The following is a 72,089-nucleotide window of genomic DNA, read 5'->3' on the forward strand; positions in this document are numbered from 1 at the left end:
TAGTCTCGGGTTGATACTTGAATGCATGATTAGTGATGTTGGCTTGGTTGTATGTAGTCGGTTGAATATAAGCGAAACATCGTCTAATTGTCTATAAAGAAGTTACTAACATTAGAATGCATTTTGAATCTCTTCGTAGTTTAATCGTAGTTCTTGACGTCTTAATATAGGTTGAGATACTATTGGGCAGCATATACGTGTTGTGTTGCGAGTAAACGCTAAAGGTATGTAAAGCCTATCCCTTCTTTCTTTTGGCATGTCCTAGACTTAAGTGATAAATGATATGAACTTTGGGGTAACTCTATTCATAGACTTTGGATGTGATCTATAATTTTTATTTACTTCTTGATGTTAGAACCCTCGAGTGATTAAGTCTCCCTTTTCAGCTTTCTGTACGTTGGACACTAGTCGATATAGTAAATATTCTTAGGAACTTTATGATAACTTGTGTTGGACTCCTATAAGATGTTTCATACTTTATTGACATATGAATATGATTTCTAATGTCCTTTTGATATACTTTATGATAGCATTCGAGAGTTAGTTAAGATGCATTTTAGAGTAACGTTCGAATAGTATTTGATATAATTATTGTCCGATTTTTAAATGATAACTCGTATTGATTATTCTATTGAGTCTTGGAAAATGTTTTAATTGCATATGGTTGCTTACTCCACTCGTGCAAGTCTCAATATGTCTTTCACCGAGTCCGGAGCCGGGACACGTTTTCGTCCACAACCCCACCGCATTAAACAGTCCCTCACTAGAGGGTCGGGACACGTTATATATATATGTATATGATGATATGATGATACGGGGATGGCGGCGGGGATGGCATATGATGATTCTATTCACCGAGTCCCTCGCTAGAGGGGCGGGACACGTTATATATATGCATATGTATATGGATTTTATCCGGGATGATTATCTAATTATGTTACTAAGTCCCATAACGAATTGGGTATGATATTGACATGCATGATTTATGTTTCAAGGCAAGCCTTGTAGTTTTCTGATTATTGTACTAGTTTTCTATACTCCTTATTTCAGTATGATCCTGTTTACTGCATTTCATGCTTTACATGCTCAGTACATATTCCGTACCCCCTTTCTTCGGGGCGTGTTTCATGCCCGCGCATGATATGACGCTCGTTTTGGCGATCCGCCGGCTTAGGGATATCTATTCGCTTTCTTGGAGTGCTCCCTTGTCCGGAGCCTATATTTTTGGTACGAGATCCTCTTGTTGTATATATGTGCTTATCCGGGTACGGCGGGGTCTGTCCCGTCATATGATCTTGTTGTTACTCTTAGAGGTACGTAGACATATGTGTGGGTCCGTATATAGTTGTTGTTTAGTTGTGTATATATGACTTATGTTTTGGGATGTTCCATTTGTAATGGCGACCTTGCTTGTCATATATATATATATATATATATATATATGTTTATATATATATATATATATATGTATATATATATATATATATATATATATATATATAGTTGGGGCGTTCCCACATGTTATGATAGCCTTGTCGCTTAGGTACGATGTTATCACGTGGAAAGTCAGTAACCTCGGGAGACGTTGTTATTATGATATATATAGATATGCGACGTGCTTTTGAGACGATGTCATGCCTTTCTATATATAAGTCCTTATTTATGCTAGTTGTGGGCTGATTATAGTTAACAGGTGTATACGAGTGTCCAGCTCGGGCACTAGTCGCGGCCTACGGGATTGGGTCGTGACAAAAGTGGTATCAGAGCAGTTCATCCTCGAAGTGTCTATAGACCGTGTCTAGTAGAGTCTTGTTTATCGGTGTGTTGTGCACCACATCTATAAACAGGAAGCTACAGGACATTTAGGATGTTATCTTTCCTTCTTACTCTAGATCGTGCGATAGGTGTATTATCGGGATAATTCCTCCCTAACGGATTACTATGTTTACGGCGTGCCTCGAAAAGCGACGGCTGCCCGCGGAAGGGCAAGTCGGTAGGCTGGAGAGACCGGCCCGGACCGGAGAGTTACTAGGGCCGTGCCCGGCTGGGCTGGGGTTGTGCTCCACTCTCTGCACCGCCGCTACCCGAGGAGGAGCATAGCGGCGGCGGTGCCCCGGATCGAGGGGGCGGCTCCTGGTAGCTCCCGGGTCCCGGTGCCGAGCCTCCGGCTCCTCGGCCGGGGGCGGAGGATAGGGCTATGAGAGATGCGGTTCGGTTGCTAACCGGTTAGCGGCGGGGCCGGGCTCGCGAGGCAAGGACTAGGGGTTGGCCGGATAGATAGACATGACGGTCGAGAGCCGTGACTTTCTGAACTTGTAATCCTCCCCGGTTTTTTGGTCAAAGCTTGAGGATGACCCGCGAGAGTTCATTCGGCGGATGCGGCGTACGTTGCGGCTAATTAAGGCTTACGGGGCGGGTCGTTGAGTTAGCGTCGTATCGATTGCGGGATGTGATCGAATTGGTATGAGTCGTGAGAGTTGTCTGGCGAGGATGCTCCTCCGACGGTATGGGATGAGTTTGTGGAGTCTTTCTTGGCCACACGCCTCCGGAGATGCGGCGAGCTAGGGTTGATAGATTACGGTTGAGACGGAGGGCGGAGAGCGTTCGAGTATAGTCTAGAGTTTGACTCATTGGCTAGACATGCACCCACTATGTGGGCGATATGACCGATAGGATGGATCGATATGTGGTGGGGTTGGATCGTTATTTGGTTGATAGTGACGTGTGGTAATGGCCGGCCGACGGGGATGGATATTGCTCGGGTACGGGCGTGTGCGCGGGGGATGGAAGATCGACATAGAGGGCGTCGACCGATAGAGATCATGACGAGGGCCGACCCCACAGGGCTAGATCGGCTGGTTGATAGGGGAGTTTGGGCGGGCGACCTCGCATACCAGGTATCCTTCTCGCCAGCACGGAGTGCACCCACATTTCTTTGGTGGAGACTTGATAGCACGGTATTCGGTGAGCCGGTCGAGCTCCGTGGCTTCGCGTTCGCGAAAGGTTTGAGCCGGACGAGGCCATCTATGCCTCGGTGCCTCGGTGCGCGAGCGGCGCCATCCGGGGAATGCCGTCTCGCTACGGGTGCTTGTTTTGCTTGCGGCGTCAAGGCCATATCCGAGGAGTGTCCGTATGGGGGTGGTCCGAGTGGTGCGGCTCGGCCTCTTGGGTCGATTCTTTGGTTCATCTTCTTCTCGTAGCGCGCCTTATAGGGCGGTATCTGGCCGACACCAAAGAGGCCGTGGTAGGCGGTGTGCGGGGCCTCCGGTTTAGCGGTCCTTCGAACCGCATATATATGCTGGTGAGACGGGATCGAGGCGTCACCAAATGTGGTTATAGGTATATTATCGATCTTCTCTCGGGATGTATATGCATTGATAGATCCAGGCTCCACCTTATCATATATATCTCCCTTTGTTGCTAGTAGAATCGGGATGAAACCTAAGTCGATTGAACCATTTGAGGTAGCATAAGACTCCTCGTGCACAGAATAAAAGATAGACATAAAAGGGAGAAATGATAAAGGGATTCTAACGGAAGCACCCAAGATAGACGTAATTAATTGAGTACGAGTATGGAACGAAAGAGGAATATATAGTTATGAACTTAAAAGTGTAGTACGACGACATGGTGATAAGATAAGACCATTATTAAGACGAACTTGATATGTTTTCGAGTAAGTTAGAAGCCAGTGTTGGGTACACAACAAGGGTGAAAAGACATAAGGCATAAGGGGCATGCGTGCACACGACTTCACCTAAAAAATAGTGGAATCCTTAAGGGACAAAGATGGTAGGCTGAGGAACAAATGGTGTATTATAAACTCATCAAAGGAAACATATGACATAGGTTGGGATAAAGATAATATTTCAAGAGAACTTTGGACACTTATCGTCGGAATATAAGTCTTTGTCTAGTGAGATTGGAACGACTACAAGTACTAATTAACTATTGATTGGAATGAGTGGAATGTGGCCTCGGATGAGTTGTTACGTTGGTCGCATTACTCGAGTACAGATTATCAGATGAAATTTTGTACTATAAATATAGAAAGGTTCTCGTCGCTTCGTGATGTTGTTAAGGTTTCGTACGTGGATAATCAAAGTCATACATCATAAGGAAAAGACATGGATAAGGTAAAATATACCAAGTGAATTGGAAAAAGGATCAAATGAATTTGAAATTTGAAATTGGAAATAGGGAAATAGAGCAGAATATAAACGGATAACGGTATAAGTACACCCTTAAGGGGGGAAGCAGGTGCGAGAAATGCAAGTGTAAGATGGAGATAATTGACACTGTAATATATTTGACATGGATGCTTAAACTTCAGTGAGGTCCCTTTGAGACAAGTTAGTAAGATCTAAAGCCAGCAATAAATAGATAGAAGCCAGGATGGTAATTGAGACAGTGTTGAGAATTATTTGTAAAGATTGCAACATAATGTGTGACAGGAAAGTTGAGAGCAAAATCTGAGCAAAGGGACAATAGAAGAATTTGAATTAAAGATAAAGAAATGACACGAGATAATGTGCCTAGAGTGTTGCAAGTTGGGTTAAGGGAATTATAGAATGGTTTAAGTGAGACGATCAGAACAAGTGCAGTTCTCGATGACGGTGAACTTACATGTCAAATCAAAAATATGTGAAATTATACCCATTTGATGACGGAGGTTAAAAGCACGGAAGCGGCTATGTAAAGTTATTATATGAGAGAACCATCGCTACTTGATAACTAACTCTAAGGATAGAGATTAAGAGCTAAAAAAGCGAGTGACAGTTAGAGTCTTTTAAAAAGTCAAGAAGTAATGTATGAGGCTAAAGATTCCGAATATGGACTTCGTTACAAACTTACCTCGCGCTCACGGAAAATAGGACTCTATACGGAGTTATGTGCAAACGGTCGACAAAATGCCCGTTTCTCTCGGTCGGACTACTTATTCGACTAAGGACTATGCAAGGTTATACATCGAGAGATAGTGACATTTTACGAGGTTCCCACGTCTATTATATCGGACAAAGAGCCAGGTTTACTGACTAACCTCGGAGATCATTCCGGAAGGGATTGGGGATATAAGTGAATCTTAGCACAACATTTCACCTTTAGACTGATGGGCAGGCCGAGCGTAATATTCGGACACTAGAAGATATGTTACGGGCCTGTATGATTGACTTTAGAGGTATCTAGGATGATCAGTTACCACTTATTGAGTCTGCCTATAACAATAGCCACAATCCTAGTACCCAGGTAGTACCGTATAAGGCTTTGCATGGCAAGAATTACAGGTCACCTATTGGCTGGTTTGATGTTGGTAAGACTAAGTTAATCGGCCCAGATATGATTCAGCAAACTGTTGATAAGGTAAAAGGTCATTCGGGAAAATTTGTAGCGACCCCGAGTCGACGAAGTCGTATGCGGATAATCGACGTCGACACTTAGAGTTCAGTTGGCGATTGGGTATTCTTGAAGGTGTCACCCATGAAGGGTGTAATGAGATTTGGTAAGAAGGGTAAACTTAGCCCGAGGTACATTGGGCCATATCAGTTGTCCGTAAGGTAGGCAAGGTTACTGAATTAGACCTACTGTCGATTTGGAACGGTATATCCGGTGTTTCATGTGTCTATGCTTTGCAAATGTATTGGTGATCCTTCTGGGTATTCCCTGTGGATGATGTCCGGGTCAATGAGGAGCTATCGTACGAAGAGAATTTTTATGGCTATCTTGGATCGTCGGGTGAGAAGGTTGCGTACTAAAGACGTGGCTTCCGTTAAGGTATTGTGGCGGAACAATAACGGGGGACGAGGTGACTTGGGAAGCTAGAAGAGGAGATGAAGAATAAGTATTCCTACTTGTTCCTATGTCTACGGGTAATTTAAACTCCCAAATTGGTTATCTTGATTGATAAATGAGCTGTGATGTGATAGCTATAAAAAGAGACTCCCCCCCCCCCGAAGTGCTTATAAGACCCTGTAAGACTAGTATAACATTCGAGGACGAATGTTCTAAAGGAGGGAAGGATGTTATATAACGTATTTTTGTACATTGGGATATTTTAAGCCAATCGTGACAAGTTAAGGACAAGACAATGTTGGGATACGAGGTAGAGACTTTTAACCTCCGATTTTGTTTAATGCACAAGTTGCTTATAAATTTTAATTGGCATGGAAATATTAATGGAGATTAGGGATTAATCAACTATCATTAGATTATTAAGTGGGGATTAGTGATTATTTTAATGTTAAATTAATCCTAATTAGGTGCTAATGGCCGTGGGGGTCCCACCCATGGCTTGGCCAAATTTGATTGGCTCAAGCCATGAGGGGATGTGTCCAACATATAGGAATGATATAAATAGCAATTGATGACAAGGAAAGTCATATTTCATCTTCACAACTTAGAAAGAAAACCTAGAGAGAGAGAAAAGCTCTCGGCCATGGCCAAAAAATAGAAACTTAAGCTTGTGAATTGATCAAATTTGATTTTCTCAAGCATTTCAACTCTTTGGAAGGTGTATAATAACGTGGTATTGATCGTAGGCAAAAGAACAAGTATTGATTCAAGGCACAAATTCTAGCAAAGTTGAGAAGTCAAGTGTTAAAGGAAAGGTTTAATCTTCTTTTGCATGTATTATGGATGGTTGTGCGTGTTGAAGTGTGTAGAATATGAATGAAATTCATTGAACTTTGTGTGTTGGTGTTGAAGCCGTGTGAGGGCTGTTTTATTGTGAAATGGTAAATTGATTTTGCTTGGTATTTTTGTTGTTGTTGTTATGGATTTTATGATGAAAATGAAAGTGTTTGATGGTTCAAATTGGAGTTGAAATGTTGGTGGAACATTGTAGAAGTTAGTATGTTGTTAATATAGTTTCTTGCATTTATGTGATAATATTGTAACGTGTGGTTGTTGGTATAGTTCATGAATTTAGAAGGAAAGAATGTGTTGTTGTTATTCTTGTTGAACTTGGAAGATTATATGTTGTATTGTGCGTTGGTTGGGCTGTTTTGGAGTGTTGTACGGGCTGTCCGGAGTGTCCTCGAGTCTTGTTTGAATAGTCTCGGGTTGATACTTGAATGTATGATTTGATGTTGGCTTGGTTTGTATGTAGTCGGTTTGAATATAAGCGAAACATCGTCTAATTGTCTAGAAAGAAGTTACTAACATTAGAATGCATTTTGAATCTCTTCGTAGTTTAATCGTAGTTCTTGACGTCTTAATATAGGTTGAGATACTATTGGGCAGCGTATACGTGTTGTGTTGCGAGTAAACGTTTAAGGTATGTAAAGCTTTATCCCTTCTTTCTTTTGGCATGTCCTAGACTTAAGTGATAAATGATATGAACTTTGGGGTAACTCTATTCATAGACTTTGGATGTGATCTATAATTCTTATTTACTTCTTGATGTTAGAACTCTCGAGTGATTGAGCCTCCCTTTTTAGCTTTCTGTACGTTGGACACTAGTCGATATACATCCGTTCTATTCTCAGAACTTTATGATAACTTATTGGACTCCTATAAGATGTTTCATACTTTATTGACATATGAATATGATTTCTAATGTCCTTTTGATATACTTTATGATAGCATTCGAGAGTTAGTTAAGATGCCCCGAGTAACGTTCGAATAGTATTTGATATAATTATTGTCCTGATTTTTAAATGATAACTCGTATTGATTATTCTATTGAGTCTTGGAAAATGTTTTAATTGCATATGGTTGCTCACTACTCCACTCGTGCAAGTCTCAATATGTTCTTCACTGAGTCCCGGGCCAGGACACGTTTTCGTCCACAACCGCGCTTTCGCATTAGTCACCGAGTCCCCAGAGAGGGCCGGACACGTTATATGTATATGATGATATGATGACACGATGATATGATGATACGGGGATGGCGGCAGATGGCGTATGACGATTCTATTCACCGAGTCTCTCATCAGAAGGCCGGGACACGTTATATATATGCATATATACAGGATGATTATCTAATTATATCACTAAGTCCTATAATGAGTTGGGTATGATATTGACACGCATGATTTATGTTTTAAGGCAAGCCTTGTGGTTTTACATTTATTGTACTAGTTTTACATACTCGCTTATTTCGGTATGATCCTGTTTACTATATTTAAATTTTACGTACTTGCTCAACGATATTCGCATCGACCTCCCCTTTCTTGGGGGGCCGCGTTTCGTCCGCAGTCAACGCTCGTTTTGGCGATCCGACTTAGGATATCTATTCGCTTTCTTGGAGTGCTCCCTTGTCCCAGGAGTATATTTTGGTACGGATCCTCTTGTTGTATATATGTGCTTATCCAGTGCACGGCGGGGCCCCGTAAAATCATATAATCTTGTTATTACTCTTGGGGTACGTAGACATATGTGTGGGTTCGTATATAGCTGCTGTTTAGTTGTGTATATATGACTTATGTTTTGGGACGTTCCCATTTGTAATGGCGTACTTGTCGGAACTGCGACATATGTATATATGTTTTGGGATCTTTTTTGTAGTGGCAGCCTTGTCGGCTTGCGTATATATAGTCAGCGTTCCCACATGTTATGATAGCCTTGTCGCTTAGGTACGATGTTATACATTTGGAAGTTCGTAACTCACTCGGGAGACAAAGTTGTTATGATATGTATAGATATGCGACAGTTTTGAGACGACGTCATGCCTTTCTATATATAAGTCCTTATTTATGCTAGTTGTGGGCTGATTATAGTTAACAGGTGTATACGAGTGTCCAGCTCGGGCACTAGTCGCGGCCTACGGGATTGGGTCGTGACATTTTAGTCCAGTTTTACATGACTGAAGTGCATTTAAGAGTTTGGTTTTTATCCATAAGTGACATGGTCCCCACAACCTCAGTAAAAAATGTTTGAAGTTTGGCATTGTCAAGACCATAACTCCAATGAAAGTGTCCGAAGTTAGCCCTGGCGAGCGAGGTAAAACTTCAGTAAAAATGCCCGAAGGTTGGTCTTGTCAAGTCCACTATTTTAGTTAAAAATGTTTGCAGTTAGCCTAATTTGAGCCATCATACCAAACTTCAAGCAAAAATGTCTAATATTTGCCGGCCACACTTTAAGCTAGCGTTTGGCTATAGATTCCCAAAAAATATTTGAAAAACTTGATTAGGTGAATTTTTTCATGTTTTGAAAATGTGTTTGGCCGTAGTTTTTCAAAACATATTTCACTTTTTGTTTTGGTAACCATGAAACATTACTTATACCCATAAATCCTATAAACTATTAAGAATTCCCAATCATACAAAGCATACATCTTGCTAATCCCAAATTATGCAAAACATGATATTTTAATTACGATTGCTAATAACACACTTATTGGCTACTACAATATAAAGATCCATCCGTGCAAGAAAAAAAAAAAGACAACGGTAGTAACTAGCTATTTTTTAATATAATATTCCCACATTGTACGAACAATCTTCACTTTATAAAAGAGACTGCTTTAATTGTGAAAACATGATAGATACGACTTTAATGGAGGAACATGGTAGATAGAATTAGTGAGATTTTTTATAAAATACAAAAGTTTGAGGTAGTTTTTAGAAGTTTTGAAAAGACCAAAACATAGATCTTGACCCAAAAATAGATTTGAGCCAGAATTTGGGAATTTGAAGATTTATTTTCAAAATCTATCAAAATTTTATTTGTTTTCAAAATCTATCAAAATTTTATGGCCAAACAAAAATCTTCAAAATATGCTCCCAAAATCTATGGTCAAACTGGAGCTAAGCAAATATGTCCGGAGTCAAGCAAGGGTTATCAAATTCCGTCGCATACGTCTGAAGTTGTTCCCAAGACGGATAAATTTGCAAAAAATTCTAAAAAAAAAAAAAAAAAAAAAAAAGCACAAGTTAATGGCAGCTCCAATAGCTGATATTTGTGCACTTCCCCCAATTAGAACTGCAACTGTAATTCACCGTTAGCCCAATATAAGCAAAATCCATCAATTGCAGCCCAAATCTCACTAGCTAAAACTGAAACATCAGCCCACATTCAACTTGAACTACAAAACAAAAAGAAAGCCCACATTATGCCAACTTCCAAAATCCAGACTTTTAACCTAATATCCCTTTATAAATACCTCATTTCCCTTTTCCATTCAGGATAGCCAGTTTTGCGCCTCCCAAAAGAAAAAAAACAACTGTTTGGTCTTGAAGGATTGTTGTACCCCATGTTATCTTAATTGTTGGCGTGTCAATATTGGGTAAGACATCTCTACCCAAAAATATATTCTGATTAAGTGATAAGATCATAGTTTTTGGTTTTTCTTTTACCTGATCCTGGCATACCAACAATTGAGATAACATCTAGGTTTGACAATCTTTTGATTATTTATTTTATATTTGCATACATGGGTTGTTGTTAGTCTATACTTGAACAAAAGTATTGTTGGGTAAGACATGATAGAGGGGATTGAGTATATTTTTTGGTTTTATACTTAGTTCAGGCATGCCAACTATTGAAATGGCGTCTAGGTTTGACGATACATTAAGTAGTTGATCTCCAGTATGAGCACTGTGGCAGGATCTGTCTTATCAATAGTAAGTCAAATACTTTCCTCCCCCCCCCCTCTTGCAGCCTGTCTGGATGGTTGTTAACTGTTGCCTCTTTTTTTTTTTTTTTTTAGAATTTTTTGCAAATTTATCTCTCTTGGGAACAGCTTCAGACGTATGCGACGGAATTTGATAACCCTTGTTTGACTCCAGACATATTTGCTTAGTTCCAGTTTGACCATAGATTTTGGGAGCATATTTTGAAGATCTTTGTTTGGCCATAAAATTTTGACAGATTTTGAAAATAAATCTTCAAATTCCCAAATTCTGGCTTAAATTTGTTTTTGGGTCAAGATCTATGTTTTGGTCTTTTCAAAACTTCTAATATATTTTATAAAAAATTGACCCAACTAATTCTATCTACCATGTTCCTCCATTAAAGGCGTATCTATCATGTTTTCACAATTAAAGCAGTGTTTTCACAATTAAAGCAGTCTCTTCTATAAAGCGAAGATTGTTCGTACAATGTGGGATAATTAGTTGATCTCCATTAAATGTGTGTTTGACTCGGCACGGAGTTTAAGAAAATTAGGAAGACTTGAGTATCTTATCTTTTTATTCTAAAGATGTGTGTAGTGATACCAAAATGTTCTTTGAATCTAGTGGTCGTAAATATGCCATGTGCGGTGTTGAGTGTAAGGAGCGACTAAATATAGCAAATGGCATTTTTTAAAATAGATTAAAAAGGAAAGTAAGACAGACAAATTGAAACAGCGCTAATATATCGTATTGCTATTTTGAATATAGTATTTGTTGTGATTGTTACTTAAATTTTATTGTATCGTATTAAATTCATTATTATGTCATTATGAAAAGTCCCATTTTATGTAAGGATTGATTTTGTGTGGTTGCATTGTTGCCTTATTTTTCTTTCTCATTTTGCTTTGTTTAATATTTATTTATCATATTTTATCCTTTACCCTACCTTTAATAATTCTACCCTTGTATGTTAATTTTCTCTATAATATATTGTGAGTTCAAATTGGTTGTGTAACATTTATAACTACGGAAAACGATACAATCAATCCAAATCAAAACAATATGAAATGATATGTAAGGACCATCCAAACAAGTTGTTAGTTTGGAATCTGAACCAGCAAGGGGTCATTTGGTAGGATGTATTAGAGAAAATAATACATTATCCGCTTTGTTATTATTAATCCCCTGTTTGGTAGTGTTTTTCAACCTACTTATAATTAATGGCTGTATTAATTATACACTCTATTCAGTACTGTTGTTATAGATAGCAGACCATTGCATTAGCTATACCATTACTATTCCTATTCGAATACATCCTATTCACTAACAATTCCTACTTTAGTACACCCCCTATTCAGTACTATTCTTATACAACCTACCAAGACCCCTTATGTAATATCAATGTTGTGTAGGACTTGTTACTAACTATTGTTGAGATTATATAGGAAGTTTGTGTTCTAGTATCTTTACTCTGAACAATAAAGATAGAACATGTCAAGTGCCTTGGCTAATGGGCTGGCCGGAGCTGGTGGAGGCTTAATTGCACAAATAATTACTTATCCCCTCCAAACGGTCAATACTCGGCAGCAAACTGAGAGGGTCGCGAGAAAGGGTTGCGATTCTCGTGGCAGTGCTCTGTTTCAAATCCTGCAGGTGGTTAGAAGTGAAGGGTTGTTGGGTCTTTATAGCGGCCTAAAGCCTTCACTTCTTGGAACTGCCATGTCGCAAGGTGTGTACTATTATTTTTACCAGGTTTTCAAGAACAGAGCTGAGGCTATAGCATTCGCAAATAAGAAAAGAGGCCGAGGGGACGGTTCTGTTGGGATGCTTTCTTGGCTTGTTGTGGCAGGTCTTGCTGGTTCACTAAATGTATTGCTGACAATTCCTATATGGGTTCTCGTTACTCGTATGCAAACTCATACACAAGCCGAAAAGAATGTCATGGAGGCAAAAAGGGAGACCCTATTAAAGAAAGCTTCTCAAAATGTATTGTCAGCTTCTGCCTTGGAAGCAAAACTAGCCGAGCTTGATTCAGTAAAACCTCTTCCCTACGGAACATTGCAAGCAGCACGAGAGGTTTATAATGAATCAGGAGTTAGAGGATTCTGGAAAGGAGTTATCCCATCATTAATCATGGTGTCTAATCCCTCGATTCAGTTCATGATTTATGAGAGCTTGTCAAAGCAGTTAAGGACTAAACGTACTGTAAAGAAAAATATAACTGCTTTGGAGGTTTTTGTAATTGGAGCCTTAGCTAAACTTGGAGCAACTGTTTGCACATATCCTTTGTTGGTTGTGAAGTCGAGGCTTCAAGCAAAGCAGGAGATCAGTGGAAATGTGTCATTAAGATATTCGGGTACATTTGATGCTATTATTAAGATGATTCGTTATGAAGGATTCGGAAGCTTCTATCAGGGAATGCGAACAAAGATTGTGCAGAGCGTCTTTGCAGCCTCCGTACTTTTCATGTTGAAGGAAGAGCTCGTCAAAGTCTATGCCATTTTGGCTAGCAGCAAAAGCAAGGCTAATGTATAGCTTGCAGTCATTAAGTGACTGTAAATCACTTTGCTGCATAATGGTTAATGACTGTACTGTATTCAAGTTATGTGGGTGAAATATCTAATATATTCTCTAGGAAAAAGCCACTGTTCAGATTAATATTCTCAATAAAGCACCTTGAAATGAAAAAGTAGCTCAGGTGAAGACTATTATTTGTTAAGTGGTAACTTTGGCCTTTTTGGTTATATTTTGACATAGTGCATGTGTTTGACTTAAAAATACCCTTTATCCATTCATTGGTCTAAAAATACTTCTAACTTGTATTTTTGGTTCAAGAATGCCCCTCAAATTAACACTTTATACCTTCCAATTTTAAAAAGCCATGTGGCTTATTGTGATCGGCTATATATATTATTTACTCCTAATTAATTTAAAAAGTAAAACTCATCCACTTTTAAACCCACACCCACTGACCCGACCCGTTTCTTTTAGATATGAATTTAAGTGATCCATGAGACACTTAATTGCCAAGTAAATACCTACATATTCATCAGAAGTGGCGCAAACATATACGTACGAAGGGATTATGCTGCTCTTTCCTGCCATCAACCAAAGGACGAAGATATCGCAGCATACAACTATTCCTTGTGGCCAACTTTTTAATTCGTCTGGGATAGTAATTAAATGTCGAATGAAATCAACTGGGTACTTGGCTGTTTGAATTACTTCTAAGTTTTCACCTCATCAGTCACAACCTTTGCCGCACCACCATAGGATTGATACTATACCGACTATTCAAGAATTAAGGACGAGAGCTGCAAAATGTCACAGATTGCTAACTAAGCAAAAGTAGTATTACAATTAATCCCAACAAACAACTAACCAAAAACAAACCAAATACAGTAACCAAGTAATCTGCTGCAAGGATAGCCTAGATCATATTATAAGTCAGTATCCTTATTGGAACTGTCCATCTGGAAAGGATCACATCTGGCCATCTGGGTATGATCTCTGTAAAGATGTCCACAGAGATTCTCGCATCCGATGTCTGTGGAGTTTGTAGCCTTCTCCAATTGCTTCCAATGGAATGTGGGTTTACCTTAAAAGAAGCGGGTCCGGTCAGCGGGTATGGGTTTAAAAGTGGGTTGGTTTCACTTTTCAAATTAATTAGGAGTAAATAATCTATGTAGCCAATCACAATAAGCCACATGACTCTTAAAATTGGAAGGTTTAGGGTGTTAGTTTGAGGAGTATTCTTGAGCCAAAAATATAGGTTAGGAGTATTTTAGACCAATCGGTGGATCGAGGGTATTTATGAGTCATTCCCATACATTAAAGGTATTTTTTGCCCTTTTTCCGTTATAAGAATTACATGGAGAAAAATGTCGGAAGAGAACACTGGATAGCTACTTAAAAGAATTTGGATGGAAGGTGAAGACAGAAAGGCAAGGAGCAGGGTTTGAGATCTTGTAATAAGAGCCTGTTTGGAAAGCCAGCTGGTAATTGGAATTGGTGTAATTACTACCTTAATAATTACATAGCCTAGTAATTACACAGTATTATAAATATAACGACCTGTTTGTTTGTCATAATGTAATTACAGTGTAATTACACATGTGCTGTTTGGTTGTACATGTGTAATTCCACAGTTAGTTTAATTTAAAAATAAATTTAATTATAAAAAATTTAAAATTAATATTTAAAAATATGTGCATATATAAATGATATTAAATTAGTTATTTAATAATATATTGTTTCTTGAAAATATGTTAATTAATAATCATATATTTGTAACTAATTTTGTAAAAAATAATTGATATATAATTTCAAATTAATAATATTTTAATTTTAATCGATTATAAAACTTAAAAGCATACCTTTTTTGTGAGAACATCATGGGATTGGATGTTTGACAAAAAAAATATATTTATAAATATAATGTCATAGCATTATTCAAATGTTTGACAATAATTCTATCAACTGTAAGTGAAATATAAACAACATGCAATGTGAAATAATAAGTCAATAGTACTAAAGCAAATATTTTTAAAATCGAAAATATAACCTAAATTCAAAATTCAAAGAATTTTTTTTTAACATAATACTCTTATGTCAAATTCCAACGTTACATAAGTAAGTTTCAACGTAACATAAGTAAATACTCCTATAATTCAAAAGAAAGGGAAAATATAAGTTTATAACCTCATTCACAACGAAATTCTACTTTAATAACGTCACTCATTATATGCCAAGTTTGTTAATGACTCATTTTTTCTAATGCTAAGAGATGTAGTTTCAAAAATTAGAATATTAACACAGTTATGCTAAATGAATAAAATAAAAAACTAAAAAAATACGAGCAATTACATGGAACCACAAGAAGTAAAGGTTGGGAATGAGAAGAAAGGAAGCGAAATATAAATACTATAAAAAAATTAAAAACAAATTAAAATTAAATAAAAAAAGAAATAAAAATAGAAATAAAAAAGAAATTAACAAATATCTGACATGACATAACTGAACTAGTCTATGAAATCTCTTATATGAGTCTGATCGCTAAATCAAGCACGGACAAGGCTCCGGCATACCTTAACGCATGGCGACATAAACATAAATAAAGGTAAAATCCCGAACGAGATGGGGCTCATCAAAAGTGCTAGCAATATCCTAACGAGCCGATCCGTCATCCTATAAATCAATATCTGCATCGTGAAATGCAGGCCCCTGGCAATAAAAGGGTACGTCAGTACATTTGAACTATACTGGTATATAAAGCAACCGAATGAAATAAACATGACACATGAAATAATAGAAGAGCTAAAACTGAAACTGAAACTGAAACCATAAGTTAAACATGAGTATCATCTGACATGAGTATATATAACATCAGTAAAATATTTTTAGTGGGAGAGCCTTAGTATAACCGACATGTAACCACCACGTGAGCACGTGGCGTCCGATCTCTGGCCGATCAGCTAAGCCATTTTGTACCTTGCCTGGGTACAAGACATGAACATGATATGAATGGATTCAATAACCTGCATTGGGTAAACATGAAGGAATCGTCCTAACTGGACGGAGCGATCCTTATCCTATGCCGGCATACGTAGTTTCAGGCTGTCTGAGCCTTTTTGGTAATCTATGCAACTCCCAAAACATGAACATGGATAAAAGTGGCTTAGAAGCCCATAAATTACATAGACATGGTTGTAAACATGATTCACGAGTGTAATATAACATGAATATAGATATATAGTATAACTTGTATGAAAACATGGAAGACATGTAGATTTTCATGAAAATAAGCATACTAGTTCATATCTTGCATTTAAGAACCCATGAAATGCAAAGCATGAGTGTTCATGGATTACAGACGGATTCCCAATAACCAAAAATGGAATATTAAGAATATAATCCAAACTAGTAACACAAACATGGGATAGCATGGTACATGTACTTAGGATTATCGTGAACATGGCTAGAAACCCTAGTTTTTGTGAAATTTTGTATAATCATGGAAGAACGTGACGTGGGGAAGAACAATGATGTTCCCACGTAGATAAAAAACCTACATACCTTAATAGCTCCACAACTTGTAGAAAAGGTCTGAACTTGACAAGAAATCCAAAAGCTTTAATCTTGAATCCTTGAGATGGGTTTTCTTGAAAACCCTAGGTTTAGGGACAATGAATTTCTACTTAGCATTCATGGATATATGTTAGAATTCACTTGAAAGGCTTGGAATACGCTTACTTTGGTGTATTAGAATAATGGGAGGAGAGAAACTTCGTCTTTAGGGCTTGAAACGATGAAAAATAGAATAAAGACTGAAAACGCGTATTTATACTGTTCCCTACATCGGAAATTGTACGGGCACAATATACGGCCCATACATTTATGTACGGTCCGTATAAACTGACTGTATTTCGAGTGGCAAATTCCAGTAGCTGAGATTTTTCCATGCTTCGATACGGACCAAAAGTACGGTTCATATTTATACGATTTAGGTACGACCCGTATAACTTACACGATTGCAGGTACGGCCCGTATAATTTTATTCTGTCCGTATAACTGGGTGTAGAACTGTTAATTCGCTGAACTGAAACGAATTTAATTCTAAGACTCCCCCGTCTAGTTTTATAAGTCCTGAATCATGAACCTAGCTTAATTTGAAGGTACGAGGTGTTACAACAACTTCTCCTCTAACAATGGTGTATTCTCACTTTTTCCTCTTGAAAGTATACTCAGTACCACTTATTCCTTCATCCACAAGAGGATATTATCATATATTGATGTGTATAATGATAATATATCACTTAGAGATCATGTGATTTTGATGGTGTATATTTGTAAGATTAGTCAGTGACAAGTAACTGTGGGTTGCTTATTGTATTTACTTTTACTATGGACTACTTTGTGTTACTTTATTTTCTATTTACTGCATCTTAATCACAAGTGATAAATGGAGATCTAGTGAATGAATGACTATAAGTTCTGGTTTAGTTTATACCGGCCAAAATCGTTTTTAATCAATCAGTATTAGTAGTAACAATTAGCATGAATTGATAAGTAAACTATATGTTTCGGAATAGTTTCTAAATATTTGCATGTCTACGATATTAAGATTGGTTTGGTAGTCATTCTCGAACACAGTGGTTTATCTGACGAGTAAATTGAATAACAAATGTTCTGATGCTACTCAGTAAAATCATGGCCTAACCTGCCTTTATAATGTTGGCCCTTGCCCTTTAAAAGAACAAAAAGAATTAAAATGCATAGGAGATTGGTTTTTCTCAACGTCGATTACTTTGCCCTATGCATAAGAGATTTTGCTTTTTGTTGTAGTTGAGATCCTTTTGTATATATGTTTCCCTTTGATTTTCGTAGTTATCACTTGATCCATATGGTTGCTTAGTTTTTAGTCCAAAGTATATTTCGATCCATATGGTTGCTTAGTTCTTAGTCCAAAGTATTGTAGAACTATTTGTTGTCAGTAGGAACACAACAATCATATATTTCAGAGATATTCCCTTTAGATTATTTCTACACCTATCTTCACATTAATTTCTTCTCTTCTCTATCACCTTTTTAAATCTTGTTTTGTAGTTCCATCTATCACCAAAACTACATAAATAAAGAAATCACAGTTGCTTCCTACAATACGTGTTTCAGGGAACTTGCATCTTGTGAAGTGATGTAAGTGACCCTCAATAGTTGCTGGAATAATGAAGCGATACTGCTGTTACAAATTCACAGTGAAAGAACTTCATTACTTATGCAGAATTGAAAGATTAGTTAATGCAAGTGACATATAGATAATCAAGTAGTAATAGAGAATAATGGTCCGATTCCACCTAGCATCGACTATTGACAAAACTGGATCCTAATATTTTGAAGTGTTGAAAGAGCTTAATCGATGCTAGTTCTTGTATCAAGTGTCATATAAGTGTAGCTCGAACATAATTTCATGATAGATAATAGACATTGCCTCTTTGTTTTTGTTTGTTCATCCCCTGGCTGTACTAAATTAGCATCTACTATCCTGTAAAGTCCACTTGAGAAAGAATCACTAACCCAACGTCATATAATGAAGGCTCTTGTAAATGTTTTATTACTTGGCCTTATTTTTGTAAATGCTTCCATCATCAAGATGCCAAAATTATAAATATTGCAGCTCGTGGGTACTGTTCAACCTTGTCCATACTATGCAATCATTGTTGAAAATGATCAGAGAAGCTTTCTAGTCATCACGAAATATGCTAAAACTATTAATTTATATCTAGGGGAAAAAGTGTTTTGGGAATTGCAAGGATATGAGAAGCTCTAGAAAGTTCTAATACATGGAGCAATGTATCCAATGGTTGCACAGTTCTAAAAATACGACAAAAGTCTAGCGAAGAAACCGATGGACGTCTGTATGTTATAGAGCATTACCGAAAAAGCCGATTGGCTAACGTATGCTGGAAAATTTCATCTCAAAAGAGAAAAATCGACGGACTCCTCGGATAAAACCGAGACAATCCATCGATTAGGTAAACTAAAACATGGTTTTTATTGAAATCTGCTATAAAAATAACTAATAACCAATGGGTGCCCTCAAATTTTTAAAAATAAAATAAACTATTTCAACTAAAACTAATCAGGGTCCAAAGATTCTTTTAAATATAAATTTAATCTAGTACTATAGTAATTTATTTACCATAATATTTTAATTTTCAATATAATTGTGGGAGTCCATCGATTTTCTGAATATCTGTATGACAAACCAACGGACTCTGTCAGTTTTTTGGGTATTTTTAAAGTAAAACTCCCTTGGTTGTCCGTTGGTTTTTTGGTAAAAAACTATCAGCGGTGGCTTGTTTCGTAGCAGCACTGCCTGCCAAATAAAACATTTATACACATTAGCTAGTTTTCAGCACTAACGCTGCCAATAAACAAACTCAACAAACATACATCAAATACACCTAATACTACTGCATAAAACAGTCAATTTCCAAACAACACTATTAGCAATATCCAACCCTTCCTCTTTTACCATCGACCAAACATAACATTTTAAAAGTCCAAAAAAGTTAAACAATATGTCAAGTGAACCATTACATATCTTAGTCAAGTACCAAATATCAATACAAATTTCGGCAGAATATTCCTTGTAATAGGAACATCCGAATAATCATTGTAATCAACCAAGCGACAATCAAACCAATACAAAATATCTACAACCGCCAATAATAACAAGAAAATGACTCGAAGCCCAAAAAATCCAAGTGTCAAAATCTGTCTCCCACATACTTGTCAAGGAGCATCTAATATAAATCTTAATACAAGAGTCTAACAACACAATCCGATATTAAAAAAAAAAAAAAAAAAAAAAAAAAGAAAAAAAAAAGAAAAGAAAGAAAAAATGGATAGAGTAAATGTAATGTACCATCACAATCAGAATGCGACTGGCTTAACTGAACTGATTAACAGTACTAAAATATGAGGCAAATAGTGACTAAATATATGAATTTTAGGCCGAATATCTATTGAGATGCTTCATCATAAAGTAAGCCTTGGATATTAATTTCTTCCAAGGTTTTTGAGACACACTTCAATCGAATAGGAGACTGCACATGTAACTTGGATATCCATTCCCGAATTGTATTTGAGAGATAAGACGATTCTAGTACGTCTAGGCCTCTCTTGTTCTCTCTCTAGCCTCAAGCTGTGGGAGAGATACATACAAGCTCTACATCATGGCTCTTTTCTTACTTCTAAACAATCTACTCAACCTTTAACCAAAACAAATTTTAAAACCTGTTGAAGTCATACATGGGGAACCAACGATTAAATTCACAATGGAGGTAATAGGGAAATCTACAATCGAAGAAGGCCTTAATCAAGACCTTGTATTGAAGTTTTCGTTCGAGAATCGGGGATGCAAGATTTGCGCAAGTTGATCCCAAAATAGCTTGGAACTCAAGGTCGTAGTTTGATAGGTTGGCTAGCTCGACGACACATATTAATCAAGTTTGATCAGTACGAGGATTACATTGTAGCTGCTACTAATTCTGATAACCACCTGCTGGTTAATGGTGAAAAGCATCAGTATAGATTATTCCCATGGACGATTGGTTTTAACCAGAAGGCATAAAGCTCAAGAGCTTTTGTATGGATTTCTCTACCTAATATTACCCCATTAATCTTTTTGCTAAACGTTCTTTACTGTCTATAGCGTCAGCACCCGGTAGACCTATAGCTATTGATAAAGCTACAGAAGAAAAAACTAGACCAAGCACAACTAGAGTTAAAGTTGAGCTTGATTTGCTTGTCAAACGTCCAAAATGAGTTAGGGTCCATTATGTCGATCTGAAAATTGGAGAAATTTTGGAGCATTACCATGAGCTTGTTTATGATAAATTTCCTTTGTTTTGTTCATATTGTAAACATTAAGGTCATGAGGAAAGGAGTTGTCAATTGTTTTTGGAAAAGAAGGATGTTCATGATATGGAAGATACCGTAAATGAAGGTCCTACAACTGAGAAAAATCAAGGTGATTCGAGAAATGTTTTGAATGAAAAAATAGAGGCAATTGGTAATTCTACTAGTCCTAATGCTGATACATTGGTGACTGGGTGTCATGACCCAACCAGAGGGCCATGACGGGCACCCGGAGCTAACCTACCGAGCACCACATACACGCATCTCTTAGTGATACCTGAGTGGGCCATAATACTAGTAGATATTATAAGCTATACGGGACACAAGCCCAAAACATAATATACATACATCATCAACCTAATCCCAAGTACATATGCCGGCAAGGCTATTCGTAGTAGTGATACAACAAAATATAAACCGAGATGACCATAAGACATCTAACTGTGCATATTTGTCTACGAGCCTCTACTGGAGTGCATAACATAATAAGGACTGGACATGATCCCGCCATACCCATCTATACACCAAAAAGATCATACCAACTGGACTGCAACTCTGGAACAAGTGGAGTGCTCCTGTACAACCGCTGAGATGGTAGCCTAAGATTCTGAACCATCTCCCTGTCTACTTGCGGGCACGAACGCAGCTTCCACAAACAAAAGGACGTTAGTAAGAATAATGTACTGAGTATGTAAGGCATGAATAATAACATAATGAAAATATGGAGATAACATAAGATAAGAGAGATCAACCTGTACCTCTATATGCCTCTTAAGGCGGATGTCATGCATGCTTGCCTTTTTTTAAAAAACATTTCATATATATCGTACCCGGCCATATAGGCTCGATGTTATCATCATATCATCATCATAACATACCGTCCTTTTCAGGACTCGGTGTTTAACGTACTCGGCCTTTTCAGGACTCGGTGTTTAATGTACTCGGCCCTTACGGGACTCGGTGTGAAACATACCCGGCCCTTTCGGGACTCGGTGTGAAATACCCAACTGATCAGTGGTTATGACTCTATTGGAGTGGCGTAAGGTCTGTAAACCTCCGATTATCATTATGGAGCTATTATCATGGACATATCTCACCTTAAAGGAACAATAATCATAAGATGAGATCAACATCACTAATAAGATCAATAACCATAATATGAGATCAATAACCAATAATCATGAGATAAGGATCAACAATATCATAAAAACATCGAGAACATATGCTTCTAATATTTCTAAGAGAGGAATCATTATGGACATACTTTGTGTAAGCTCGAAGCAATGGAATCATGCCTCAGGAAAAAAAGGGACAGCCTTAACATACCTTGCTGCTTACTTAGCCACTCAAAGTCTACCTTCTGAGCCTGCAAATCTACATCCAAGATGATTCATACAACAATCAGGCCATAGGAACACTTTCACACTCAAATTTAGCTAGTTAATAAGTTAATGGAATTCAAATAGCATTTCCCCGATATTATCTACTCCAACCAATTCCAAAACAGCTCCCAAACATCAATAACAACATCAACAATAACATAATCAAGATACTACATGAAAAACATATACAAATCCGTCTAAGACTTCCTTCGAAAATTAGCCCATAAGCCAACAACATCAACATATCAAACTACGACCTTTATACTATGTTTTCTTTCACTTTGAACCATTAAAATCCTCCAACAACAATTATGTTTTCTTTCACTTTGAACCATTAAAATCCTCCAACAACAATTCAATATCAAAGTCAAGATGAAGAACATACCTTATACTTAAAGAAATTTAGCCAAACCAACTTTCTTCAAGACCAAACTCCCCACAACATCAAGTAGAAGCAAGAACAATCACTTTTCATGAACTAATTAGTGTAATCTTATTGAATTCTTGATCTAAGGGACTATAAATGTTTAGGGGATGTTTATGAAGGTTTCTAGAGCTCAAGGGAGTGTAGAATGATGATAAAATAAGTGTAATGGGGGTATTTATACCCCTTGAAGGTCGGTTCCACCGCCTTCCAAATGGGCCCGCGGAGAACCCTTCTGGCAGCCTATCTTGAAACACCCATAACTTTCTACTCTGATGTCGTATCGACAAACAGTTTGTTGCATTGGAAACCAGACTCAATGAAATTCAATTTACATAGTTTATTCATTCCATAACTCCTCATAATCTAGGAGATACACCTCCCTTAATTTGGACCAGAATTTCCTATCCAAAATTCTGCCAAGTTTTCCAAAATTCCGACAAACTTAATTTCTTTGATTCGCTTGATCCCGAAACCTTTAGACACTTTGTTAGCACTTGCTAAAAGTATTCCTCAAATTTATAAGGGTTCCATGACCTTTATGAGCTTACGTTAGTTTACTTACGATGCAAACGACGCGAAAATTTTAGAGGTGTAACACTGGGAAGGATGTACAAGATGTTAATTCCAAGCAGGTTGTATGTACGGGACTTCACGATCAACTGGAGGTCCAAAACAATGCAGCTAAAGCCATTGTGTCACATGTCGAAGTTGGGCGGCAACCAACTATTGGAGACAGAGGTGCGACAGGTGATGGTGCATACGAGTTGGTGGTCTAATTTGGTGCAAATCCTTATGCAGCTTCTATGAATCAAGTGCGTAACGAGGACAAGAAGGTAGAGTCTAAAAATGATGGTGGTTGGACTTTGGTTACTGATAGGAAGCTTGTTGGTATTAGGTTTGTATCTCCAATTAAAAGAACTTCTCCAAACCAACTGGATGTATCTCTGTTAGTAGGATTAGAGGAATTCAGTAGCTTGAACGGGAATTCAATATAATGAATTCAAGTAGTAAGCTCAAGTCGATGGAAAAGATAGAAATGCAGGAAGAAGAATAGAAATTGCGCATTAAGAATCAAGTAATGTGAATGAATGATTACAATCAGCTATGTACAACTACTTATAGCAAGAAACTGAAAATTGGAAGTCTAACCACTTGTAACTAACTTTAATCAACTTTCCCACCTTTAGCTACTTTCAACTAACTTTCAACTAAGGCAACTAACTACTAATTTCCAGCTCTAATTTCGTGTATCAGTACTCCCTCCATTGAAAGATCCTTGACCTCAAGGATTAATATTAGGAAATCTTGTCTGCAAGACAATAACATATTCCCAAGTTGTAGTATCAGTTGGACAATCCTTCCATTTAACCAAGGCTTGTACAACGGCCTTGTTACCCTTCTTAATCATCATCCTTTGTAAAATGACCCTTTTTAACCATCATCCTTTGTAAAATGGACTCAGGATCTAGGCAGTAAGGGCTAGAAATATCAATGATAGGAGGGTCGGCAACTTGAGTAGGAACCTCATGACACTTCTTTAATAAGGACACATGGACAGTGGGGCGAATCTTGGCAGAATCAGGAAATAAGAAAGTATAAGCAACATCTCTAACTCTCTTGATGATCTGAAATGGTCCATAGTACTTTGTAGCCAATTTGTTGAAGGGGTGATGAGTGGCAGTGGCTTGCGTATAAGGCTGAACTTTAAAATAAACCTAATCACCAACATCAAAGACTCTATCACTTCTGTGGCTACCAGCTTGTTGTTTCATTCTCAGTTTTGCTATGAGCATCTGATGTCTTAATAACTGCAACTTCAATTCTCTATTGACTAATGTATTATCCATCTCAATAGAATTAGACTCACCAGGTAGATAAGGTAGGTGCAATAGAGGTGGTCTTCCATAGAATGTTTCATAAGGTGTCATGTCAATAGAAGAGTGATAGAATGTTTTATACTAATACTCAGCAATAGGAAGACATGAAAACTATCTAGTAGTATCATCAACAAAAAGCACTTAAATAGGTCTCTAAGAACCTGTCCAATACCTCAGTTTGTCCATCAGATTGAGGATAAGATACTGAGCACATGTTCAATTGTACTCTTTGTATTGAAAATAATTCTAGCCAAAATGTGCTAAAAAATACTGCATCTCTATCACTGACTATAGAATCAGGTAGACCATGTAATCTAATAATAAAATCCATGAATTTCTAAGCTACCGACTGAGCTGTGTAAGGTTGTTTGAGAGGAATAAAATGACCATATTTTCTGAGTCATTCCACTACAACCAATATGACTTCATAACTATGGGATTGGGCAACCCATCAATGAAGTCCATACTGATTTAAGACCTTATCACTTGAGGGATTATGAGTGGTTGTAAGAGACTAGGATATGCAGCCAAATCAGTTTTACTCTTCTGGCAAACAAAACACTTTTGGACAAAATCTTTGGCATTATTTCTCAAGCCTTTCCAATAAAACAATGTCATTACCCTTTTTAAGGTAGCATCCGCCCCAGAATGACCCCCAATAGTAGTAGAATGCCATAGTGTCAAAATAGTATGTTTCAAATGATCAACCTTACCAATCACTAACTTACCCTTTCTTCTTAACTGATTGTTATCCAAGTGAACTAAGACTCTGCAGAAGGACAAACTACAATTTTTCAATCAGATCTCTTAACTCCCTATCTGAGGCCCAATTAAGCTTCAATGGCCTGAAGTAAATCAGAACTAGTATTAGTAATGACCAATGTAAGTAACTCTGAACCTGTGACCCTTGACAGTGCATCAACAGCCTTGTTCTCAGACCCATTTTTATACTCAATGGTATAATCAAATGGAATCAACTTGGTCAACCACATCAATTGAGAGTTGGTGTGTAATTTTGTTCAATGAAGAACTTCAGAGCCTTCCGATCAGTTTTGATGATAAATTTCTGACCAACTAAGTATTGTGACCATTTAGTGACAGCATGAACCATGGCCAACAATTCTGTATTATATACAGACAAAGCAGCATGTACTTGATAGAGTTTTGGTTCAGAAAGCAATATGATGGCCCTTTTGCATCAGCACATAACAATGAAAGTCTTGTTAGCATCAGGAAGTGCTAATACAAGATGATTAACCATAACACTTTTTAACTTGGTAAAAGCAGTATTTGCAGACGAAGACCATTTGAAATTATCCCTCTTCAATAGATCTCATAAAGGTTTGTCAATATACCAAAACCTTAAACAAATCTCCTATAATATCCTGCCAACCCAAGAAATCCCCTCAGTTATTTAATAATAGTAGGAGTTGGCCAATTCTGCACTGCTAAAAGCTTTTGAGGGTCTGGAGATACTCCTTTCTTTGTAATAAATTGCCCCAATTATTCAATTCCTTGAACTCCAAAGAAAAATTTGCTTTCTTTAGCCAAAAGCTGATGTTTCCTCATCTCCACAAATACAGAGTTGAGTTGCTCCACATGCTCTTGCATTGACTTGCTATAGATCAAGATATCATCAAAGAAAACAAAAATATATTTTTTGAGAAATTCCTGAAATACAGCATTCATCAACCCTTGAAATGTTCTTTGGTGCATTTGACAAGCACAATGGCATCACTAAATGCTCAAATTGCCTAGAATGAGTCCTGAATGCAGTTTTTAGTATGTCATCCTTAGCCATTCTCAATTGATGATAACCAGCTCTAAGGTCAACCTTAGAATTTTTTTTGTCACGACCCAATATCTTATTTGTGATGTGAGGGCTCCCAACCTAACCATTAGGAGAAACCCCAAATCTATACAAGTCAAGATAACATAAAGTAAATGCAGAAATAAAATCAAAACAACCCAAGGTACTTAAGTCTTAATAATACATAGATAGAAAATATGTCTAAGTCTGAAACACTCCCCAAAACCTAGAAGTCACAAATACATGAGCAACTAATTCGAATACAAGTCTGGGAATACTTCACAAAGCTGTCTGAAATGAAGAAAGGCAATAGGTAAATAAGAGAGTGAAGTCCGACGCTGTGGGACCCTCATCAGCTCACCCTGGACTCCAAAAGTGCGCTCCAAGGAACTACGAACCTTGATCTACTCTGGTATCCGAATCCGAACATGCACACAGAAGGTACAACAAATATAGAGTGTGTATGGGAAGAACGTGTACCCAGCAGCATCGTTGGCCGACCCTAAACTATAGTAAAAGACGAGGGTTGGTACTTTCGATACTCCTCTTCTTGCTTTATTAGTTCAAAGTCCACAATATATAAGTATTCCATAAACAAAGAAGGTGCGTACACTCAATTAGTTCATATGGTCCCTGTTTTTCCAAGTATAGCCGTAAGGATTCAGTCTTTTCCTTAGTTAAGAGAAGTTTAGTTTAAAGATCCATTCTTTATATTAGTCATGACACATACAAGCATAAAGATCCCATCTTTCTATCCTTTAAGCACACATGGCATGGAAACAAGTCAAACAAGGATAAATGGTATGCAAGGTAAAGGAATGCTAAGTGAATAGTATGCAATGCAACAACCATATACACCGGTATACACACGCTCCTGTAGTAGGTTTCACGTGACCCATGAGGTCCATATACCTACCCAGAATACCAAATTTTCCAGATCACATTGGGTCCTAGCCGTTTGGCTATAATGTCATCATCACTCCATCCATGTACCATATCCAATATCCAATCTCCCAGGCCCCTGTCTTGTATATTCATCAATGAAATGCCAATAATATCATGAAAGTATGAATAGATATGCATGCAATTTCTTAATAAAAAATCAATGTCAAGTATATATGTCCTTTTTATAGTTTAGATGAGATGTGGAGTGATGAATGCAGAGCAAGTCAATAATCACAAGTATGCGATCAATTGTGGCCCTTATAGCCTAAATAAACAGCAAACATACCAACTTAAATGGATTTATCCGTTATTCCGCATGGCTCGAAGGCTAAACACATAACCTCCATCATAAATCATATGTGGTTCATGTTTTAGTTACCCATACAGATACGTCGGTATCTGCACAAGTGCTCGTCACCTCACGAGTACGGGACCCCCAATTCCCTATTACGCCCTTATTTAGATTAACCAACACACAGCACTATAAAAAGTGTCTAGTAAGTCTCAACTTGCCTAAATCTGAAGCTGAAGAGTCACTTCGCGGCCTTCCCTTCCTCGGAGCTTTCGAACTGTAACGACCTATTTGGTCATTACAAACTCCTTTTCCCTTTTTCTAAAAATACCCCTCGTGCAGGTCCACACCAATAGTTGTTTAAGGGTGACCTATAGACGATTTTTGAAAGAACCTATCTGAATTAAGGATTTTTGGGAACAGTTGTGGCGGGCCGCTTCAGCGAGCCCGCATCAGCGAGCTTATGCCTGCTTGGGCGAGTCTTCAGTTGAGTTAATGAACCCGCGCCTGCGCCATTCCTTTCCGCCGAAGCAGTATAGCATAGGTGGGTCTAGTTACGTGAGCGGTTCAGTGAATCGGTCTAGGATTTATTCCCCATCTGTGTCATTTCTACCAAACCAAAGTTCTAAAGTATTTCTTGAGGAGAATTCCAGGGATATCTATGTGTGACCCTAGAGGAGGTAAATTCTGAACCCTAATTTGTTTTCCCTTGTTAGTTCTTTGTCATCCTCTTAGTTTATCCATGCTAGGAGTTAGGTTTTGAGAAAAAGCTTTGTGACTACTAAAACTCTAGGTGGGAAAAGGATGTCATTAACTAATTTTATAGTTGTTAATGATTATAAGTTATGGTTTAGCTTGGAGAAAACATTTTCTAACTTTAATCTCTAATCTTAAATTGGTTTCCTCAAATGGGTTAAGTGTATAGTTTTCTTGAAATTGGGGGTTCTGGTAATTAAAGAAATTGATAGCTTGTTTGGGGATAGATAGGTATGAAATTTAGGTTATTTACCAATGGAGGACCTAGTAGACTAGTTTAAAGGGAAAAGTTTCGATTTTACTCTTGTGGGTCTGCGGTCAACCTCTATAGTCTTCATAGGACCTTTCTAAAAGTTGTAGTATTTGATTATCTTTAATGCGTTACTTATGTGATCTACTACTATAATTAGACCCTTTGTGTCTCGGCGTTTCCCAAAGAAGGAAAGTGAAGTTCGAGTAGAAGTTCGTGGCACCTGTTCGACTTCGAGGTAGGTTACGGCTTACTTGAGTTAGACTACAGTTAGGATTTCATATGTAATTAGTAGATGTTGATGGAGAAAGCATGCATAGGTCTTCGGACATAGTGTTGGGATGGATACTCTTAGGTTGGTATTGTCTTTGTGTGTGGCTTGCCGCCATCTTGTGATATTGTCTTGTCGTTGTGTTTGCGATGTGGGATTATCACCTCATGTTGAAATGTTGTTCTCGTCACCCCACTTACTATGGCTAGAGGTTGTGTTGATCTTGAAGTTGCTTGTCGAGAATGCTTTTAGTGTAGCATGTCAATCCCTTATCCTTTATCGTTCATGGTATGACCACCCGTATTTTGATCTTCTATGTGCTACTATGGTTTATGAGAGAGACTAATGTGATGCTGACAGGCTTGAGTGTTAGAAGTTCCATCTAGGCTTACGAATTAAGCAGTGATTTACATTGTATATGTACTCAAAGTCAATTTGTGTGTTGAATCCTTGGTTATATTGGATTGGTTATGGTTATCAAACTTTCATGATTTCCATTGTTGATTGTGACATTCATGCGTGCATTTCATTCCGCATTCCTTATGGTTACTTGATATGGTTCTAATGGGAACAATGGCAAAAGTGATATGGTTCTGATGATGAAAGATTTATGGCAACAATGATAAAGAAATGTGGAAAATTGATGAAAATATTATGTGAATCAGTGATCTAAGGTTGTTACCAGAGCGGAAGGCATGTATGCTCATGATCTGAGGGTTCATTCCGGAGTGAGTGGTATATGGATGCCATGGGTCCCTCGGGTCATGATTGTCGAGACGTCGATATTCCGTCCGGAGCATGTGTGTACAGGTTGAGACATTGGCGATTGCATTGCATCCCATTCATATGCATGACATTTCATATCATTATGGCTTTTTCCTTATCTTATTAACTCCTTGGTTGCGTGTTAAGTGATCGTTGGTTGCGTGGTAAGAATCTTGGTGAGGTGAATATGTGTGTGTGTGTATATATATATATGGAAGATTAGAACTTGACTTGAGGTTATTATCTAAGCGTTGGGAGAGCATTATTTGCTAAGTGTCGTGAACTGTTGTGTTAATTTGTGTACTTCCACGTTTGATTTCCTATCATACTTATCTATTAATTTTCGCTTGTCATATATGTCTTCCTAATCGTTTCTGGCTTATGATGCTTGCCAGTACGTGTGTTATACTGATACTACTCTTGCTATACCCTTCTTGGGGTGTAGAGTTTGTTACTAGTTGATATCCGAGATTCCGTTAGCTTTCGAGGATCTCACCGAGTTCATTTCAAGCTTTCTGTTAATTCTCATTCCAACTGCAGTTTAACTTAGTTTGAGGTTGTATTTCATTTCAGGTACTAACTTTAGAATGTTCTTGCAGGATTCTAGACCCGGTTTTGGGAGTGGTGTAATTTATAAAAGTATTGCCTCTTTTAGTCTTTCCTTTAATTTTTTTCTATCAAATTGACGATCTTTTGGTTTCTCTTTAAATCTTGTAATTTGAGCTATTGGTTTAAAAAAGGATTCGCCCACTCGGGGGGTTAGTGTGGGTGCCCACATGACCCGTGACTTTGGTCGTGACAAGTTGGTATCAAAGCATTAGGTTACCGGTCTCACGAGTACAAGAGCAATATCTAGTAGAGTCTCGTGGAATCGTACGTAGACATCCGTACCCCTCCGCGAGAGGCTATAGGGCATTTACGAAACTTTCATTCTTTCACTCCTATCGTGCCACTTCGTTCAAATTGGTATCTGGTTGTATCCAATTGGTATCTAGTCGATTCCAATTGGTATCTGGTTGTAGTGTGTTCATGGAGTGTTGTGTGTACTTGGTTCGTGTATGAAGAAGGATTAGACAAGTCTCAGATGTCGAGTAAAGTTCCTAGATTTAGCAGATTTTCCATTCGGGTTCCAATTATCTCGCTTAGGTGAGTAGGGGTCCGCGTCTGCAGTGCCGCATCGTGAAAGATGGGTTGCAGATGCGAAACTGAGATTTCATGCCAGTGATCACATCTGCGTGACCTAGTCCACAGATGCGAGGCTGCCTCTGCCGAATTTTGTTAGCAGAAGCGGACACGAGTCAATTCACCCCTGTCCGCATATGCGAAGTGCTTCACGCCGAAGTGCATCCGCCTCAACGGAGATCTTTTCCGCGTCAGCAAAACCCCTAAGCAGAAACCAGTGAGGTTCTATCTCAGATTCAAAACTTGTTCAACAATTCATTCAACCAATAATTCCTGTATAAATCAAGCCCGACAAGGGCATAATCCTATCATTCACGATAAGAAAATATCCACATATCCTAAGAATCCAAACAAAAACCCAAATAGCAAAACAAACATCCAAAGTGTTCAAATATCTAAGAACCAGAAAACCATAAAAAGGTCTAAAATAAAAGCCCAACAAGGGCCAAACCAATGTGCTGAAGAGGCTCACTCCTGCTTGCTCGAGCTCGAAGCCTCATCCTCCTGTCTTTGTTGTCACCATCACCATCAGTCAGAAAGGAGTACTGCTCATCGTCATCCCTGTCCCTGATCAGAAGCGACGCCTTTGGGTTCATCATCTTGATTAGCCCCTTGAAACCCCTGCACACCAGCAAGTTGCTCTTCTTCTTCTTCTTCTCGTCAATGTCCCGGCGATGCTTACCGTGGGCCTTGGCCATGGAGTTATAGGCTTCCTCAAGGGTACTAACCGAAGTCCCTAGCCCTTGTTGAGCTTCCAAGTACTGCTTCATTTCTTCTTTGGTGAAGTAGCTAGCAGCAGCTTCTGAAGTGCCGGCCCCTGTGGGAGGCTTGGCAAGCCCGGATATCAAGTTCTCCATATCCCGTATCTGGGAGTTCATGAATTCAAAGGGCCCCTGCAACTGCGAAGGTGTAGCATTATCCTCGTCATCACCATCCCCTTCGCCCTCATCAATCTTCCTCTTCTTGCTTTGTGTCGTGCTTGTCACGACCCAACCCCGTAGGCCGCGACTAGTGCCCGAGCCGGACACTCGTACACACCTACTAACTATGTCCTGTCCACAGCAAACATAATAAGAACCTGTGCATACTGAAAGGCACGGCGTCACGCATACATATATATACATATCGTACATAAGCTTGGAGACATTCAAAACACAAACACAACTGAACAGTGACTACTCACAACCCACACATATGTCTACAGACCTCTAAGAGTAGTAACAGAATCATATGATGGGACAGGGCCCCGCCGTACCCCTGAATAAACGTACATATATACAATGAAGGAATCTGTACCAAAATATGGGCTCCGGACAAGGGAGCGCTCCAAAGTAGCAGAGTAGGTGTCCTAGACTGGCGGGTCACCAAATCGATCGTCTGTACCTGCGGGCATGAAACGCAGCCCCCGAAGAAAGGGGGTCAGTACGGAATATGTACTGAGCATGTAAAGCATGGAATACAGTAAACAGGATCAAACTGAAATAAGGAGTATAGAAAGTCATAAGACTTGCTTCTGAAACATAAATCATGCGTACCAATATCATATTCGACTTATTATGGGACTGAGTGACATAAGTAAATAATCATCATGTACATATGCATGCATAACGTGCCCCGGCCCTCTAGTGAGGGACGCGGTAAGTAAAATCATCATATACATGTACATATAACGTGCCCCGGCCCTCTAGTGAGGGACGCGGTGAATGAAGTCATCATGCGCCATCCTGGCCGCCTCCCCGTATCATCATATCATATAACGTGCCCCGGCCCTCTAGTGAGGGACGCGGTGAATATCATCATATACATATAACATGCCCCGGCCCTCTAGTGAGGGACGCGGTGAATAATGCAGTGGAATCGTGCACGAATACATGCCCTGGCCCGGGACGCAGTGAAAGAAGTAATAACAGCTCGCACGAGCAGAGTAGTGAGAAACCATATGCACAAATCATCATTTCCGACTCGACAGAATAATCAAAACGAATCCTCATTTAAAAGCCAAACAATAGTCAGCACAAGTTTCCTCCGAAGATCACTCGGGAACATATCAAAGAGATCTTTGGAAAGCATAGGTACGTATCAAAACCATATGAGATAGCTCATGGAAATCGAGAACCTAATCGTCATTACAGACTCGATAGATAAGTAAGTAATAGACGCTCGAGGGTCAAAACGGTAACCATATTAAGTTCTTCCAAAAACAAGTCGTTAGAGTCAAACATAGAAAAGTCTCGGGGCCCACGGATATGCATCAACCCAATCCGGGCCCGCCCATGAAAGTTAAAGTCATTATACGTTATAGAATCACTTACGAGCATATCAAAGCAATCCGGTTCTGTCTATGAAAGTTACGGACACTTTTAGAGATAAGATCCTTTAGGAACAAAACTGTTTATACAACATTTCAAATCCAATCATAACAAAGATATAAGGACCATGTTTCTACTACATTAAGAATACCAATATCAAGAGATGAATAAGAATCATAATCATGCTCGGATCGTGAGAGTGGAGTTACCCCGAGGCTCGTATCATAGCCTACTTACCACTAAGACATGCCAAAGAAAGAAGGGATAAGCTTCATATACCTCGTTCGCTTCCTAAGCTGATCCAAACTTAAGTCTCGGGCTCCCCAAGATCTACAATACGTCAATAAATACCAAACATTAGCTATAGGCACTTAGGAATTCAATCCTAAGTTAGCATTTGTCTACAGAAATTTGGGCAGCATTTCCCCTGTTTATATGCCTAGCCCGAATCCTCAATTCAGTAACCAATAACACCAACAACAATACCAATAGTATTAACATCATTTCCAATACTGACGTATGCCATAAAACAGCCCGCACACTGTTTTCTAAATTTCTCAACCAACCAAATTTGCGATATAACTATTTAATAATTTTATTTCCGTAAAGGAGTCGAAATTCATATGAACAACATCAATAACAACAGCCTTCACATTTTACAAGGTAAATACATTTATTTTCATCCAAAATTCTCTTCAAATCTCCTTCCATAATTCACAACACCAACAAACGAATTTATCGTACTATTCCCTCCGTGCTAATCCGTTAAAATTCTAAATAAACTCATTAACAATGAAAAGGAACCGTATTCATACCTTAAGCATGCAGCCCCCACGTTATCACTCTTCTCCTTGGTTGATTTTTAGCTCAAATTGAAGACAACGCAGCGTACAACACTTTTCTCTTCATGGGCTTCGAAATTCGGGGCTCAGATTTTGGTCAAAATTGGCTTTTCTTCTCTCTAAGGCTCTTCTCTCTCTCTTTCCAGAATTTTCTGGTGTTCTTGGTCTGAAAAATGAGAGGAAAGAGCTGAAATTTCACTTAAATAGGCATGGGTCATGGGCCTAACCCGATTGGGCCCGGTTTGGGCCTAGCCCACTGACCTTTCCGCCTTAAAATGTTCATATCTCCTTATCCCGACGTCACCTGTGGGCCCACGACCTATGGTTGGAAAGCCAATTCAATTATATACAACTTATATCTTCGGTATTTTTTCAAATTCCAAACTTATAATACCGTTTCTGCCCCTCGAAGTCAGATCACCCGAAAACGTTACTTAAAAATATTTGCTTGGAGGACTTCCACTTTGATTTGGCTCAAGGGTCCTTCTTGAGTTATGTTTAACTTCACATATGTGATTCATATAAATTGTCGCATGTCCCAAAAAAATTTCAATGTGTGGGCCCCACCTCAGCTTGCGAATAATCCGACGTACAAAAATACGAAATATAATACTGTCAACGTGAGTTTAAATTATGAAGCAACAACATGATTATCAATTTTTAAGCACGTTAATAAAGACCTTCCAATTGGTTGGAACTGCAAGAAGAAAATATTTTATTGAATCAAGATTTGAGGGGCTCAAATTCTCGGTTCCATGGCCGAATGGCCTCTTTTTATTTTTCTCCAAGTTTCTTGAATTTTCTAAGGTTTGAAAGTATGAAGAATGTGATTAATAATTCATCCAATATACTCATATATAAGTCATCCATGTGTCCCATGACCACACATGGCTTGAATGAATTAAAAAAATTAGCCAAGCCACGGGTGGTGCCCCACTCACACCACACGGCCAACTTGGCCATTATTTCATGAAATGCCAACTTTCCTAAATTAACTTTTAACCCCAAATTTTTTCTTAATATTCCATGCCAATAAATTCATAAGCAACTTATGCCTTAACACAAAATCGAAGGTCAAAAGTCTCTACCTCATATCCCGGAATAGTCCTGTCCTTAACTTATCATGGTTAGCTCGGATTGTCCCAAGGTACAAAATACGGGATATAACAGTGCTACCCTCTCTTTTTATCTTCAAGGGGTGGAGGGCATTATTCGGATCAATCCACTCATTAGTAGAATGCCTTGGAACCCTTGCCCTCTCGCATAAAGCAATAATCAGGGAGGGGAACATCAGACTCAGTCCGGGCTTGAGCATGTAATCCCTCCACTCTTGAACCACATGGTAACCGACATTTACCTAGATGTCCTCCACAATGAAAGCAATCATCAAGGCACGAACGTACGTGCAATCAGTAGTATTACCCGAAGAACATATCTGATGGGTGATGATGTTTTGCCATCTCTTGTCCTCAGCAGTGAAATGAGTGTTCTTGATTCCCATCTTCTTGTTGACCTAAGTGATCTTTTTCCTTTTGCTCTTGGCAACCAGCTTCGAAACCATCCAAGGCTCGTGCCCACATATGTCCTACTCATGCATAGCTCTCACAGGGTGTTCGGGCAAGTCATAATAAGCATTTATCATCTCAGCACCAATTTTCACCATTTTCCCTCGAATCATGATTTCTGGATCCGGTTCAGTCAATTTCACCCGCTTGAGGTTAGCATAAAACTCCCTCACCCATGTCTCATTAGCTTCACATGGGTCAGCAATAAAGCAGTGCTAACCAATTTTATATAGTCGCTCATAGAATTCGAGGGCACGTTCCTTCACCCTATGCATATTGATTTCCTTTTCTAGCAGAAGTTTCTTATCCATCATATCTGCGAAGAAATAACGTTCACAGTTAGGGAACATCAAACGATGGGTGTCATACTGATCGTCACCGCCCCTTTTGACATTTTCTTGGATCGGAGCAACATTCCCTTACTCGTTTTGAGCCATTTTCACCAAATTCGTACCTGCATTGGTCAATTAAGTTAGTTCATCCTGTGAGTCATATCCAGTAAATTTTATTGTGCCAAACAAGCCAAAGAAACCAGCAAAACTGACCCAATTCACACCAGTGCGAAGCTACTTCTTTCAGAATTTCTGTTCAGGTCTCGCCTTCGCGTAACGGTCTACGCTGGAGCGAGCACGCAGCCACAACTGTGCCTCCACATCCGCGTAAGTCCCCAAAACCCATCCTTTTTTGCCTCTGCATAGGGTAACGCGTTGAGGCGGAGTTGCGCCTACAGAACTTATTTCGCGGAGGCGAACTCGTCTTCAACCTCCGAAACCCAAAAAATTCCCAAAATTTTCTCATAATTTTTAACCCAAAATCAGTGTTTTTATACCCAAATCATCTACCATTCAAGAATGCATGGCTATTACACTTCATAAAACCTGATTTCAAGCAACAAACACCCCAAAATTCAACAATAAAATAAAAAAACTACCCTCAACTACCATGAACACCCACCCCAATTTTCTTCAAGTTTTTGACCCAATTTCGAGCAATTCTAGTGCATTACACAATGATGGACACATTATAACGTCAAATAGGCAACCGAATCTGCAAATTTTCTACCACCCACCCACAAAACCCACATCCCAAAATTCCAAGTTCTACCCAAAATTCTTGATATTTAGGCAAGCATAAACTCAGATTTGTAACCCAAATTTGTTCTAGGGTAAGATAAAAACAAAATATGTACTGTGTGTTAATGATTCAGAGGAGAGTGTGTAGTTGATGAAACCCTCTTTTGCCTCAAAAAGTTTATGCTAATTTTGACTATTGTTCTGTGTTTGGTGTTGGGGTTAAAGTAGGAGTAAAGGCAAGGAGGAGTTTTATAGGAAGTGGGGAAAATTTAAGAGGTTAAACGTATGGGGGTGAAGGAGAGAATTTTTGTTGGTGGGAGTGTTTTAGTAGGGAGTAGGAAGTGGTAGAGGTTACTTGTTACAATGCTTTTGAAATCTGCCGACTTCCGCTTCAGCGTGTCCGCCTGTACGAATAAGTATACTGCTTCCGCGAGTCTCGCCTACCCTAGACGAGCCGCTTTTGCGATATTTTTAAATCGCTTTGGCAGACTCGCTTCTGCAAAATATCTCCGCCCCTGTGAGTCCGTTCCTTACGAGATAGCCGCCTATGCAGACCATCTCACACCAGTGAGCTCCGCCACTGCATGAAATTTCTCCGCGTAAGCAGAATCTGTGTGAATTCATTTCCCTTCAAGGGGTATTTGTTGCATCCTAATGCAATTTGCATCCATTTCCCGACTGATATACAACTCTGGCAAAGCCTATCATACCATCAAAATCCATTACCGTGTGTCCGACCAATCCAGTAGAATTTTTTGGGTCGAACTCTCCCGAACACTTTCATTATGAAGGATTACGGATTCAGCGTGTATGTTCGGATTACTCGCAATGGGAGCTATTTCATAAATGGAAGTGGTACCATCGAGTTTTGTGCCTAAGGTGTATTGTGATCCCCGAATAGTCATTTTATACGCTTGAAGAGCAATCCTGCGGGCCCTGACCTAAATTCTTCACCAATTCTACGTATCTCCTTTCCACTACCCTCAATTCGAGGACGAATGATTGTTTAATTGGTATCTGATGTAACGACCCGTTTGGTCATTACATACTCCTCTTCTCTTTTTTCGAAAATACCCCTCGTGCAGGTCCACACTGATAGTTGTTTCATGTCAGGATCACCGGTAAGAGTGACCTATAGAAGATTTTAGAAAGAATCTCTCTGAATTAAGGATTTTCGGGAACAGTTGTTCGCCTCTGCATGTGGCGGGCCGCTTCTGCGAGCCCGCATCAGTGAGCTTATGCCCGCTTAGGTGAGTGTTCGAATGAGTTAATGAACCTGTGCCTGCGCAATTTCTTTCCGCCAAAGCATTATCATGTAGGTGAGTCTGGTTCTGCATAAGCGGAAATCGATGAATCAAACCTAGATTTATTTCCCCATTTCGGGATTGGACCTTATTTCCACCCAACCAAAGTTCTAAAAATTTCTTTAGGAGAATTGCAGGGATATCTATGTGTGACCCTAGAGGAGGTAAATTCTAAACCCTAATTTGTTTTCCCTTGTTAGTTCTTTGTCATCTTCTTAGTTTATCCATGCTAGGAGTTAGTTGAGAAAAAGCTTTGTGACTAATAAAACCCTAGGTGGGAAAAGGGTGTCGTTAACGAATTTTATGGTTGTTAAGGATTATATGTTATGCGTTAGCTTGGAGAAAATATTTTCTTGCGTTAGCTTGGAGAAAATATTTTCTAACTTTAATCTCTAATCTTAAATTGGTTTTCTCAAATGGGTTAAGTGTAGTTTTCTTGAAATCGGGGGATCTGGTAATTGAAGGAATTGATAGCTTATTTAGGGATAGATAACTATGAAATTTTGGTAATTTACCAATGCAGGACCTAGTAGACTAGTTTAAAGGGAAAAGTTTCGATTTTATCCTTGTGGGCTCGCGGTCAACCCCTATAGACTTCATAGGACCTTGCTAGAAGTTGTAGTGTTTTGTTATCTTCAATGCGTTACTTACGTGATCTAATATTATTATTAGACCCTTCGTGTCTCGGCGTTTCCTGAAGAAGGAAAGTGAAGCTCAAGTGGATGTTCGTGGCACCTGTTCGGCTTTGAGGTAAGTTACAACTTACTTGAATTAGACTCCAGTTAGGATTTCATATGTAATTAGTAGATGTTGATGGAAAAAAGCTTGCATAGGTCTTCAGACTTGGTATTGGGATGGATACTCTTAGGTTAGTATTGTCTTTTTGTGTGGTTTGCTGCCATCTTGTGATACTTTCTTGTTGTTGTGTTTTCGATGTGGGATTGTCGCCTCATGCTGTGATGTTGTGCTCGTTACCCTATTTACTATGGTTAGAGGTTTTGTTGAGTTTGAAGTTTCTTGTTGAGAATACTTTTACTGTAGCATATCAATCCCTTATCCTTTATCGTTTATAGTATGACCACCTGTATTGTGATCTTCTATGTACCACTATAGTTTATGAGGGAGACTAATGTAATGACTGACAGGCTTGGGTGTTAGAAGTTCCATTTAGGCTTATGAATTGAGCAGTGAGTTACATTGTATATGTGCTCGAGGTCAAATTGTGTATTGAATCTTTGATTATGTTGGATTGGTTATGGTTATTACACTCTCATGATTTCCATTATTAAGTTTGACATTCATGCATGCATTTCATTCTGGATTCCTCATGGTTACTTGATATGGTTCTAATGGGAACAATGGCAAAAGTAATATGGTTCTGATGATGACAGATTTATGGCAACAATGATAAAGAAATATGGCAAATTGATAAAAGTATTATGTGAATCTGTGATCCGAGGTTGTTACCGGAGCAGAAGGTATGTGTGCTCATGATACGAGGGTTCATTCCGGAACGAGTGGTACATGGACGCCATGGGTCCCCCGCGGGTCATGACCGCCAAGACGTAGATTTTTGGTCTGGATCATATGTTTACAAGTTGAGACATTGGCTATCGCATTGCATCCCATTCATATGCATGACATTCATATCATTATGGCCTTATCTTATTAACTCCTTGGTTATGAAATGCTAACTGCGTTGGTTGCGTTGTAAGAATCTTGGTGAGGTGAATATGTGTGTGTATATATATATATATATATATATATATATATATATGGAGGATTAGAATTTGACTTGAGGTTATGATCTAAGCATTAGGAGACTTGTTATTTTCTAAGTGTCGTTAACTGTTGTGTTAATGTGTGTACTTCCACGTTTGATTTCCTATCATACTTATCGATTAATTTCTGCTTATCATATATCTCTTCCTAATCGTTGTCAGCTTATGATGCTTACCAGTACATGTATTGTACTGATACTACTCTTGCTACACCCTTATTGGGGCATAGAGTTTGTTACAGGTTGATATTCAAGATTCCGTTAGCTTTCGAGGATCTCACCGAGTTCGTTACAAGCTTTCTGTTAATTCTCATTCCAACAGGAGTTATACTTAGTTTGAGGTTGTATTTCATTTCAGGTTGTAATTTTATAATTCTCTTGTACGAGTCTAGACCCTGTTTTGGGAATGGTGTAATTGTTAAAAGTATTGCCTCCTTTAATTTTAAATTTTTTTCTATTGAATTGATGTTCTTTTGGTTTCTCTTTAAATTTTGTAATTTGAGCTTTGGTTTTAAAAAGGGTTCGTCCACCCGAGGGGTTAGTGTGGGTGCCCGCATGACCCGTTACTTGGGTCGTGACACGAACGAGATCAGTCTATTCATTTACGATAGATGCATGAGAATACGAGTCTAACGATACCCATAAAGCCATATAAGGAATTCGGGTACAACAAGTCAACCTAAAACCTCATCCCATACCTCAAAGATCAAAATGGTAATTTATCATGAAATCAGGTTTAGCATAGTCAAATTAGTACTCTATGAGGTCACATAAATCCAACAATACCCATATTGCTATATTTTTGTCTGGATCCTAAAAACGAACCCAAAAGGGTAACCCCGTCCCACAAGGGTAAAACTAAAATTTAAGCCCAAAATCATCTTACCCGTAATTTAGATATTCCATATCTTAAGAACCATGAAGTTCTAATCCCAATTAAATCCTCAATTTCGTATATCTCATCAAAACTCATTTCCATGGAAACCCTTCTTTTACTACGTCGAAATCATGAATGAAACATAAATTAATGGAAGGAATCATGAATAATCTCTTAGATTTATGTTAGGAACTTACCCCAAAGAAGAAACTTGGATTTAGCCTTTGAGGTCACTTAATTCCTAGCTCTATAGCTTCTAAAATGGGGGAATGAATAATGAAACTTGAATTTGGGGATTTTATGGGTGAACTATCCAGCCATTCCGCTTTTGCAGATATTTGCTTGCAGGTGCGGCCACACATCATCGGAAAATGGCAGCTGAAGCAAAGGCGACTAATTTGCCAAACTCCGCAGTTGCAGAGCTTCCTAAGCCGAAGTTGTCTCGCACCTAGGGGCCTTCTTTAGCAGGTATGGAAACTCTCACCCTTAGCCCACCTCACTGGTACAGGCCAAGTGTCGGAAGTGCAGCTTCGCTGAACCGGCCCAAGTGCCGCTGGTGCGGCACACCAGAAACCAGAAAGCCTGCTAAGTCTCAAAACTTTCGATCTAACACCGGAAACTCATTTGGAACCCCAAGAACATAAACCAAACATGCATTTCTATTAGAAAACATGCTACGAACTTGCTTGCGCACTAGAAATTCTCAAAAGAGATAATCTTGATCCATTTTTGACAAAGGTCAACTCCAAAACATCAAATCCTTACTTCCTAACCAAATACCCAAAACTAAGCCGAACGCCTCGGGCCCCGAACCAAAGGCTTAACTATATAAAAAATCACATTTCGGACCTAATGAAATCATTGAAACTCTTAAAACAAAGCATTTACCCTTATTGGAATAAGGCCATGTATGAAGTTTTGATGATTGGCAAAGTGAACCTACAATGAAAAGAAACTAGGTCTAGATAGATGTGATAATTGACAAGGTGATTGAACAAAGATAGACAGTGGGTTGAGATGAAGCAGAAGTTCCAGACAATGTAAAAGGCCTGAAAAAGCAAGTAGCATAGGAGGGTTAGAATAGGTCCATAGATATGTTCCATTGCAAAGAAGCTACAGAAAAGAGCACACGCATGAACCCAGATTGCAAGCATGTGTGCCAATGCAAACACAAGTGCAATGATCAGATTAGAGAGAGAATGAACCATCTACATACATAGTCTATCACGAAGACAGATATAGATAAGAGATAAGAAGTAAAGAGAAGACTCAGTCACAGAGCAGTTCATTGGCAAATAGAACAAGCATAAAAACATGTTCTCTCACAAAGAGTCATCAGGTGCAGTTGATGAATGAAGCATGAGAGAAGAGATCATGAGGGGAAAAGGTGACGATGACTCAGAAGTATTTTGTTCAAGTAAAGAGAGTTGCAGACAAAACATATGAACCAGGTTTATAAACATGTTTCAATACAGAGTAAGAACATGATCAGAGTCACAGAGCCAGATACTGAAAAACAAGTTCCTGAGTACCTTAGAATTGTACCAGCAATTGCTCCAATATTAAATTTACCATTTGAGGCTCCTTTTGTCCTATTTTTACCTCCTTAATCACTTTCTGAACTAATTCATTATATTGATACTTGCTCATGTATTTACTGTAGATACTGTTGCCTGCATCTCCTTGTGTGTTGTTTGAAATTTCACTTTCTTCTTCTTCTTCTTCTTCTTCTTCTTCTTCTTCTTCTTCTTCTTCTTCTTCTTCTTCTTCTTCTTCTTCTTCTTCTTCTTCTTCTTCTTCTTCTTCTTCTTCTTCAATAACTACTCCATTTTCCTTTCCTTGATAGACTTTGGGTTTTGGGAACTCAAAATCATCAGGAAACCCAATAAGTCTATGATAGTCATCCTGGGTATGTCTTGTTTTTCCACAATATGTGAAACTCACATTTGGATTGTATTTTCGTTTCTTTGGTTTGTTCCTTTGAACCCCCTTCACAGTTCTCTGAGTATTGACAGCAGATTTTTATTGTGCTTGACTTGCTCCTTTTAAATCCTTAATTTCCACTCCTTTGATAGGTTTTGCCTTATGATGTTATCATGCATGATGTAAAATCAGAAGTGTAGTTAGCATTAAGATACACTTCTATGTGATTTTTGTTTTGCAATAAAAGAGAATATGCATGATCCATGATTGGAAAAGGAGTCATCATCAAGATGTTTCCATTTCTTGTGCATACACATCATTTAGTTCCACAAGAAACTGAATAAGTCTTTGATCTTCTAATAATTTGATCAATTTAGTCCTACCTTCACACACACATAGGCGCATCATATGTTAAAATAGCGTGAGTCCAATTGATCACATATCCTCTTGAGTTTTTTGAAGTACCCAAGAACATCACTATTTTCCTGTACTAAACCTGAAAATTCCTTCTAGAGGTGATATAGTTTGGCACCATTAGTATTGCCAAACTTATGTTCTAAGCTGTTTCAGAGCTTCTTGGATATTTTAGAGTAAATCACACTATCAACAATGTCCTTTGTTAAAGAATTTAGCATCCACAAGGTGAACATGTCATTGCAACATGCCCACTGCTCATAGTCTGCGCGAGTTAGATCTGAAGCTTTGTAACCTCCATTGATAAATCCAGGTTTTTTATTGGATGATAAGGCAATCAGAATTGATCTCTCCACCCTAGAAATTACCTTCCATCAAAGATGGAGTTGATAAGGTTCGTTCTAGGTGAAATCGAAGAGTTGAGGTGATAGGGATGAGAGTTTTCAAAGTTGATAGTATTTCCATATGCATTTTTAGTAGTAGCTACTGCGTTTGTGTTTCCTTCAGTCATTTGCACTGTAAATGATGAAAGATTCAGGAATTTAATGATGTAAAGGATGATTTTATAGGCAGAAAATTGGATCAAGCTACTGCTCTGATACCATGAAAGAAAATGAAAGATTTGGGAAATTTTCTGCTTTGTTATATTCGATATGAAACCTTGTATATGTACATGTATTTTGTGCAAAAAATAAATAATAAAGAAAATGCTCCTAGGCACTTGTCAATCTATTATTTGTACACCATCTAACAAAAAATAATAAACTTTATTCCTTCACATGACAAGCACGTGAAGGAAGCTTCTGTCACGACCTAACCGGAGGGCCATGACGGGTATCCGGGCCTTACCTACCGAGCATCTTTTTCATCAACATTTATAAGCAAGATATTATATTCTATATTATCTCTTGTACAACATTCTTACTCCATTGATATGATATATTTTTGAAAAGAAAAAAAACATCTCAAGATAACAAAATTATGTGCATGTACTATGCAAAATACTCTCAATTCGCTAATCATGCTTTCATATCATAATCATAAGCAAGGGTGGACCACGAGGGTCATCAGATGGAAATTTGCTAGATCATAAGAGAAATATACTGAAAAGGAGCGAGCCTAAAGGACATATGTATGTAACTATGCTGGACAAAAACTGAACAAGCCGACAATGCCATCATAGACAACTATAAACAAAACTATATCCATCATAGACAACTATAAAACAAAACTATAGGCTGAGAGGGCCATGCAACATCTAACTGTACCATAACTGTCTACAAGCCTATAGTTTTGTTGTATAGTTGTCTATGATGGATATAATTTTGATATAAAAAGATCGAGATAGGGCCCCGCCAAACCTGTATGTACACAAAAAATATAATGTACCAAAACACAACAGCAACTCCGGGAAAAGGGGAGTGCTCCAATATCAGCTGAACAACAACCTACTGAGGCAGATCATCAATCTGTCTACCTGAACCTGTGGGCATGAAATGCAGCGCCCCCAGAAATGGGATGTCAGTACGGATAAAATACTAAGTATGTAAGGCATGAAAGTAACATAAAAAAGACATGAAAGTATGTACGATAAAAGGAATACAACATGTGCATCTGAACTGCCTGGGAGGGCCAATGACATGCATAAGTACTGTATATATGCATATATAACGCCTGATCATACATATGTATATGCGCATATAATGTCTGTCAAGCCTCTGTAGGCATCCCATCGTATCATATCGGCCTCTATGAGCATAATCATCATCATATTAGCCTCTGCGGGCGTAATCATCATCATATGACCAGCTCATCAGGTGGTAGTGCATATATAGCGTCGTAACCTTACCCATACCCCATATAGATAATACATAATATACGCGTATATAACACCTGTGGGGTCATAGGTCCGTATATATATATATATATATATATATATATATATATATATATATATAATGCAATGCATGAATATGATAAGAGTACATCCTGAATCTGTCGGAGTGATGTAAGGTCGTTACACCTCCGAACATCATTATGAGATAGCATTTTCATCAACAAGTGACTCTATGAATCATACTGAATCTGAAGAAGGACTTACTGAAAACAACATTCTAGAACATGAATCAACATGGAACATCCCTATCCGCTAAGAATGGAATCATTATGGAGTAGTGTTACGTTTACATTTCGTTCATACGAATCATGCCAAAAGAAGGAAAGTTAGCCTTAACATATCTCAAGTCGTCAACACAATTCCCAACGAATCTGTCGGACTAGTATTCCAATCTCCTTAGTCACTACAGCACACCTAACAGCCAACAACACAACAACAACCTATGTAAAGACCTGCTAGGTCGTTATGAGAATTGGGACCATTTTACCCCTACCCGTACCCTTCTGAGGCTAAGAATGAGCTTAATGAAAGCTCAAAGAGTTAGAAGTCAAAATAAAATAAAATAAAATTAAGGCCTTGATTTCATCTTGTGTGTATGTTGTGCATTGTTTGAAAACTTGTTTCATTTTCGTTAGGGGGTGACTTAGTGAATTTGACATCCGTTGGGAATTCTGAGTCCACGGGTGAGTCCGTAGCATGTGTTTACATTGATGTGCATGTCTGATTTCTGTTTGTAAGGCCTCAGATTAATGTTGAAATCTTGGGTGAAAATCTGGTGAAAAAGTCAAAGCTCACTGGTCGGATGTGACCGCTGCAGCGCGTATAATACTATCAGGGAGCCCGCCATAGCAGGGAGATGGTTGTTGCCGCGGGGAGTTGGGAGTTAATAAGGTCCGCCGTAGCGGGAGAAGTCCCGCTATAGCGAGATAGCTGCAGCGAAACATTGACCGCTGCAGCGGTTGATGGGAGTCAGAAACCCACTTTTATATTGCAAATTTTGAAGTCATTCACCACATAACACCAAAACCAGTTCCCAAGAAAGTAAGAGGCGATTTTCCTAAGGCTTGGGTTGGTTCTTCTTTGAGGGTAAGTGTTACATCTCGAAATTTTTTTCGTTCATGCACGTATGAATGGACTAATGAAGGGCACGAAGTATACAATGATTCGATAAGTAAGAAATGGCACTTGATGATCCTAATTGAGATTTCGAAGGCATTCGAGGTATTAGAAGAAAGTTTGCCAAGAAAGGCAAGGCATACATTATGTATCGGAAAGGATTTATGAGTAACGAATTAATAACGACTTAATGATGTTTTGGAGAAGAGATATAATGTCCTTTATATTGGTATTGAGGTGTTAAACAAGTGTCAAGAAGGTACCATAAGGATTGGAGATCAAACGAGTCGACGTGAACAAGTTTCGGATAGCTGGGCATTATACGGCCAAACATACTGGCCGTATAAAACATACGGACCGTATGTCCAACTGTATGTTCTGCCCAGAATGAGGGTCTTCACTGGACCAGATCTACGGCTAGACATACGGTCAGTATAAATTATACAGACCGTATGTTGGTCTGTAGAATATGGTCGGGCCAGATTTTAAAACGATATAAGGACTCTCTCTCACATTTAATTCATTTCATTTCATCACTTCTCAACTCAAGAACCCTATAGAATTCTCTCTACTCTTCATCCAAAAGAACCCAAGAGAAATTGATGATCAACTTCATCAAATCAACAAAATCAAGTGTATGAGACACATTAAAGTTCATCCAAGTCAAGAAATTCCATTGGAAGTGAATTAGGGTTTTGGAGCAAGAAGAGTGTTTCCACTCAAGGCTTATTCTTCCATTATCTAAGGTACGTTTTATGGTATTTTCATGATGTTTGAGGTATTGAAAAGTTGAAACACTTGGATTGTAGAAGAATATAGAAAATAGGTCATAAATGGGGAATAGTGAGCCATGGCTTGGAATGAATCACGAATATGGATATGTTGTGATTGTAAGTAGGTTATGAATGACATTTAGAACATGGGATAAGTATTATACATGAGAAAACGTAATGGTGAACTATGACCATGACTATGGAGAAATTGAAGTGAAATTGTGAAATGTGGATAATATAAATGAATGATGATTGTTGTTATGAATGTTGGGAGTTGATATGGAATATGGAGGAAGTTGTATAAACAAAGGAAATGCTGCCCAATTTTCTCTAGCGTTAGTAAGCACGTTTATGTAATCGATTAGCTAATGTTAGTACGAACTCTCTTGAAGGTAGAAAAGCGAGCGTTGAAGGAGAATGATCAAGTGATAGAATAGCTAAACGAAAAGGTATGTAAGGCTAGTCCTTTCTTTCTAAGGCATGACTCTATGGTATGAATCTTCCTATCTTTCTATGACTTCTCTACATATATGTATATATCGGAAATGATGAGTCTACGTTATAAAGAGCTCTCATGAGATAAAGTTAAGAGGTATGTTATGAATATGATGATGAGCCCAAGTCTAGAGACCCTAAAGCTCATGATATGATGTTTCTACAAAGCTAATGACCTTCATACGATTCCTTGATATTATTCATTGTTGCTAGACCCACCTTATGATGTTAGTCCCTTCCTTTTAAGGCATGAATTTTATGGCACGATTTTCCCTCCTTCTCCATGAATTTCCTATATTCCAAAGAACCAAGAGTCTATCTATGTTCATGAATAGTCACATGAGATAAAGATAAGAGATACATTATGAGCATGATAGTGATGACGATGAGTCTATGACTATAAGAAGCTACATATGTATGAGATAAAGAAAAGAGGTAAGACACGAGTATGTAAATTGATGATGATGAGTTAAGTCTAAGGCCACAGCGTCACCCCTATCAACTGTGCCATACATATACACATCACAACAAAGGCCACAGTGTCACCCCCTGTCAACTGTGCCATATATATACACATCACAACAAAGGTCACAGCATCACCCCCTGTCAACTGTGCCATATATATACAAATCACAACAAAGGCCACAGCGTCACCCCCTGTCAACTGTGCCTTATATATGTACATGAAGAATGAAAATGAGTGCAGTGCATATGTAAAATGAAATAATAGAACTCTGTAATGCCACAAAATAGCCATATACATGTATTATACTCATAGCATGCATAGGAGTTCAAATAAAAGCTATCGCTCTACCTCACCTTGAAGGAACAATTTATAAGGCGAGATCAACAACAATGAAATAAATCAAAGAAATCATGAAATAACTTAATATTTTCATATCATCGTTAAAACCATACTTAAGACATTTAAGCATAAAATCATCCTCAACGTAATCCTCATAAAAACATTCTCATTTTTAACATCATAAGAGGCTGTAAGAGTCATAAACTTCTAGCTTTTGAAATCAAGGAGGTTATGGAAATACTTATGGAATCATACCTTTGAAAGAAAGGAACGGGCCTTAACATATCTGTTCGACTTCCTACTAGTTACGCTTATCCGTCCGAGATCGTAAATCTACATTCGAGAGCATTTACACTAACGTTAGACTCATTATCGTACACTTGTTCCAATTTTTCAAATTAAACTATTTTATATCCTGCCGAAAATCGGGCAGCATCTTCCCTGTTTATATGCTTAGCCCGAAATCCTAATTCAGCAACCAACAACAACAATAACAATACCAACATTAACCATAACATTCTTAACACCCAAAATACTTCATAAACACCCCCATACGGTGTTTGTCCCATATTTTCATCAACAGAATCATTTTATAACTATTTAACAGCTCTATCTCCATAAAGGAACCAAAAAATACATTAATAGAAGGAGATTCATACCTTTCTCCCGTTAATATCGCTGTATCTTCACTTCTCTACCTTAAGTTTAGGCCACAGCACGCTGCTATATGATTCTGCAACCACAGCTATACGCTACCGGGATCGAAATTCGGGAATTATACCTGGTTTTTGGTTAAAAGTGGGTGTGGGAAGTTTTGGGAAATTTCCAAAAAATTTGAGAGGATTTGAGGTGTTTTGGCTGAGGAATGGGGGGGGGGGGGTGACCCCCTTTTTATAACGGTCCAGGTTCTGCCTGGACCGACTTAAAATTTATCTACAACTTTCAGTCTTTGTGCCATTCTAAATTCCAAACTTATAGAGGAGTTTTGGCCTCTTTAAGTCAGTTCGTCCGAAAACACCTCCTTACCTTTTCCTTTTTGGAGGCCTTATGCCCATATTTGGCCTAAGGGTCGTTCTTAAGACTTGCTCAACTTTCCATGTACTACTCATATTACTTTTTATATGTCCTTTATAAAACCCCGGCGTGTGGGTAACACCTTAGCTCTCGGATTCACTTGTCCTCCAACTCTCCCATGACCTATTATATGAAGTTAACCCTGATAATCATAGGATGAACATATATAACCTCGCGTCTGCAATAGTACAACTACCACCTAGCGAATCTCAACGTGCCAAGCAGCGAGGTGTAACAAGCTACCATCTATATACGTGTCCCTAATCGAAGTCTAAACATAAATAAGTCATAACCTACCCATAAGCCGAACAGGTACCACGAAATAATCCACTTGAGCCTTGCCTTTTCAAATCGCCACCAATCGATCAAAATCTACCAATAAATTAATCTAAATTAGACTGCGGAATTAACGATACCCATATTACCATGCTTCTAAGTCAAAATAAAAAATGACTTTAAAAAGGAACCCCGAGCTCACAAGGGCAAAATAAAAAATTTACACTGAAAATGGTTTACTCAAATTCTAATAAGTCAAAACACCAAGTTCCATCACAAACTAATCCCACATAAGCTTAATTTCATCACTTTAACAAAAACCCCCAATTTTGGTGAAAACCCATGAATTAAATCCGTTAAAAAACCCGTTTGAAATTGAAATTTGAATTGTAAATAACCTACCCAACCTTTATCAAGCTAAATGATAAGTCTAAGTGCCTTTTATTTTGATGATTGTCAAACTATTTCAGAACCAGATAGAGACCTAGTCTGTAACCTGCTCTTGATGCACCTTGCACCGTTAGTAGAGAACAACTGTAAAGCCGAGTCACTTGCTGCACACAAGTACCACTGTAAGTACAGCTGTGAGTTGGCCCATGCTTTAGGTCAAAGTGAATGAGTGGTCTCTATCCATCCCACATACTCCCACTATATATACAACATGATGGCAACATATTGAGTAGTCTTGAAAACCTAATTTAAATCATGCAAAGCGACCGACACAAGTTCTCAAGACCTCTCAAGAAGAAAGTCACCTACAAGTTGAAGAACCTGATCCAGACACAAGATTTAGTCTAAGTTCTTTATATTGTTGTGAGTCTTTGTTAGTTTGTGCCTAAATTGTAAACCTACTCTTACCTTTAAAGGAAGATGTTTGTAAGTAGATTAAAAGTCTCAAAAGGGTGCTTGTTGGAAGTGTGTTTCTTCAATATGTTGAGCGGTACATTAGGCTAGAATTAGTCTAAGTGTATTAGTGTCTTTAGCTAGAGTTAGCTAAGTGGAGTCGCTTGCAATCAGAGTATTGTAAGGGTTGAGGGACTATAGGAGTTAGCTCCTAGGTTACATAAGCATTATTATAAGGGTGAGGAATTATGGGAGTTAGTTCCTAGCTTATGATAGAGTTGTAACCTGAAGTTGCTCGTGTAGTGAAGTTGAAATCCTACTGGGGTAGGTCGTAGTTTTTAATCCTTTGAGCAAGGAGTTTTCCAAGATAACATCCTGTGTCCTTTACATACTACATTGCATAAGGGAACTAGTACACAACCAGGTCCCTCCATACTGTGTTTGGTGGATGGATAGCCTACAACACTAAACATTAGGGAAATCACCCAAAACCATCAATGATTTGATAAGAAAAGTCCAATTTCTAGCCTAGAATTTTTAGTCATGAACCCCTTTACAAAAACAAGTTTCTCACCATGAATTTTAAATAAACAATGATGGAATTATAAACAAAGCTAGGGAACTTACCGCCAATGATCTAACTTGATATTCCCCATAGTTTTCCCCTTTCCAACCAGCTACTAAGTCCGAGAAATGTAGTTTAGAGAATGGGGTTCAAAGTTGGAAAAGATAGGGTTTAAAACAATTTTCTGATCCAGCGATCCCGCATCTGCGGAAAATCCCTCGCAGATGTGGATCGCTTTAGCAAAAAAATACTCACAGAGGCGAAACCTACTTAAATTATCTCGGATGCACATGTACCATGGAACTTTCACATATGCGGTCCCGCGCCTGCAGAAAATACCTCGCAGGTGTGGAACCCTCCTGACCTCACTTGACCTCACACCTGCAGACTAAACGCAGAGACGGGCTCCTAGGTGCAGCTCCAAGTCCCCAGATGCGGCACACCGTAAAACCAGCAAAAATTTGGGTTTTCACCAAGTTTAATTCGAATTCTAAAACTCATCCGAGACCTCCAATACAAACCAAACATGCAACCCACTATAAAAACACGCTACAAACTCACCCGCACCCTAGGAATTTCCAAAAGAGGCTGCCTTGACCTGGTCAATCCCAAACACTCAAAAATAAGGTTTCCAACCCAAGGAGTAGAACACCCCTAAGTGCCTCGGGAACCGAATTAATCACCCTACCAAGTTATAATCAACCTTTCGGACCTAAAAAAGCCGAAAAAAATACCAAAAAGACTCAAATACCCAAAAGTCAACTTTTGATCAACCATTTTTCATTATTCAACTTAAAAACCTCTAAATTCCTCAAAATCAGCCAAGACTCACCCGATCACCTCGAGATCATTCTACCCATCCCCACAAGTCAAAAACACTCTAACGACGTTGAGAAGGGGTCAAAAGAGGTAAAAAGGGTAAAATGCCTTAACGACCAAATGGGTCGTTACATTGTGATGAATACAAAGTAGAAAGAATTCTCCCGTTATTCTTGTCTCTCTAAATTTTTGTCCCTATCTCGATTAATTCCAGAAACGATCATAGTTCCGTTGAATAGTCCTAGAAGCCAAAAAAGAAGAAGAAAAAGTGCATCTTTTCCTCATGGTATTGGATGAGGAAATGTATGGAATAGCGAGGTTGAACATTCAGGGCCAGGAACCGTTACCATCATTGAACAAGGTCTATTCGAAGCTGGTACAAGAAGAATGTGTGAGATGAATCACACGGGAAATGGAGGATCAGAGTGAAACCATGGCTTTTGCTATGCAAGGGATAAACCCTTACCTTGACCAAGGTGAAGGGGAAAACAATGGTGCATTCTACACACATTGCAAGAGATCCGAACACGTTGTGGATGGATGTTTTTGACTCATTGGTCATCCGAATTGGTTGCCGGGAAATAAAAAAATGAGATGAAAAAATTTGAGGAAGAGGATGCGGATAGCAACAACAGTAGAGGGATGGATTGGGAACCGGTCGTGGAATAGGCAACTACCGGGCTAACGTAGTGAATGCTAAAGAAGGAACTCAGACAGAGACGGGACCGGTCAACGCAGGCAGGACAGAACCTCATGATTTGAGCGATGAGATACGGAAGACTGTGATACATGTATTGATTTCTCAAGGAATAAACCTGAATGGCAAGATAGGTGGTGAGATCGAAAACTCATCCTGGATTATTGACTCCGGAGCTGCCAACCGTTGGCAAGTAATCTGGACGAACTAACCGATCAACGGGACATTTCTAAATGTCTGGTTAGGCTTCCGGATGGAAGTAGGTCGATGGCCACGAGAGAAGGAACAACCCGACTAAATAATAGGATATGGTTGAAAGACGTTCTGTACGTTCCGAATTTAACATGCAATTTAGTTTTTGTGTCACAGCTTGTTGATCATTTAGATTATGATGTAAAATTTAACAAAATTATGTGTGTTATACAGGACCCTACCACAAGGAAGCTTCTTGGAACGGGTGAGCATCGATGTGAACTTTACCATTTTCAGAATGTGCCACGGATACAAGCTATGAAGGCAGAGGCAGTCAATTGGTTCGATCTTTGACACAAATAGTTAGGTCATCCTTCAGCACAAGTAACGAAGTTCATTACAACATTAGGCCTAAAAGAGAGTAATAATAGATTACATAAAGAATGTGATGTATGCCAAAGGGCAAAGGAAACAAGAAGTGTTTTTCGTTTAAGTTATAATATAGCTTTGAATATTTTTGAAATGATTCATTGTAATTTATGGGGACCGTATAGAACCCCTTCTTCTTGTGGTGCTTCGTACTTTTTTACTGTTGTGGATGATCGTTTGCGAGCCGTGTGGAGTTTTCTTTTAGTTGATAAGAAAGAAGTGTCCTAAATCTTGAAGAATTTTTTTGGCTTGGTGGATAAGCAATTTGGTAAGAGGATAAAGATTGTAAGAAGTGATAACAGAACTGAGTTCACATGTATGAAAACTTACTTCTTTAAACATGAAATTCGCTTCCAAACATCTTGCATAGGGACAACCCAACAGAATGGAAGAGTCGAATGAAAACATCGTCACATTCTTAATGTGCTACGAGCATTGAGATTTCAAGGTCATCTTCCGATCAAATTCTAGAGAGAATGTGTTTTGATTGCGGGGTATTTGATCAATAGAACACCATTATCAGTTTTGAATGGGAAACCCCCCTATGAAATTTTATACGGGGAGGCGCCCTGGTATGATCATTTAAGGGTGATAGGGTCACTATACTATGCACACACAAAGGGAAGAATAAGGGACAAGTTTGAGAATCAGAGTCGTAGGTGTGTCTTCTTGGGATACCCCTACGAAAAAAAAAAGTTAGAGATTGTATGACTTCGAGAACGATGAATATTTAGTCTCAAGAGATTTGGACTTCTACGAGACTAAGTTCCCTTTTGCTGTAGGATCAGTTAACTTGGTCGCCAACATAGAAGTGATCCCGGACAAAACGGAGGGAGAAAAACCAACACAACTTTAAAGAAAACCAGGCTGATAATGTAGGTACAAACGAAACTCGAATGGGCGAAGTACGAACACCGAATATCGTACCTATGGATCAACTAGAATTAGACCGGACATATACTAGTCTAGATAGAGAAAACATGGAGGAAGTACAGACGGAAGGTGTCCAAGCAACGAAATGCCATCGAAAGAAAAATTGGGTCGGGGTAAACTTCAGAAGCATGAATCGATTTGGTTGCGCGACTAAGTCACTTAAATATTCTGGAAAAAAAATACATCAATGCATCAGCCCCATCCTCAGCAACTCTCAGGTGCACCTTATCCTTTAGCTCACTATAGATCTTGTGATAATTTTTCCTCGCAACACCAAAGCTTTCTTGCAGCAATCACCACAGGATTCGAGCCAAAAACCTTCTCGGAGGCAATAAAAAAGGAACTTTGGAGAAAAGCCATGCAGCAAGAGATCCAAGCATTGGAGGACAACGAAACGTGGACATTAGAAACATTTCCACCAGCTAAGAAAATTCTTGGATGATGATGGGTATTCAAGATCAAGTACAACTCTGACGGCAGAATCATGTGATATAAAGCTCGATTGGTCATTTTCGAAAATAAACAGGAGGAAGGAATTGACTATAATGAGACATTTGCTCCCGTTGCTAAGGTAGTAACTATTTGGACCTTCCTGGTAGCTACGGCTGCGCTAAATTGGGAGTTGCATCAGATGGACGCTCATAATGGTTTCTGACACGATGACCTTACGGAGGATGTTTATATGAAATTGCCATCCAGATTTCATGTTCCTAGTCTGGGGCAAGTATGTCGACTCTGAAAATCTTTGTATGGTTTGAAACAAGCTACATAGTGCTGGTTTGCGAAATTGTCAAGTGTTTTAATGAAATATGGGTTCAAATAGTCGTACTCGGATTATTCTCTCTTCACGGTGCACTAGGGAGGTATGCAACTTAACGTCTTAGTATATATGGATGACTTGATTATCTCCGAAAATGACAATAATGCCATTGAACGATTCAAAGACTATCTTTGTGCATTTTTTCACATGAAGGATTTGGCCCTTTGAAGTATTTTCTGGGACTTGAAGTTGCACGTGGACCAATCGGCTTTTTTCTCTGTCAACAAAAATATGCCTTGGATATAACCGCTGAGTATAAATTATCAGGAGCTAAACTAATCAATACTCCATGGAATAGAATCATGGTTTAGTATTGGCCGAAGGAGACAATTTGGGAGATCCAGAACCCTATCGACGTCTGGTAGGTAGATTGATATACCTTAGTTTTATGCAACTTGAGTTGTCATATTCTGTGCATGTTCTGTCCCAATTCATACAGCAAGAGAAGGAAGCACACTGGAATGCAACTCTCTGTGTCATGCATTACTTGAAGAAAAACCCAGGTCAAGGCATCGTGATGAAGATATATTATGATCTCAAGTTTTGTGGATGGTGGGATTCGGACTGAGCCGGATGTCCAGTACTCAAAAATAACTTACCGGTTGGTTTATCTCCCTCAAAAATTCACCCGTATCATGGAAAACCAAGAAGCAACACATTGTCTCTCGCTCATCAGCGGAGGCTGAATGTCGATCAATGGTAATGACAGTCTATGAATTGAAATGGTTAAAGGAAATTTTGCATAGTCTGGGCATTAATATAAATATCCAGTGAAAATGTATTGTGATAGTCAAGCGGCATTATATATTGCACGAAATTTGGTGTTCATGAATGGGCTAAACACATTGAAGTGGACTGTCAGTATGTCCAGGACCCACTGCAATTTGGTAAAATACTCCTCAATCATGTGTCAGCCCATGAGCAATTGGACGATGTGTTTACAGAGGCTTTGTGTAACACCCCGTAAGCTTGAACTAGGTGTGAATGTGTAAAAAAAACAATCTAGTGTTAAGATGATATTTTATCTATATGAATCCATTCGGGATGAATTCGGGTGGAAGGTAGTTGTTTTGAAGTCAAACCAACTAGTGAAGTTCTTAAGGGCTCTTAAACTCGCCTAAGTTTCAGTAGGTCTGTCTTCTGGGCCATTTTTGTGCAAATGTATTGAGAATTTGGAAAACACCTCCTTGTTAAAAGTTGTATATCTTCGAAATAGCTTTCTAACGGTAGGTTGCCCAGCCCAAGTGGAGCTACGTACAAAAAGTTATGCCCGTTTTACTAAAGCCTGTCTTTGTTGAAAATTTGGTCCACGTTACGATGAGGCGTTACGGACCGTAACACGTGTTATGGACCCTAAAACCCATAGTAACATGAATTATTTTCCTCCAAACATTCTGGAAATTTTGATCACGTTACGGTGTGACGTTACAGTCCGTAAAACGTGTTACGATCCGTAACACCCTACCGTAACGTCAATTTTTACACTAAAAAATTATAAATAGCTCAGTTGTTTTATTCACTCCTCCACTTTCTGAAAAGCCCTAAGAACGAAAACCATTCCTCCAAGTCTTCAACTCAAAGGTAAGAACATCTTTATCATTATTAAACCATCCTAGCATCAAACCCGTGATTCTTAACATAATTCTTGTAACAAAAACCTAGGGTTTGCAAAGTAATCCTTCTCAAAGTGACTCAAGCTAGGGTTTTGGGTGTTCTTTGCTAAGAAGGTGAATTGTTAAGATACGTAAAGCATAATTAAGGTATGTCTCTCTTTTGAAAGCTGGTTTTGGATGTATGTCTCCTTTTGAAACTAATCTTGGAAGTATAAATTTCATTCAAGGGCTCTTTATTGAATAAAAAGGTGAACTTTTCATGATTTGAAACTCTATTTCCTTCTTTGATTGTGGTTAATGTGCGTGAGGGGAAAAGCTCACATTAAACCTAGTTTGTATCATGCTCTACGTACGTATATAAGTTTATAAATGTTTTTCCTCTATAAGAGATGATCAGTAATGATGGCTAAGGATTGGTAATGATGTTTTCATGTTGAATTATGACATTGAAATCTTGGTTAAAGAAGTGTAAATGTTTTCAAGACATTATTTGAAATGATTTATCTTTAGGATATGGCATAATGAACCTTAATGACCATTGATGATGTGACTACCTTGAAACGAATAAAGAATTGGCTTCTATGCTATGAAAGTGGTTGTTGTGTTGTCCTAGCTACTCGGGAGGAAGGGTAGTCACTATGGATCCTAGTGTGGTAATGCCTAGCCATTCGGAAGGAAGAGTGGCCACTGTCGGGTTCGACACTAGTGGTGTGATTTATGCCTAGCTATTTGGAAGGAAGGATAGCCATCGAGAATTACATATTCCGGTGTGGTGCACTGTATTTAGGGAACCTTTAAGGTCATCCCTTCAATGTGATTGATTCTTGGGCCTGTTTTGGCAAGTGTGATATCCTTATCCTTTTATGGAGCTGTTGTTGATAATCATGATCAATTTAAAAAGCATATTTGAAAGTTGTAACTTGACAAAAGCCTTTATAATCAGTTTTGATAATTCTTATTGAGATACACAAGCTGAATAACTGATTTCACGTTGTTTCGTACTATCCTCAGAACTGATTTCTTTAAGTATTATTGTACTTTATTTTCATATTACTTGTTGTCCTCGAGGCACTCACTGAGTACGAAGTACTCAGGCATACCATTGTTGTTTTTGATGGTATGTTAGGTAATGGAGAAGAGCAGGTTCTTGATACTCAAAACGCTTAGGAAGGACTTGATGTTGCTGCTGACTTGGTGAGCCCACATGTTCATTCGTGGGACACCCCTTATCATATTTATTTACTATTCTAATTTTTTTTTGGGCTGCGTCCCGATGTGTCAGACAATTACTCTTTTATCTTAGAAGCTCCATAGTATACATTCTTGTGGGTAGTTGTTGAGTTTTATTTAATTCTTGGGCGTTTGTCACGTTTTGATTAAGTTTTATAATATTAAAGACTTCCGTTGATTTAATTCATATATCATGATTTGATTGTATTTATTTTATAAACTGTTGGAGGTGAATATGGAACCTGGCGGGTTCAAGTGTTGTTATTGCATCTTTTAGGTTCTTCCGATGTTGTTCATGACGTCGGATGCCGGTCACGTCTAGGGTGGGTTTTGGGGCGTGACACTTTGGGAAAATCGCACCATGAATATTAGCTTGGCAAGTTGGGCATTCAAAACCCTCATGCTCCAACTTGTGGGGTGGCATTGAGACTGAATGTTCCGATCACGTCGGTGAGTCGGTGAAACGCTGCGTCAGTGGAACCCTATTCTAGTCTAATTATAATAGTTTTTGTCTATTTATGGTGAAATTATAATTATGGTAATATAGGATGTGTAGTTTTACTAGAATATGATTACCTTATTAGATTAGGGTAAGAAGGACCTTACTTGTATATAAGGAGGTCATTTTGAGAAATACAAAGCAGAAAGAATTCTCTCATTATTCTTGTCTCTCTAAATTCTCGTCTCTGCCTCGATTTTAACAAAAGGGAAACAATTATTTTGATGTATGCCGTCTTAAGCATCTTTCTTACAAGATAACATACAAAGTTTGATTTACTCACCAAGTGCAGATATGGTGATATTAATAGGATTCCTTTACCCTTAATTAGAGGTATCAAGTTTGAGTTTGAGAAATTAAAAAATCTCAATTATTCTTTAATGAGATTTATGCAACACCAATCAGAATTGGACATCTAGTAAAAATAAAAAGAAACATACAGGGTTGACTTGAACTTACAACTTGTAAGCATTGCTGGAATAAGGGTAGGTTCTTGACAATATCACGTGGAAAAAGAGGATGAAAGCGGAAGAGAGACATTAAACGCACTTCATATCACTCTTAAGAACTCCGCTCTTACATAATAATAACATTACAAGAGGATTTATATAGGTGCTAGCAGATAATTCTAGACATAAACTACTAAATAGTTTCACAGACATACAATGAACTTGCCCTGCACATTAAAATCATCAAATCCATACACCTAGATTTTCTAACAAGCATATAGATAATACCAAACATATCAACCTAGACATTTAAATATTTAAGTTTACTACTTTCAACAATCATCCCTAAAAAACATGAAAATTAATGATAAGAGTTGTCAGAGCGAATAAGGCAGATTCCTGGTCATGCCAGTTTCTGATCCAAAGACAGCAAATTCAACAATTTTTTTTTAGTTAGAACTTGGGTGGTATTTTATTGATAAGAAAAGAAGAAACATGAAGGGGAGGACACAAACCTCGCCCCTATGCAAAATGAAAGCTGGACAGGACCAACTTTGATGCATAAATATACACAACCCATCATGAGCTAATGATGCATGTCCTATGGGGTGCAAGTACTCTTCCTGAACAGAGGGTGGGATACTAAAAAATGATGCATGATTCCTATGTACAAAGGACATCAAACACCTGTCTTTAGTTGGTGTTTGGTGCCCTCTGTATTACATGAGACTCTAATGCCGCTAACCAACTACGATTAGATTAAGGAGGATCAAATTGATAAAGGTTGTTACTCTTAATTCTGCTTCCGATGGTTGGAAGGCCCCATCTATCCATATTCAGACAACCCTCACACTTCACAGATCTGGGCAGTTCATTAAGTGTATTATAAGAGACTATATCATTATGAGAGTAGCTGAGCTATGCCAACTTGTCAGCCACCTGATTAGCTTCTCTCAAACAGTGATTGATTTGAAATAGTTTCTGACTTAATAAGTTTTGCATCCAAGTTACGATTTGAGAGATGTTCCATGGTGACTTTGCTTTGCCTTGGATAGCCTAGACTAACAGCAATAAGTCAGCTTCTAGGATGAAATCTTCCATTCTCATGTTCAAACACCACTCTACATCATGTTGTAGTGTCTTTGCCATAGCCCAGTTACTGGTCCCTTTACCCAAATTTATACTAAAAGCATGAATAACCTTGCCATTATGGTTTCTAATTACACCATGTCCCCCACAGTCATCTCCTTTACAGCTTCCATCAGTATTGAGCTTGATGAAACCAGGTGGGGAAGGATACCATTTGACAGACTTGATTGACACCTTGGGGTAGTTATTATTCAGTTTGTTGCAGAAGGTATACCGTTGCGGTTGCAATAGGAAATTGCTTGTTGATGATCTGGAAGATATGTGATGATATATTTCTAAATGACATAGCACCGTTGAAATTGATGAAGCCGAATCCGATATTACATCTAACTTTCGCATCTCCCAACATACCACCTGAGGAAGGATGCCTTTGACAAGCATTGCTACAGGACTCCTGATTTTCAAACTCAAGCAGTTTACCAGAATTTGTCTAAGAGGGATGTTTAGGTCCTTGAACCCCAGAGGTTGACATATTTTGGACCATAGATCCTTAGCCAAATCACTTTGTCCAAACAGGTGCTCAACAGTTTCAATTATGTGAATAGTACAACAACAGCAAATAGAAGGCCTATGAATTTTGAACCTTCTAATGTTGTTGTCAATAGTTATCTTATTTTTTATGACTCTCCATAAGTGGAAATTGACTTTCAATGAGTAGTTCTTATGCCAAATGGTTTAATCATGCCAGTCTCCAACTGCTTTTTTCCTCAGTAAATCCCAAGCTGATGAAATTGTAAACTTGCCTTCAGGATTCAAAGTCCACATTGGTTTATTAGCCCTATCTGTGGTGAATTGAAATGAAATGTACTATACAACAGCTCTAATTATCAAAGGCACTCTATAACCTGCTCTATCCCAATTCCACACACCATTCATGTAGACCTCATTCAGTTTACAATTGACAGGAATATATTCTTGTGGAAGTTGTTTGTACAGGGCACCCTCTCCACTCCAATTATCATACCAGAAAGACAAATCACCCTAGCCTATTTGCCAGATTATGCTATCTTCTGTAGGTTGTCTGATGTTGCATATAGCTCTCCATGTATAAGACTGAGCACCAGCTATTAATTTGATAACAAAATTTGTTCTTAAACAATACTTGGCTAGAATGTGATCCTTCCAAAGTGAATCTTTTGATCTCCAGTTCCACCATTGTTTTGCTATAAAAGCATTGCTCATATCCCTTAGACATCTGAAGCCTACTCCCCGTTCTTCATAAGGTAAGCACATCTTTATCCATTTGCACCAGTGATACTTCCTTTTGAGATTCATGTCCACTCCAAAGGAATCTGGCAATGGCACCTTCCAGTTGCTCAAAAGTTCCTTTTGGAGGCTTTATTGCTGCAAGTAAGTGGACTGGCATGGCCAGTAAAATGTGTTTGATCAGGATGATCTTACCACCCATGGAAAGAAACTTGGCATGCCATGAATGAATTCTCTTAGTAATTGAGTGAACCATCTCAGAAAAGTAGACTATTTTCATTCTACCAACAAACAAAGGCCACCCCGTATTTGATTGGCCATTCCTTTCTCCGCATTCCTGTTAGATTAGCAACTCTATATTTTAACTCAATGTTTGCTTTTGGAGAGACTGCCACACAACTCTTATGTTTGTTGATCAGCTGAATCTCTTACTTTCTGGAATAATTGGGCAATCAATGAGTTCCGAACCAGATTTATCAACACAGACATAAATCTCAAAAAGTTGGCTATTTCCAGATAAATCAATATTGCATTCTACACCAGCAACATGTCCAATGCCTTTTTTTATTGCTTCCTTGATTGCTTCCAACTTGTAAGATCCTACATCTGGTTTGATTCCTGAAAATATTTTACTTCTATTAAAAAACCAAGCTAAAGAATACAATCATAACTTTGACATTGAGTTAGATGTTATCGGATTTAAGTTATATACATTTGATATTGTAAAAGTTTTGTGATTCCAACCTATATAGTAACATGTTAATTACATTTTTTTTTCCAGGTTACACATGAATGTTTATCATTAATAATTGTTGCTTATTATTTTATGAGTTTAAATTCTAGGCACTAGCGGTGTGAAAATTATTATTACCATCAGGTCAATTAACAAGTAATTACAAATACTTTTGGATTGATATATGTAGCCCAAATTAGATCAATAAGAAACCTCGTCAACATATTTTTAAAAAGACTTTGTTTAGTATGTTACATAAGTACATGCATAATAAAGAAAAAAATTATAGTTACTTAAGCAAATTATGAAAAAACAAACAAAAGATTAATAACTTAATAAGAAATGAACGGTTGAGTTACGACCCATTTGTTAGCGCATTTAATTCCAAATAACTTTTGGACATGTCATTAACTTAGGGGTGATTTGCACTTTTATCCCTATTTTGTGCCGGTCTTTAATTTTTGGCCTCCAGTCAAATAAATTATTCGCGAGGCATAAGCTTATATTTTCACATCATAATATCCCATATAGCTATGTCCCACACCCTTAGAGATCATGGAGGGAAAACCGTGCAATTTCTTCTTAACTCAGCTCATTTTGACCGGTCTAAATTCAATCCAACGAGCCCATTTGGCACCCCTATCAAACGCTATGGAAATAGCCATTTGTGTTTTATCAAACTTACTTTTGTTTCATCATAACGGACATTCTTGTTACAGCTTTTTGGGAGAGATCCATTGTTGTAATTTGGCCAGAGTCCGTGAATGCCAAAATCTTCTGCTGGTTTCCCATTTGTTGGGTAGCAGCATTTTATCTTGCTGTCACACGATGCTGGATTCCACTGAAATTATATATAGCCATATGTAATAATTAATCAGAAATCGAGTTGTTGAAGAATACAAACTAGTGTGTAATTGGTATAAAAGTTATTTTGCTGTTAATAACTCAACATGAAAGCTAATACATGTGATACTTGCCCAAGACTATATAAAGTGTTGAACTGCCGATGAATGATCATGAGACTACAAACTATTTTTCCGGTGTTTGGTTGGTGATGGAGAAATATTTTTTGACAAAAAAATACATACTACAGTTTTTTTTTTTTTTTTTTTTTAATTCAAATTGCCATCACCTAGGTAGAGAGCCTCGGTGTCGGGTAGATTAACAATAATACTAGTAAATCGGAGAATGCATCTATGAAATTTCTAAGTAGTAAAATTAATAATAGTGTCTAAATGTTAGTTGAAGCAATTAGCATTATAAAGTTAAAAGTTAAAATAGTTAAAAGGAAAATAATTTAGGAGTAGAAGTGAACATTTCCTGACATTTCCCCCCTTTTGTCATAACCAAATATAAAAAAAATGATATTTTTCACAAGATACATCCAAATTATGTTGTCAGTACAGAATGAAGTTCAGAAAAGATTCACATGCAAATTATAATAAATACACCTAAGTGAGAAGTCTCAAATACTTAATTATAAATTACAAACCTGTTGAGCGAAGTAGAAGAAATCAAAATCCTGAGCATGTAATAACGTAATACATTGGAAAATAACGAGATTAACCAAGATAAGGTAGATGGATCTCATATTTGCTTATTCTGTGTTGGTTTGTGCTATGGAGGAGACTTTAAGATGATGAAACCTCAACGTATTGGTGGTTTTATAGAGGCAAACTATTCCATTATTAGCTAATTAATCTGATAGTTTGTTACCACGTTGGCAATGTATTGAATATAGGCAGCGTGGCCGATATTTTAATTCCAACTATATAATATTATAATCATCGAAGTAATAAAAAAATTAAATCTTTTACCTATGCCATAGTGGGAGCGGAGTTATTCAAAATATAACAGCGGCATGCCATGTTTCTTTATTTTCTTTTAGATGATTTAGATGTAACATGTAATCTTCTTCACAATATTGTAACTGAACACGGAACTAAATGGCACGCAACTATTGGTTGCCATTCTAGAGTTCTTAAGTTCTTCGACTTTATTGCCACTCAAAACCTTACACTTAATTCCATTAAGTTAGGGGACTTTCATAAATACAAGATATATAAGAGTTAATTATATAATATACAACTAATTTAGATATCACAAATTATACAACTTAAAGCTAAAAACAAGGAGATTATTGTTATGAATAAAAAGCTAAAAATAAGGAAATATTTATATTAGTGATAACATAATTAAATGCATATAAAAACACAATAATTGCTTACCTAAAAAGCTCCAGCACAATCTACAAACAAGCTAGTTCATGAATTTTAACAAACAAACAAAAAAAGTTAATTCATGAGCAAAATATATATATATATATATATATATATATATATATATATATATATATATATATATATATATATATATATATATAATTCCATCTATATATTGTATATTGTATACTCTACTATATATGTTATTGTAGAGTAGAATTGGTTGGCACGTATAGTAATATATTCATATATCAGGTATATTGTAATATTATATACTATATACACAAAAGGCATCATTATATTTGTTAAGAATTAAACGAGTGATGCAGCGGAAGCGCTTAAGATGCACCAACACAAGAACAATAATGCAAGAAAGCAATAAAAGTAATGAACACAAGATTTACGTGGAAAACCCAAGACGGGAAAAACCACGGGGCGCGAAACGCAGAGAAATCAACTATAAAGTGAGGAGTACAAAACGATCTCAACAGGGTGTCGAAGAACAACAAGATCAAAGGAACGAAAGATTACAATCTCTCAATGAAAACTCTCTCTAACCTAAGTGTGGAATATAGTATTGTGTGTAGTCTTGTAGTCTTGGTAGTTGTTCTCTTTTTCTTAATGTTCTGGCCGAAAATCTCCTTTAAATAGGGGTTGAAGACGTTCAAAATCCCAGTTGGAATGGGACAAGCCAGTCGAACCCCAGTTGGAATGGGACAATTTTGATAAACCCTTTTGGGACATATTCTAACAATCTCCACCTTGGACCAAAATACATCAACATCAGCACTCGTCACCCTATAAAGCCCCGAAGGGAAATTTAAGCATGAAGAACACCAACTAATTCTAAGCAATGGTTAAACTTAGTAATAACAAGCGACTTGGTTAACATATTTGCGGGATTCTCTGGCGTGTGAACTTTCTTTACCACAATCTCCCCTACAACAATAGTATCTCTGATAAAGTGGTATTTAATGCTAATATGCTTAGTCTTGGAATGATAAACATCGTTCTTCATGAGATGTATCACACTCTGACTATCTGAAAACACAATGGTAGTATTCTGTTAAACACCAAGATCAATAAGAAGACCTCGCAGCCATGTAGCTTCTTTAACACCTTCAGTTGCAGCGATATACTTAGCTTCGGTAGTAGAAAGGGCTGCAATAGACAGTAATTGTGCTTTCCAAGAGATAGCACCAGAGAACAGTGAAAAAATGTAAATAGACCTCCTACGATCGAGATCACCACCATAAGAAATTGACGAGTTCTTAACTTTAATCAATGAGTTTGGTAACGAACCAACAACTGGAAATGGCTGCTAATACCCAAGTGTTGGAGCAACAACCGGCCAAGTCAATGTCAGAAAAATGAGAAACTGATTCGACTGGACGCTCCTCTTGCCTTTTTCGTTGCGTGCTCTATTACTGCTTTGAGCCCTTGATCAATTAGTGGGGCACTCTAAACCTACATCAACAATCAATGGGGCACCTCTCCATCTTCTGCATCTGCTGGTACTGCGCCTGAGCTGCCTGTTAGGAGGATTATGTTGGACCTATGCGATCTTGTTACAACGTTTTTTTTTTTTTTTTTTTTTTTTTTACAGAGATTTCTGGTGAAAACTTCAATCTTGAAGCATGGGAGGTTCTTAAGATGTGCATGAACAACTGCAGGCACGACTTGTCACCGAGACTCTCAGAATCAACGAACCTAACAACATCATAAGATAATGCCTTGGCTCTATCAAATACCAAACCAATATTAACGGACCCTTTCACATAACGAAGAATCTACTTCACGGCATTCCAATGATCCTTTCCAGGATTATGCATGTATCGGCTCACCATACTTACCGCAAAAGCTAAATCAGGTCTAGTGCAAACCATAGCATACATAAGGCTACTAACAACACTAGTATACGGGATAGTAGACATGCTCTCAATGTCCTCCTCGGACTTAAGACAAGAGTCAGCAGACAGTTTGAAATGAGTAGCAAACGGAATAGAAATACGTTTATAATCAAACATATTAAACCTATCGAGGACTTTCTCAAAATACTTCCTCTGAGACAGGTAAAGCTTCCCAGCTTTTCGATCCCTGTGAATCTCCATACCTAGAATCTTCTTAGCTGCACCAAGGTCCTTCATCTCAAACTCAGAATTAAGTTGAGATTTTAACTTGTGAAGCAATCAACATATCATCAACATATAACAACAAGTAAACGAAGGAACACTAGAAAACTGTCGAAAATACACACAATTATCATACTTACTACGTGTGTTGTCTTGCCCAATCATAAAGGAATCAAACCTTTTGTACCACTGTCTTGGAGCTTGTTTAAGGCCATAAAGAGATCTTTTCAACTGACAAACAAATTGCTCCTTGCCAAGAACAACAAAACCCTCGGGTTGCTTCATATAAATTTCTTTTTCTAACTCTTCATGAAGAAACGCAGTTTTAACATCAAGCTGCTCTAACTCCAAGTCAAAAAGAGCAACAATAGCAAGAAACACTCTAATAGAGGTATGCCGAATAACAGAAGAGAAAACTTCATCAAAGTCAATACCTTTCTTTTGGTGGCAACCATGAACCACTAAGCGAGCTTTCCATCATGCTTCTTCAACCTCGGGAATACCTTCTTTTAGTTTGTAGATCCATTTTGCAATCAATGCACGACGGCCTTTGGGCAGCTCACATAACTCCCATGTATTCTTTTTGTGCAAGCTTTCCATCTCTTCTTGTATAGCCACTAACCAATTTGAGGAATTAGGACAAGAAATTGCCTCAGAGTAAGTAGAAGGATCAACTCCTTCAGGAATTTCTTGTGCAATTGCAAGAGCATAAGCAATAAGCCCATCATCATCAGTGATTGCATATCGAGCAGGCTTCTTTATAACTCATCTCGATCTATCACGAGCAATAACATGATTATCCTCCACCTATGGCTCGACGGGACGTGTGGTACTAGTACTTGGCTCATCAACAAGAGCCTCCTCGCTCGCCTGAGGAATTGTAGAAGAAACAGGGCCAACTTCGTGAGCTTCGTGGCTTACTTCTACCTCTACCTTCTCACTGGCATCTTTCATAGCATCATTACCCGTAGAGGAAACAACAGACTCTTTCCTAGAAGATAACATAACGGCCTCATTAAAAGTTACATCCCGACTCTGAATAATTTTCTTGGAGCTAGGACACCACAAACGATATCCTTTATACTCAGAAGCATAACCAAGAAACATGCACTTAACAACCCTGGGGGCTAGCTTCCCATCATTAACATGAGCAAAAAATAGTGCATCCAAAAACTCTAAGAATAGAGTAGTTAACGGGATTACCAACCCAAACATCGTCGGGAATTTTAAAGTCAATAGATGAATGTGGAGAAAAATTGATGAGGTAAAAAGCCGTAGAAACGGCTTCGGCCCAGAAATCATGGCGGTGCCATAAACAAGCATTTGAGAGCATATAACGGGCTCTCTCAAGTAATGTTCTATTTATACATTCTACAACTCCGTTCTGTTAGGGCTTATGAATGGGAGTCTTATGTCTAGCAATACCATAAATAGCACAGAACTCATTAAACTCATTACTACAGAACTCCAAACCATTATCAGTCCTGAGCTTCTTAATTTTTCGGCCAGTCTGGTTCTCAACAAGGGCTTCGAATTTCTTGAAATAGGGAAACACTTCACTTTTCTATCTTAGGAAATAAACCCAGACCTTATGAGAGAAATCATCAATGAAATTCAACATGTAACGTTTTCCTCCAAGGGAAGGAACTTTGGAGGGACCCCATAAATCCGAATGAATATAATCAAGTATGCCTTGTGTATGGTGTTTTGCTATGTAGAAACTAACCCTCTTCTGTTTCCCAAAAACGCAATGATCACAAAAGTCAAGTTTACCTGTACCAGTTTTACCAAGAAGACCTCTTTTGCTCAGAATGGTCATACCTTTCTCACTCATATGGCCCGGACGCATATGTCATAAACGGGTGAGATCATCATCGGATAATGAAGTAGAAACTACTACAGACCCTGTCACAATTGAACCCTGCAGGTAATAAAGAGTCCCACGTGTTGTTCCTTTCATTAAGACCAGAGCACCTTTTGAAACCTTGAGAACTCCACCTTCAGCTGAATATTTACATCCAAGAGATTCAAGAGTACCCAGAGAAATAAGATTTTGTTTCAAGTCAGGAATATGACGAACGTTGGTTAAGGTCCGATAACACCATCATGGGTCCTACTTTTTACGGCAATTCCTCATTGTGAAATGTCACGACCCAACCTGAAAAGTCAAGGACGGCACCGTGCTATCCCACCTCGGCAACATAAATCATGCTTTTTATTCATCATTATTCTAGTCTCATTGGGCAACAACACATCTATATCATCATTAACAACTATGCCCATATAAATGTACATAAGCCGACAAGGCTATCAAAATAATATCCCAAAATATAGGCCGACAAGGCCAAACATATCTAACCATATACACATGTCTACGAGCCTCTAAGAAGAGTACGTCATATCATAACATATGGGCGGGACAGGACCCCGCCGTGCCCATAAATAAGTACACAAAAGAATCTATACCAAAAGCCGTAGCTCCGAATGAAATGGAGCTCCGCTAAGTAGTCCCTGAGAAATCTAGCTATGGATCAAGTCTGTCTCCCTGGCCACCTGCGGGCATGACGCAGCGTCCACAAACAAAAGGACGTCAGCACGAAGAATGTACTGAGTATGTAAAGCATGATCAATATCAATATGAAAGCATAATAGATAACATATGAAATAGCATAAGATGGGAGATAATAGCATCATCGTCATAGCACTTACTTGCTTTCCATAGGGACATTCCATTTCTATTGCGTATCCGTGTACATACATCCATATCCGTACTCATTTACCTTTCGTATCCATTTTCGTATTCGTATTCATATTTCCATTCATACTCATATTCATATCATATACATTGCATATACATAGCCTTTACATAGCATTTACATATACTTAATATATTCGTACTCATATTGATGTCATATACAAAGAATTTATATAGCATACCCGACCACGCAGGTTCGGTGTTTCACATAGCTGGCCCTACCAAGGCTCAGTGTCATACCTGGCCCTACCAAGGCTCAGTGGTTATATCCGTGGTGCGCGCCGCATATATAGATATATACATATACATATATATATCTATATATATATATATATATATACATATTCACTATATTCTACCCGGCCATATAAGCTCGGGGTTCATAATAGCCACTCATGGGCACATATACATATAAGCTCATAATTATCTTTAGCCTTTTACTATCGTCATTCATTACATTCTATCCTTAGAGGATTACTCGTCGTATAAGGAACTTAGTACAATCGTATCATATTGAGCATCATAAGCTTAGTAGCTTCTAGAGATAGGATCATTGGAGAATATCGTAGGCTCATAGAAGGAATATATATATATTTGGCCAAAGAACCATGCCTTATGAAAGAAGGGTTAGCCTTACATACCTTTCCGTTCAACTATTCTATCACTTGCACGTGCTTCTTCAATGCTCACGTTTCTACCTTCATTAAAGTGCATACTAACATTAGAGAATTGATAGCTTAGCATTCATGACTAAAGCTAGGAAAATTGGGCAGCGTCTCCTTTATTTATACAACTTCCTCCATATCATATATCAACTCCCAAACATCAATAATAACATTCACAATATCATCACAATAGCCTTTATTCAACTACATTATCCTTACTTCTCAATTCACTTCAATTCATCCATATTCATGGTCATATCACACAAATTTCGTTCATTCATATACAATGTCTATTCCATGTTCTCAATATCATTTATAGCATGATTATAGCATAATGATTCAAGAATCATAACTTAATCCAACCATTTATTCAAAAGTGACACTATTCCCACATTCATGACCCATTTCCTATTTCCTTATATAATCCAAGTGTTTCAACTTTCAAATACTTTAAATAACATGGAGATGTCATAAAACTTACCTTAGATGGTGTAGGATTGAACCTTGGGTGCAAATACCTCACTTGAGCAAAACCCTAGTTTTTCCTTCACTTGGATTCCTTGTTTTTGATGAACTTTAATGGGTTTTCTTACTTTGATTCACTTGGTTTGATGATAAGAACCTTTGATTTCCCTTGGATTCTTGTTCATGAAATATATGTAATGTTCTAGAGACTTTAGAGAGAAGTGGGGAAGTGTTGGAATGAAATAATGAAGTTGGGATCACATTTAAAGACTTGGAACATTTCAGCCCGTCGGGACTTCCACGGACTCTTCCACGGTCCGTGGAACATGGTGCTGTCCGTGGAACTGGTCGTGGTTCACGACCAGCCAGCCACCATCTCTGCTGGCAGTTCCACGAACCCTTCCACGGTCCGTGGAACATTCCATGGTCCGTGGAACATGGTCGTGAAACCCACAGTTTCACCGAAGTTGTTCCCGTCGTCTCGTTTGATCTCCAATCCTTATGGAACCTTCTTAACACTTGTTTATCACTTCATTAACAATCTAAGGGGCGTTATAACTCTTCCCCAAAACATCATTAAGTTGTCATCAACTTGCTACTCATAAATCCTTTCCGATACTTATCGTATACATTGCCTTCTCTTGGCAACTTTCTCGTCTAACATCGAATGTCTTTGAAATCTTATTTAGAATCATCAAATGCTATTTCTTACTTATTGAAACATCATATACTTCGTGCTCTTCATTAGCCTATTCACTGTGCATCAACGGAAATTTTTTTCGAGGTGTAACATTCTTCCCCCCTTAAGAACATTCGTCCTCGAATGTTAAGCACTCGGGAATTCTACGAAAATTTCGCCAGAGTTTCCCCTATAATATGGCACTACCATCCTGTCACAACAACCCATAATAACAATGCCTCACAGGGCCACAACATAATAGCAATAGAATTTGGCCACACACGACCCAAATGCATAAAAGGAAAACATACATACCTTATGATCTTGATGTCTCATCTTGGCCCTCTTCCGGGGATGAAATAAGTGCGGATATTTGGATTTCATGATTTCTTCCGCTTCCCATGTCATCTCTTCTCGATTATTATTTCTCCACAAAATCTTAACTGAGGCCACTTCTTTGTTTCTAAGCCTCCGTACTTGCCTATCTAATATGGCAATGGGTTTTTCATCATAAGTTAACTTTTTCGTCACTTGAACATCATTTACTGGGACGATCCTAGTAGGATCTCCAACGTATTTACGAAGCATCGAGACACGGAAAAACGGGTGAACTGACTCCAAATCAGGAGGTATATCTAATTCGTAAGCCTCTTTGCCTACCTTGCGCACAATTTCATAAGGCCCAATGTACCGGGGACTTAACTTCCCTCTCTTACCAAATCTCATAACGCCCTTCATTGGCGACACTTTCAAGAATACCCAATCTTTAACTTGGAACTCTAAGTCCCTTCGACGATTATCCGCATAGGACTTTTGACGACTTTGGGTTGCTAACAACCGATCTTGTATGAGCTTAACTTTCTCTATGGCTTGTTGGACCAAGTCCGGCCCTATCAATTTAGCCTCTCCGTTTCAAACCACCCAATTGGGGATCTACACTTTCGCCCATATAAAGCTTCATACGGTGCCATTTGAATGCTAGAATGATAACTATTATTGTAAGCAAATTCAATGAGTGGCAAATGATCATCCCAATTACCTCCAAAATCTAACATACATGCCCGTAACATATCCTCAAGAGTCTGAATGGTACGTTCAGCTTGTCCATCAGTCTGTGGATGAAATGCCGTGCTAAGGCTCACATGAGTCCCCAAACCTTCTTGGAAGGACTTCCAAAAATTAGCCGTAAACTGAGTACCTCTATCGGAGATAATAGATACCGGAACACCATGAAGTCGCACTATCTCTTTAACATAGAGCTTTGCATAATCTTCTGCCACATACGTCGTTCTGACTGGTAAGAAATGAGCCGACTTAGTGAGTCTATCCACAATCACCCATATGGAATCATACTTACGTCGAGAACGGGGTAAGCCTGTAATAAAGTCCATGTTAATTACTTCCCACTTCCAAGTTGGGATTTCTATAGCTTGCAACAATCCGCCCGGCTTTTGGTGCTCGATTTTCACTTGTTGACAATTGGGACATTGAGCTACAAATTTCGCTATATCTTTCTTCATCCCATTCCACCAATACATG

The 72,089-nt window shown here is 38.3% G+C and overlaps 2 protein-coding genes and 1 long non-coding RNA gene across 4 annotated transcripts; 1 reads left to right on the plus strand and 2 right to left on the minus strand.

Moving 5' to 3' along the window:
• Positions 1-10,069: 10,069 nt before the first annotated feature.
• Positions 10,070-13,272, plus strand: LOC132059812 (peroxisomal nicotinamide adenine dinucleotide carrier-like). Of its 2 annotated transcripts, none has more exons than XM_059452593.1 (2): positions 10,070-10,225; positions 11,999-13,272. In XM_059452593.1, exon 2 carries the CDS (start codon positions 12,045-12,047, stop codon positions 13,086-13,088), a length of 1,044 nt encoding a protein of 347 aa, XP_059308576.1. In that variant the 5' UTR covers positions 10,070-10,225; positions 11,999-12,044; the 3' UTR covers positions 13,089-13,272. The 2 variants fall into 2 exon arrangements, with proteins under 2 accessions (XP_059308576.1, XP_059308575.1); XM_059452592.1 differs by having other exon boundaries at positions 10,116-10,562.
• Positions 11,153-12,067, minus strand: LOC132059814 (uncharacterized). The gene is made up of 2 exons (XR_009415745.1): positions 11,929-12,067; positions 11,153-11,510 (listed from the first exon to the last, which is right to left on the minus strand). It is a non-coding gene; the product is annotated as an uncharacterized LOC132059814 (long non-coding RNA).
• Positions 13,273-61,390: 48,118 nt separating the features above from the next.
• Positions 61,391-63,610, minus strand: LOC132059815 (extracellular ribonuclease LE-like). Its single transcript, XM_059452594.1, has 3 exons — positions 63,125-63,610; positions 62,318-62,473; positions 61,391-61,517 (listed from the first exon to the last, which is right to left on the minus strand). The coding sequence occupies exons 1-3, from the start codon at positions 63,221-63,223 to the stop codon at positions 61,500-61,502; spliced, it is 273 nt and encodes a 90-aa protein (XP_059308577.1). The 5' UTR covers positions 63,224-63,610; the 3' UTR covers positions 61,391-61,499.
• Between the last annotated feature and the right edge of the window lie 8,479 nt (positions 63,611-72,089).

This window comes from Lycium ferocissimum, chromosome 6 (genome assembly GCF_029784015.1).
Source record: "Lycium ferocissimum isolate CSIRO_LF1 chromosome 6, AGI_CSIRO_Lferr_CH_V1, whole genome shotgun sequence".
Classification (NCBI taxonomy): domain Eukaryota; kingdom Viridiplantae; phylum Streptophyta; class Magnoliopsida; order Solanales; family Solanaceae; genus Lycium; species Lycium ferocissimum.

Bases quoted from the DNA above. Each gene is read 5' to 3' on its own strand.
- LOC132059815 (XM_059452594.1), bottom strand. From the start codon at position 63,223: ATGAGATCCATCTACCTTATCTTGGTTAATCTCGTTATTTTCCAATGT. The intron at 62,474-63,124 runs GTTTGTAATTTA...ATATAATTTCAG, and splicing joins TCTTCTACTTCGCTCAACAG to TGGAATCCAGCATCGTGTGA.
- LOC132059812 (XM_059452593.1), top strand. From the start codon at position 12,045: ATGTCAAGTGCCTTGGCTAATGGGCTGGCCGGAGCTGGTGGAGGCTTA.